This window comes from Capsicum annuum, chromosome 2 (assembly GCF_002878395.1).
Source record: "Capsicum annuum cultivar UCD-10X-F1 chromosome 2, UCD10Xv1.1, whole genome shotgun sequence".
Classification (NCBI taxonomy): Eukaryota; Viridiplantae; Streptophyta; class Magnoliopsida; order Solanales; family Solanaceae; genus Capsicum; species Capsicum annuum.
Genome location: NC_061112.1, coordinates 117,497,822 through 117,560,603, shown reverse-complemented (window position 1 = coordinate 117,560,603; position 62,782 = coordinate 117,497,822). Strand labels below are relative to the sequence as shown.

The window sequence follows — 62,782 nt, the reverse complement described above, 5'->3', positions numbered from 1 at the left end:
TGTGTCGTAGGTTCTTCAAGAGCATATTGCCTTCTTATTATGATTATTTGCTCCTGATCCTTTTCAAGGATTATTTCATTTGGAACCGATTAGTTTACCACGCTTCATGCATGCGTAGATTTTGTCCTTTAAGAATCCAAAATAGGAGCACTTGTAGATTAAATATGATACTAAATTTGAGTCAACAGATGCTTCCGATATTTGACTTGAATTATCTTTTGAATGAGGATCTGATGATAATTCCTAACATACTTTATAGCTACTTCTAATCTCCCCCTTATGTTAGGAAAACTAACATTTATCCCCTATTTTCATTGAGGAATCCATCTTTATACATCATGGTATATTATTAATTGTATACCGCACATCAAAACTATTAGATAGAATAGTTGGTTTTTGACCTTGAACCAATTGAGAGGGAAGAATTAATCATAATTTATTGGTCTAATGCATGCAAGTCTTATTGTATGCAACATATCATATTTCAGACCAACACATGAAGTTTTGTTCTCATTAGCAATGGTTTAGCTATTTATCGAAGGCATTCAATGTTAAACCATCATCATCAAGATTGTCTTGATTAAACAATCTGAAAGTTATGCTCTTAACTCAATTTTATTGAGCAAGCAACTTTATGAATGTCAAACTACATGTGATAGCATGTTGACAGTAAATCTACATGTGATTATCTTATATCGATGCATCTTAATAGATCACATGACTGGTGAATGGGCCCATATTCACCTTTTATACTTTTCAGATTTTGAGGGATCAAATCCCAACATTAGTTGGTCCAACCAATTTATTATGAGAACAAACAACATAAACAATTCTTGAAGAATCTTTTATTTCTTCAACATATGTCTAATATCAATATGCACATCTTCATGATGGAAAATCATTTATGTCAATAGATTAAATGAGTTGTATTAGTAACTCCAAGTTACCATAACATGTACAAAAATTCTTTAGTAAACATCAGGTTTACTATTGCATGAATTTCGTGTCAATAAACAATAAACTCTTAGTTTATTATGGCATGTGATTTCATCATGCTTGGGTAAATTTTCACATTCGTGTTTCTTATCACAGTAACTTGAAGATATTCAATATTTTAATTATGCTACCTCTTTTAAAGATGGATTGTGATATCTTCACAACAAAGAATACGTTCGAGTGTACATACAGTCACATTCACTCCAGGGTATAGATTTGTATTTATAATAATCGAAATTCTCATTTCCAGGAATGAAATATAATCATGTCTTAAGCATTCTTCTTCCCAGGAAGAATGAAATATACTCATGCCTTAAGCGTATCAAATTATGATAGCTACTTCAAAAGCAAATTGAGGCATACATATTATTTATTGCTACCATATTTAATTCAAGGAATGGAGCATATTTAATGGGACATGTATCATCATTTTTCACCAAATACTCATTATTTTGCCTTAGCCATTATAATATCATTAATATAGTGCATTGAGAGTCAAACTCAATGTCTTATCCATATAAATGCATCTTAGGCATAAATCGATGAGACTTGAACCCAACATATTATCATGATCCCTTTTGATAATATTGTTCTTGAAGAATAAATTTAAAACATAATGGTTCCAAACCAATTATTTTTCCCCAAATCCAATAATAATTATATTATTAGTAGCAAAAGATAAATAACATAAGAAATTAATAACCTTGAAATCCTTCATATTTATAATCTCACCTTTTTTTTTGTCAGAGTCTTGTACTGATAACGTATTATAAAATAGAGTAATTGTTATTTCTCTTGAGGGATTCTTGAGGGGTCATCAGATTCAGAATACAATGAACAAAACTCCTTTATTTATAGGGAAAAATACTCCTACTTTTTGACTAAAAGTATACTTCAAATACTGATAGATATCAACTAGATCTTAATAGACATTCACTATAATGTAAATACATTTATAACACTTTTGAATGATTAAAAATGAAATAACAATGCCTTTCACTTTTGAATGATTAAAAATGAAATAACAATGCCTTTCATTAGAAGTCCCAAATCTATTCATATAGTCACCAAAATAATTTAAATTTGTAGATAATAAAATATCTATAAATTACATATTTTTCTTATATTAATTGATAAAAATATATATATATTAAAATGCAGATTAAAGTTTATATTGTCCAACTCTCGAAATAACAAAGAAAATAATGATAAATATTTTAAAATGGAGAAAGTAATAACTTAAAAATTAGTATTAATATATTACGGCGTCTAAATAATTACTAGGCGAGTTTGATTGTTAAACCCACAAATCGTATCTAAATCTGGTAATCTGTCTGTTTAAACTTAGAAATAAAATCCAACTATCAACCATATATGGGATTCTGGACCCTTGGTGGATCATCACTAATGATATAATTTAGGGTAATTAATTTATCCAAAGTTTTAAAAGAACAAAAAATAACATCCCATTTTCGCGTATATTTAGGGGAAGCTTCATTTTTCTGATTTGTTCTTCAACGCACTTCTCCTTCTTCCCTCTTTTCAACAATTAATTAATGAATCAACTGCTGCACAAAAACCTTCGCTAATAGGGTTTTTTTTTCTCCTTGTCCGATTGATTTCTTCCACTTTCTTCACGTTTTTGCCCTTGCATTTATAGGGCATTTTGCTGCTTCAGCTTCCTGCACATAATTGTTCAGCCAAATTTCTCCAAATGCTGGGCAATTGAGCTTTAGCTGGGTGAGTTTCGGCTTCTCAGTATCGCATTTATGATTTGTTGTGTTTACTTATTGTTAAGTTTATGAAGTTTGGTGTTAGATTGTTAATGTTGTTGTGGTTATTAGAGAGATGAAGTGGTGGGGGCTTTAGGGGTTATTTTTTGTGGTTATTTAGTTAGTTAGGTGTGTGTATATATATGATGATGAAGAGGTTGAAAAATGAGGCTTCGAGTGTGAGAAGGTTTAAATTGTCGTATGTTTTGCTGGGTTTAGCTGCATTGTACTTGGTTTTAATTTGTGTGAAGTTTCCTGAGTTTCTCGAGAGCGCTACTGTTTCGAGTGGTGATGATGTTGATGTAGCTCTAGATGTAGAGGATGATGGTAGAGAATCTAGTTCTGGATTTCATAATAATGTGGGGGAATATGCTCGAGTGACACGGGAAGAAGAGGAGAATGAAGGTTCTCCAAATAGAAAGCCGCCTAAGCTTCATTATGGGAGAATCACGGCAGCTATTTTGAAACGAAAGAGTATGGAGCGGAATGTTTCTGTTTTGGATAGAATGGCAGATGAAGCTTGGAGTCTAGGCGCGAAAGCTTGGGAAGAATTGGATAAGTATGAGGAGAAGGGGATTGAGATGAATTCGATACATGAGGGGAAGCCTGAATCGTGTCCTTCATGGGTTTCTAGTACTGGAGCACAAATTGCTAAAAAAGGTCAAATGATGTTCCTACCATGTGGTCTTGCAGCAGGTTCTTCTGTAACAGTTATTGGTACTCCTCATTATGCTCATCATGAGTATGTTCCACAGCTTGCCAAAACAAAGGCTGGTGATGCATTAGTTTTGGTTTCCCAATTTATGATTGAATTACAAGGTTTGAAATCTGTGGTTGGTGAGGATCCACCAAAGATTTTGCATCTCAATCCTAGAATAAGAGGAGATTGGAGCCATCGACCAGTGATCGAGCACAATACTTGCTATAGAATGCAATGGGGAACAGCTCACAGGTGTGATGGTTTGCCTTCCAAGTATGATGACGACATGCTTGGTAAGACGTTTTCTTGTCTGAGTTTTGTCTCTTTGTTTTGTCAGATATTCCTTTGTGGTATTTTTGAAAATGATAAGAATTCTAAGATATACAGGTGAATGTGCTTTGACAATCAATGTGCTTGAAGTTGGCTTGAAAGATTAGACACAACTATCTGGGAAAGTGGAAATAAGTGAAATAGTCGCTTTGTTTTTTTTACTTTGTTAAGAGAATTATATGTGCTTGAAGTTGTCTTAAAAACACAGCTTATCTGGAAAAGTCGAAATCAGTGAAATTGTCACTTTGTTTTTTTCTTCGTTGAATCTGAGAAAAAGTAAAAATGGTTTGAGCCTCAACTGTGTTGGAGCTAATAAAACAGAAACAATAAGAAGACACTGCTCCTATTGGCATTAAAGAGATTTTTTATAAGTTAAATAACAATACATCTCCATCTCTTGGCTTAATGTATGAGGTATGCATTTAAAAGAGGTTTAAGGTTTATTACTGTCATATACCTTTTATTATTTTTTTTCACTCTGTCCTAAATTTCGTAGGGATGATTCTATCACAAATCAATATAAGGAACAGTGATCCTGGATAGATTCAATTAATGGCTAAGATTTAACACAAGAAATCTAACTTGAAACACCGATTCACCAAGCAATCCAATCAAAGGTAACTGAACCTCCACAAAAGAGTAGAATCCTATTAGAATTATCCGACCAAGAAAATAAAGTATTGCTAAATAATAGAGAATTATCTACTTCAATGGCAGTGATTTGTGTTTCTCAAGAACATAATGTTATATCCACCTACCTCACAAGCACAATCGCTCTTCAAAATTTTCTCAGTCTCTTTTTTTCTTCTTTTGATGAAGTAAGTTGTATTATAAGTGGCATCAAGAAGATGCATGTGACTTATAGCTTATCACCAGTCTCTATTTCTGAGAAACCTATGTGCTTCTTATAGCTTAGGTCCCTAAAATATGCAAGCCCATTTAGAATATACTAGAATTAGCCTTGTCCTAAGAAGGATTAAGAATTTGAAGGACTAGGGCGTGTGGGATTGCACAAACTAGTTCTGCAGTCACACGTGAGGCTAAATCTTGATCTAGTGGGCTTCAGATTTGAGACTCAGGTGCGTGTGGCTGGTAATATCATGTGTAGGCGCACAACCTCTTACAAATTTTCCATTTAGTATTGGTCAGAATGCGTCCCGTGGCAGCCATATTATGTGATCGCACTTCCTCCTGAAATGATGTCACCCTTCAATTCTACTAAAATAGAGCTTTGATCTTCACTTGGATTTCCCGTATCTTCTAATGTTCTTTAGGTACATTTTCTGTTGCAAACCCATAGTTGTGCTAAAAAGAAGCCATATCATGCTATCACTACCCCTCTCTTAAAAGAAGATTTGTCCTCGAATCTTGTCCCACAAACCCCCAAAAACTCGAGAAATCGATAGTACAAACATGATGCATGTCACCAATTTGGCTAGGTCGACACAAGATAGTGTCCATGCGCCCATTCAATCTATTTGGTTCTTTTGCTCAAAAACACTCCTTTAGCATACATGAACGAAACGACATCATAGAAGAAAATATATGGACCAATGTAGCAACAAAACACAAACTTCATTAACTAACAAACAAATATGGTGCTTTGGATATTAACACCCTACTGCTAATTGTTGGTGGCTTTAAGTGTATTGTATATTGGGAAGGAGATACGGAACCAGTGAGAAATTTTTAAAGGTTTCTTGGCTGGTTTCATGGTGTTTTCATTTGGCATCCGTGGTGGAATAATGGTGGAGAGGCAGTTGAAAGGGTAGTTTAAGGAGGACAAGAGTGTTCGCTCGGTGGTTCTCTTGTGGATTTGTCTGTGTATTGTTCCAAAAATGGCGAATGGACAATTGAAGAAGTGTCGTGAAGAGCGTGAAACGTAGAGGTACATAATTTTAAAAAATAAAAAAGATTTAAAACAGAGAATGTAAAGGTTCATAACTCAAATATAGGTGAAATGCAAACATTTTGTCATGTCAGTGTCGGGCGTCCACGAGACACAACTATGTCAAGTTGGTCATTTAGTAAGTTTAAGTGTCAAGTTGACAGTTGGAGCCAAGTTTGAGTGTGTATTTTGCCGTTAAAATAACATTTCCATTCAAATCTTCCACTCAAAATAAGTATCAAATTTCACTTCCTTGAGAGTTTTCTTGGGTTAAATGGGTCATTGTCATTGTTTTTTTAGAAAGGCAACATATTTGTATATATTGATATATATGAACTACACAAAATCTGTATAGTCATTCTTAATTACTGAGGAAATTAGCAAAACACAAATTCCTATGCCTTCTGACAAGGAATCTAAAACATCAAAAATTGATTCATGATTTTTAATCAAAAGAAGGCAATGTGCTTTCATTGACTCATGATCTTCTAAGCATACTCCTTTACACAAAAAATTTAAAAAGGACTAAACACTTCATTTTTATCTTCTGGAATTGACAAACTTTTTCATCAATGATTTTCGATTTCTCCATTCCCAAATTTGTCGCCATACGCAAGTTGGGATTGGGACAACCCTCCATCTCTCTTTCTTGACTGAGTTATTATCTTCTCTGTCCAGCATATTAGAACATTCCTTATGTTCCTGGGCATACTCCACATTATACCCCTTAGGTTGATGAACATCCTCCGTAGTTGTATAGTCAATTTACAGTGCAAAATAGATGACTGATAGAGGTGGCATATGATCAACAAGACTATTAAGTAGTAATATAGAGGTGGTGATTGGATAAGTGTAGTAATTAGCTAAAATGCTTGATCCTCCTTCTAAAACATTGGATTGTCCCACACTTGAAGTTCTTGTCAATAAATGGATGGTGTTGATCGGGATCAACTCCATTTTCCTCCAGGAATTCATCTTCATAACCTTGCAACAAAGAAGAATAAACACGAAAACAAGAAAGAGTGAGTGAGTTAGTGTATAAACAAGGATTTCACTCACACGCGCTGTTTTTCATACTTGACTCTCCTTTTCTTTTGGTTGCTGTCACTCTCATTTGGAAGCCTTGTGATAGTCCTTTCTTTAATTTATCTCTTCCTCTCCTTTTTCCATTCTAGGATTATCACTTGGCTCTTTTCAAATTTGTTTTTAATTTATATTTTAACTGGATGGTTTTCATTTTATTATATGTATGTTTCTTGTAGAATGATGATAAACCTCTTTTACTTCCTTTCCCTACTTATGCCAAACAAGTTTTAGTTGTGGAATTCTTGATTAATTGCTTTATAGCTATCAAAACAATAAAATATTGAATACTCTCATGGCAGTTGATGGATATTTGAGATGTGAGAAGTGGATGAGGAATGACATTGTTGATACTCGAGAGTCGAAAATATTCTCATGGTTTGATCGATTCATTGGACGGGCAAAGAAGCCAGAAGTGACATGGCCTTTTCCATTTGTGGAGGGTAGGATGTTTATTCTAACTATTCGTGCTGGTATTGATGGCTACCATATCAATGTAGGCGGCCGGCATGTGACTTCATTTCCATATCGAACTGTAAGCTACTTCCACTGTTCCAAACAACTTTGAAGGTTTTCTCGTAGACATGTACATGTTCTGCTTTTCCCACAACTGAGCAAGTCATTATTGAAGGAGAGCATGTTAAGATGTTCTTCTTGAAATTGACTTGCGAGTAAGCACATTTCAGACTGCTGCGCACCTGCGCCAGTCATGATCACATTCAACCATTGCAATACATTTTTCTCAAAGAAAAAAAAGGAAAATAGGAAATCAAGCTACTATTCATATCTTTTGCCCAGACAAATTTACCATACAAAAAATGAATGGACTACACAAATATTACTGTAGTTTTTGATCCCTTTTCTGAACCGCTTCACCAGCTGCACGAATTTGTAATCATTGCAATTAATATAATCACCAGATTTTCTGGAATTAATGTTTCAGTTTCCTCACTTATGTTATTACCATACTAGTAAGCTATAATCAGATGATCCCTATTCTTTCAGGGCTTCACACTGGAAGATGCTACAGGGTTGGCAATCAGAGGTGATGTGGATATACATTCTGTTTATGCTACTTCTCTTCCAACCTCTCATCCAAGTTTTTCTCCCCAAAGAGTGTTGGACTTCTCAGAGAAGTGGAAATCTCTTCCTTTACCCCAGAATCACATTCAACTTTTCATTGGGGTGCTTTCTGCCACCAATCACTTTGCTGAGCGTATGGCAATCAGGAAAACATGGATGCGGGCTTCGGCAATCAAGTCCTCAGACATAGCAGTCCGCTTCTTTGTTGCATTGGTAAGTCGTGCCCCTTGCCCGAATACTTCTTGGGGAGCAAAGATATATGTGGCTCAATTGCATTTTAAGTTGCTGCACCCAAATAAATTTGCACCTCAAATGCAGTCATATTCCTCGTAATTACAACATTTCAAACGCCATTGAGCTTTAATTGCGACATGAGTTGATTAAGGAGATTTTCAAATGATCAGTTATGGAATAAGCTGTTTATTTGAACTGCTTTATTAATGTGTTTGATTATTTTTTTATCAATAAGTTTGATATTATCATAGCCTAGATATATAAATGCATACACTACATACATTGTGTATGTATATACATCGCAGTGGCTGTTAAATCTGCAGGTTCCATAGTGAAAAGAGTAAAAATAGAACAACAATACACTACTCTTCTGAGACATATGAAGCAGGATGACGAAGGACAATTCATTAATTATCAACGAAAAGGATGATAATGGATAATAGGTGAAAACCATAGTGGCACTGATATCACTGTTGCCTAGGGCGTGGGAAATGCCCAACTTGAAACCTTATGTTGTCAGCCTAGGTATAGTTCAATGTAAGTTGAGTAATATAGAGGTGGTGGCTATGGGTATACCATCTGCATGTTAAATCAACAGGTGGGCCAGTACTTCTAATCTCTTTTGCGACTGTTAATTTCTTTATGATCTACAAATTTGACTACGAAAAACACTTGTTAATCCTTTTCGCATTTGTTTTGCAAGCCCATTTGTGGATTGTCAAAATCATTTTTCGGTTGGGCCAATAAGCTCTCCTCCCAAGTTCCAGTTGAAGTTCAAGTTGAGATAAGGGTGTGCCGTAATCCTAAAAGAATTTGCTGTTTCTTTATGGAAACTTTTTGAATACATTTTTTTATTTCATTTTCCTCCTTAGAAAACTTCTTTTGGAATATAGGGAGTTTCTCATAGTCATCATCTAAGTTGCTCGGACTCTTCAAAAATGCTGCTGCACTAGTGTCAGATCCTCCAAAAAAGAACTAATTTTGAAGGATCCGACATGCACCGATGACATTTTTGAAGAGTTCGAGCAACATAGGTCATCATCGCCGACAAAAAATACTCTTGATGTTCCATACAGCTAGAGGCCCCCAAATTTTGAAACTAACAAAAATTAAATCTTTTACAGAAAGAAACCAAGAGGACTGTCAATGTATTATGTAGCTAGTGCCAGTTACTCCATTTTTAAAAATACAGTTGAGGAACTCTAAAATATGGCGCCGACTCAATAAAGAGCTTGACTGCATAATGGGGCTGTTCTGTCTGCAGTGTGAGAAATGTATTCAATTTTGTTTTGATTAGAAGTAATACAAACAAAAAAAAAAAAGGACAGCTCGGTGCACTAAAGCTACCGCTATGCGCGGTGTCCGGGGAAGGGCCCCACCACAAGGGTGTATCGTATGTAGTCTTACCTTGCATTTCTGCCAGAGGCTGTTTCCAACGCTTGAACCCATGACCTCCTGGTCACATGGCAACAACTTTACGAGTTACTCCAAGGCTCCCCTTCATTAGAAGTAATACAAAATTTAATAATTTTCGAGTTGCATTTAGGTGGCTTATTACTGGTATGTTTCAGTCTGCCTGGATCAATTTCACCCTTTTCAGGTAGATCAAAGGACTAGTTGTCTCAAGTCGCATTAGCTCATTTTGTCATAAACTCTGGTACAGTTATTGTATTCATTTTTAGCCGGATAATAGATGTCAATAAGATCACCCCCTTGTATACCTACTTGGAAGTTCCTTCATGGCTATCCCTGGAGCCCACTGCATGCTTGTTACATTACACAGTTTCTTTCTTTTTTGGGATGTAACTTGCCCTACATGGTGTTCACTGGGAAGACGTAGTATTGCCATTTCTATCCTTGGACTTCTGAGGCACTTTCATTTGAATGTTTCATAGATAAATGATGGTCAAGCAAGAGTAGTGTTTCTTTCAGGTAAAGGAGAAACTCCGTGAACAGGAAAATGGTTGTGCTATTGTCTTCAGTACTACTTTATGCTGTTTTGCAAACATCTCTCTTTAATTTTCCTTTCACGAACTTATTTATTTGTAGAACTTACACTATCATCTCTATGAATAGCCAGTTTGGAGTTCAACCTCAACGAATGTACTTATGTATTAACAATTAACTTTGTAGAATCCACGAAAGGAGTTGAATGCTATATTGAAGAAGGAAGCAGATTACTTTGGGGACATTGTGATTGTCCCCTTTATTGACAGATATGAGCTAGTGGTTCTCAAAACTATTGCCATCTGCGAGTATGGGGTGAGTTCTGCACTTTGCCCCCATCTTCCTCTTCTTTTCTGGACCGCTTAGCCACATTCTAATTTCTATCGACATGGCCCACAATATCTGTTGCAGGTTCAGAATGTGACAGCTGCATATATCATGAAATGTGACGATGATAATTTCGTTAGAATAGATTCAGTCTTGAGAGAAATTCAACGCGTTCCTCCTGGACGATCTCTTTACATGGGCAATCTTAATCTCTTGCATAGACCACTCCGAACAGGAAAATGGGCCGTATCATATGAGGTGCAGAGATTTATATGAAGTGGAGTATAAATTCAAAACTTATGCCTACTTTTTGTTGATTTCTTATAGACACTAATTTAATTTGGAAATATTGACTTGTGCAACAGGAGTGGCCAGAAGATGTATACCCCCCTTACGCTAATGGACCAGGATATATAATTACAAGTGATATTGCCAAACATATCATTTCTCAATATCAGAACCAAAGCTTACGGGTTTGTAACAGCTGATTTCATTCGTTTCTTTTTAATCATAAACATGGTAAAAGTTTAGATTCTGAAATACGCATTCTCCCCATCAAATTGACAGATTTTCAAAATGGAGGATGTGAGCATGGGTATGTGGGTTGAGAGTTACAACAGTTCCACTCCTGTACAGTACTCTCACAACTGGAAATTCTGTCAATATGGATGTATGGAAGACTATTTCACAGCTCATTATCAGTCTCCACGACAGATGTACTGTCTGTGGAACAATTTGCTCAAGGGTAAGGCACATTGCTGCAATTTTTAGATTGATGTGACCATTTTTTGCTGCTTGATGCGTGGCCAATTTGAGTTGAATCATTTTCCTAACTGGAGATCTTACGCCAAGAAATGAAGTTTTGTTGTTGTGTCTGTTCTGTTCATGGCTGTCTTAACACTGAACATTGGTCATTGCCATGGATTTTGTACATCTGAATTTGCTTACTGTGTACTAGTCATTGTATAGGATTCCTGCCGCCGTCTTGTACCATGAAGAAACATACAGACATTTTGATATTCAGCGGAGCCTCCCCACTACCAAAGTTTTGTGCTGGGGCTTTCACACTTAAATGTTTGTACTTAACGCTTTATATGAAGCTTTTCCGTTGGCAATGCCAAAATACTTTCCTTGCTCCTGGAAATTTAAATTTAGTACTATTTCATTAACCTAGTATTAGTATTTGAATTTAAAATTATGTCCTAAAAAATGATTGGATATGGTCTGAATCTACTAAGGTGAATGATTAAATTTACTTTGATACTAACTCCTTATAGCAGATGTTTTCTCTCATTAGGTTGATCTTAAAAAAGGACGTGAAAAAGTTGAATCTTTAAAAGCTGGTCCACCTCTAAGCATCGCAATTGCCTTTTCTTTTGCCTGCCAAGCCATCATGTAGTTAATATCAACATCGTATACGACCTTCATCTCTTCAATTATGTCCACCGGTGTGTGTATTCTCTTGTAATTAATTAACTTTGGTGCAGTAAACTCACTGACAAAAGCAGTTGTCGCAACCAAATTATTCAGAACTCTATCACTCAAGCTGCAACTATGTTCCAAATCAAATGTCTTTATCACAAAGATTTTTGAATGATTCATTGAATACGCCTTCAGGACCCATTTACCATCTTTGACGTGACAATGTAACACATAGCTGCAAATACATTTTAAACCATGTTGTCCATTTAATCACATATAAAATCTTTAATTTAAATAAGAAAATCATAACTAAATTGTTACAATTTTATTATACATTCGCATGCATGTATGATGGAATATTACACATAATAAATGTAACTCTTTTTTATGCAAACAGTAAAGCCAAAAATTACAGTCAATAATAAAACTCATTTAACAAATGTTATTACAACACAACAACATCCTTCACAACATCTGCAAATAAAAATTAATAATTTATTCCATACCTTTGTTTATCAGATCGTTTAGTAAAGATGTTAAAGCCATTCGATATCGCATATTTCGCCATAACCGATACCAAAGTTTGCTTATCCTTATAAAGTTGGTTCACTTTTATTTTAGTGTTCTTGCAATCAGTAATGAAATTATTAACTTCAAATTCTGGAACGTATAATGAATACTGATTCTGCGTTTCAACAACAGTTAACGCAACCGAATCAGATTCACTATCTTCAATACACATTACAGCCCCAGTTTCGCTATCAAACTCGATATCCTTAGTCGATTTATTGGAAGTTGTTATACATAGCGAAAAACTTATAAGCCCAGAACATTGTTTCTTCAACTCTTTATAAACCTTGACTCCATTATTATTTTTTATGATAATTGGTGAAGAATTACCATCAACAATATATTTTACTTCAATTTTTTTTCGAACATCATCAATAACCAATTCCGTCGCGATTGTCGCAACCAATTTCACAAAGTTAATACTTTCAAAAACAACAATAGCATCACTTTTGTATGTTTTAAAACTTATTTTGGTCTCCCATACACCTGAATGACGCAACAATATTGGGATGTTCATATTTTTTCTCACAAAAACGTACGAGCAAAAAATTTTTTGCACAGAAAAGTAAATCAGAAAAGAAGATAATTAAATGTAATGTTTCAGATTTTTTGTTTTTGAAATTCAAATTTCAGTTACTATTTTAACTCATACCATAATTAACATTAGGTAATTAAATAACGTAATTTAAGAAATAGGGATACATTTACTGATTCCTTATCCCTTAATTTTAGGTAAATCAGATTTATCATACATTCAACGAATGTATAACAATCAACCGAATGTATGACAATATTTTGGATACAAGAGAGAGAAAACCTCAATGAAAAATTATGTAAATAGTTTCATCTTTGCTGTATATGTATTGTTTACAGATATTTTTACCCCCGGGCTCCCCTCCACATTTGAAAGGGCCTATGGTTAAGGAGAAGAGAGATTATTTTGAACCGGTGCAGAATAAACCGAAATATTGGTGACTAGGCCGGTCTGATAGCCGGTCCAAATTTGTTTGACGGTTTAAGGACAATCAGACCGAATAGAGAGTCACATTATCCAAAGCCCCTCCTAAACCCAAGCAAAGGACAAAGGATAAGACTTATATTTATTTATTTATAGGAGCATTTTCAAGTCAGCTCACCAGCAATGGCTTCTATATTGTCTACTTCCTTATATCAAGGTCCACTTTTACTCTTCCACCTTTCTACTTCTTCATTTTTTGGGTTTTATTCCTTCCTGTTTTGTAATTCATTGTTTTTTATTTTTGTATTTGCAGATAGAGGACTGAGAATTTTGGCTTCTACAGATGGATTTGTGTCTAGCATTTGCTGCCCATATCGGAAGGTTTTTTTTAGATTATTATTTTATTTTATTTTTACATTTATGTTTAGGTGTTCCAACTCATTTTCATTATGTTTGTTAATCACTAGTGAGAATACAATCTTATAGCGTGTTTGACCAAACTTCTATAATCACCTTAATTTTTTAAAATGTTTTTTCAAACTAGTACTACACTACTTTTAGTGTGAAACAGTTTGTGTTTAAGATAAATTTGAGCAACAATAAGTGTTTCTAAGTGTATTTTTTTCCAAAAAACTAATTTTTTTAACTTGTGAAAAATAGCTCTAGGAGTTCAAATTGCTGCCTTTGGGTTTATATGTGAGTTATGCATCTTTGAGAGAATGAATGGTCAGGGTTGAGAAGTGGTTTGGAATCAGAATGTTGAAATAGATTCTTTAAAGATGAGCTGTTAGGATAAAGGCGGGTTTGATATGAAACACCCCCTTGAGATTTGGTGAAAACTTTGTGCTAAGGTCTACAAGAGATTAAAATGATTTGCGTATTCACTTCCATTCAAGATATACAGGGATATGCTAGGGGGCTTGATGAATCGGTTCTGATGTGCAATGGTATTATATGCCTGACTATATAGTTAAACTATTCTTGAGTGTTAGAGCTAGCGATCAGGGCAAGCTGTTGGAAGCTATGTTGCACGGACTCTTCAAGAATGTCAGTGGGTGCGTGTCGGATTCTCCAATGTAGTGTATATTTGGAGAATGGACACGGGGACGGCACCAAAAATGAAGGTTCCACGCAACTTAGGTTGGAAGGAAATATTTACTTCAATAGCTGAGAGTTTGATTAGATTTTAGGACTTGATTGTAATCTCATGGTAGCAATTATTTCTGTTTTTGATATGTGCAGTACTATCTTATTAAATTCCCTTTATACAATTAATTGAAGTAGAATTAATCTGGCTGCTTAGCGAACAGCTGATTTCTCTTTCTTACCCCTCCACATGCACACCAACTTTACCTGTCTATGTTTACTTATTCATCACTGAACTATGTATATATGTGCATCTGAATTGCAAACTAGGAGATATTGCTCTCTATGGCGGTGAAATTCATATAGTAATTGCGACAGCAGCAGTTTTAAATTTCTGGTGGAATTTATTCACGAATTTTCTGTTCCTGTCTTATATTATGTTTAAGCATATCTTGTTTAACATTAAAGTATGGTAATATGTTCAACTTGCATGCTTTAAGGAAGGTGCTCTATATTGAGCAAAGTTTCTCATCATTTGAAAAGTCTTCATTAATAGGAGTATGCATTGTGCTGGGAACCACCCAGACATTGTTTACAGGTACTGTTCCTATTTCAATATGGCAGCTCAAATTTGTCTCCAGCAGTCCATTTCAAAAGGCTCCTTTAGCTCCTTGTATAAAGTGTGAGAACAAAGAAAAGAATCAGGGCTCCTTTGAGCAGGTGTCTGTTGAGCGTTACCCTTATCACAGTTATATGGACTCCACTTCTGGGCAGCTGGAACCAGCATCTGGAGCTCGTGCTAGTATTCCTGGACAGGAGTACTGGCCAGAAGGCACAGCTAGTCGAGTTAGGGCCGCCAGGGCTCCTGAACCTGATGGTATTTCAACTGGAACTCCATCTTATGGAAAAAATCCTGGAAGTAGAAGAAAGAAGTACAAGACATCTGCTTCCGCTTCCCAGCCTTCAGATTTCCGTGTATTTTCCGATGATCCTCTGGAGACTCCTGATAATGTAACAGAAGAGCCAAAGGATCTTTCCTCAGAGTATGTCATTTATCAGCCTGAACAAGAAGAAGAGGAGCTGACAGGCTATGAGCTGGATAAAAGACATGGACGGCCTCACCCATTTATTGATCCAACGGCAAAGAAGGAAATAGAGAAGCCACTTACTAGTGAAGAGCTATGGTGGAATTGGAGAAAGCCTGAAAAAGAGCAATGGTCTAGGTGGCAGAGGAGGCGTCCTGATGTTGAAACGGTCAGTACCAAAAATAAATACTTCTAACAAGCATATATTGTTTAAGTATGTAGCCAGTGTAATTAAATTGGGCCGAATCAAGATTGGATGTCCATGCTGCTCATGCTAGCTGCTTGACGATCACACATTGTAAAATATATAAATACAAATCTAAAGAGGATAAAATGATATCTTCAGTAGAGACGCCGTGAATATAAAAATACATTGCTAACCACTTTAAACCTCTCGTGGTTCTTGGGCAAGTTCAATTTGATATCATCACTAAAATTCTGACTTAGAGATTATTTTTCTTTTTCCTTGAACAGGTGTTTCTTAAAGCTATGGCAGAGACAGGACAAGTAAAGCTCTATGGTGAGCATCCTACATTGACGGAGACTGCGCTCTATAGAGCAAGGAGACATATATATAAGGAGGAAAGGTAGAATCAACAACTTCTTTCAATAATGTTGCATCACATGTTCTATTCTACAAGTTATAGTGTCTCCCTTTTTCCTTGTACTGAAATGTTGAAGCATGGACCTCACTCGTTTGCTATAGCCGTCATCGTTCATGAATGAATATCATAAACTATAGGCTACAAGGAACCTTGCGAGGAAAGGATAGACAAATTGAGAAAAAATACAGGATAAGCAGACTGCATTGCCAGAGAAAATACAGGATAAGAAGACTGCATTGCCAGAGAAAATACAGGATAAGCAGACTGCATTGCCTTAGTTTCTTATTATGTGTGTGTACACTGTTGTATTAATTCATTCTTAGGAAGCTTGTTATTGTCATGACAAAGAGTCGAACAGCAATTCATTGTGCCTTCTCTTCTTGTCATATTGATTATTGGTTATGTATATTTTAGATAGAATTAACATAAATAAATTGTCAAATGTTGGTTAGATTTTGATCAACTCCATGTCCTTTCTCTTAATTTTTCCCTTCATCTAGTGCTTTCAAAAGCTATTGGTTCTGCAAGCTTTCCGAAGCTGGTTTTGATGGAAAGTCAAGTCTTGACTTCTTGTTCTGTTTGTTTCTTACCTTTATATATACGTGGTGTGGGGTCCACCTTGCACGCATCTCAACAACTGCTGGCCTACCTATCCAGCCTAAGGTTAGAACGGATGGGATCACACCAAGTGTGTGGTTAGGATTTGAACGTGGAGTCTCCAGGTTGTTCCATGCCTTAATCATTAGTTCATCCCCTTGGAGACCTGTTTGATATTATATTTCTGAAACTTGTTCCTTGTGTTTTTCCCTAATTGACAGATTTTGGAGTTGCCAAATGACTTGGCAATCTTGTTTTTCAGTTCAAGATTAACCAGAATATAGTTTATTCTTGGAACTAAGAACTAATAAGTGGGCAATGCAGGCTACAGGCTGAAAAAGAAAAAAGAGAAAAGATTGGTCCTATAGCATACTACTCAGAGTGGGTCAAAGCTTGGAAGAGAGATACTTCTCGAGAGGCTATTCAAAAGCACTTTGAAGAGACTGGTGAAGATGAGAACACTCAACTCATCGAAATGTTCTGCCATCAAACTGATAGTGAATACCGCATAATGATGGGAACTGATATTCGTATTCCTCGTGATCCGTTGGCCATGAGAATGCGGGAGGATCAAATAAAACAAAGTATCCCCCTTTCCTCTGGCTGGACAATAATTTATAACTTTTCCGGCTTTTGCTTGTGACTTGTGAGTATCCATGTATGCAGCTAATTTAGAACTGAAGATGATTAGAAGTTGGGGGAGAGTCATTTATTTTTGGGTAGTTATAGGGATCTTTAGTTTGAGCTTTTCAGGAAATTACTGTTAAAAGTGCTTTCAAATTATTATTTTGCACAAAAATTTCTGAACTTAACCTGAAATGGTCTCTTGCCTGTCTGATCAGGACTATTGGAATTATAAATGTTTTCTTCTGATTTGTCTGGGTTTCCTTTTTCCATTTTTACCTGGAAATTAACAATTTGCTTTTTCCTATTCTTCTTGTGCAGTTTGGGGTGGAGATCCAGTTTACCCAACCATTAATTACATTCAGGATCCAGATGAAGTGATTGATTACAGGGGTCCAGACTTCCATGAACCAACACCAAATATGTTGGCCTATCTGAAAGAGGTTTGGTTAAGCAACTTTCTATTCAGTACCCTACGTGGTCTTCCTGTCTAGTTAACTCCATTGACCTTATTTCTGACCTCCTTTCTCACATATGCACTTCAAATTAGTTGCTGAGTGCTGTTACATGTCGCATTTGTTCTCAATAGCTACAGAAATAGTGATGGTTTCTTGTCTAAGCAAATGGAAATGGAGATACTCTGCTAAATTCTGTTCATGTGCTTTGCCTCCATACGAGATGTTTGCATTATTACTTTGTAAAGATACCGAGGCTCAATCTCTCAAATAGTTGGATAGATACAAACTAATGTTTCCAGTAAATTTGACGGTTATCCTAAACCAATCAGAATCAATGCGGATTTAGCACGGATACCATAGAAGCAAAGGATCTAGTATGCGATACTAACTTGTTGATATTAGGGATTCGTTGTTGTTGTGCCACTTACATGAGATCCGATGTTTATTCCAATGAGAGATTTATAAATCCTTTAGAGCTAAGAATGAGACACAGGCTGGTACTAGAGAATTCTTAAAATTGCATTAAAAGATAAGGCAATGGATTCCGTGGAATAGATGCAAATGAATTTTTAAATAACCAAGTTTTTTGGGTCAATTTGTGTGCGGATCGACTAATTCACCAGCAGCCTGCCACAACCACGAAGTTTAGGGCAGATGGGCTTGCACTGAATGTTGTAGTTAGGATCTCGAAGTTGTTATTTCTATACATCAACTGCTTAGCCATTCCCCTGGGGACATATGGAGGATTCATACAACTAATTCCAACAAATATGGCATCAAGGCTTACTTGATTAATTGAGATTTGAGGGGTATGCAATTTGTCAAATTTTTACGAGCAAACAACTAGGTGTATATAGCTAATGTGGTGTGTGAATAACATCTCTTCTAGATGTATTAACTTTAACATTTGGAGGTCAAGAAAATTTTAAATTTAGGCGAAAGGTCTAGTAGAATATGATGGATGAAGATGAAGGTAAGTCAAAGAAAGTTGAGATAGAAATGTTAGTTAAGTCAAGCCAAATCATGTTGATAGTTCCACTTTATGAAGATTTGACTTTACTGGGCTCTATGAATGGGATGAATCTAATCAAAAGAATTCTAGATTAGGTTTGCTGATGAGAGATGATTACTATCTATATGGTACATAAGTTGTAGCATTTTTTTTTCTGAGAAAAGTTATAGCATATCTATTTAGCTGTCGTGCTAACTCAAATAACAGAAAGCTAGAAGTATAGTTGTTGTCGGCTGTGTGTAAAGTTGATATACCTGTTTTAGTGGTTTATGTTTTATTAGCCTGTCATTTACTGATTTATATTCCGGGTTTTGTTGGAACATTTTGTTATCAGCATGGCAAAATAATATCAAGAGAAGAGCTAGAGAAAATTCTGTCCAAAGAGAAGATGGAAGAAATTGAGGTAATAACTGTTCCGTAAGGCTTTACGATACTTTGTTTAATTCTCTGAGCTGTCTGTAAAAGGTATTATTCTTTGCAGTTGCATTTGTTGTTTTATTGCATTACTGCAAACAAATTGCTGTACATGTAAAAAGCTTCAATTGAGTAGTTTATCAATTGCTTTTTTCTGGACTTTACTTTTAAAGAGAGAAATAAATGATTGATGTAAATGATGTTGAAACAGTGATGGAATTCATAGATTCTCCTTAAGAATAGGAAGGTATACACTCTCTGGATTGACTTTTAATACTTTTGATTGCACCTGCGTGGTGCGAAATCTTATAATACACTTGCTTCTCTCAAAAGAACTTACTTTTTAGCTGTGATATCAAAGGCGCGCTTAAGCCCTGGAGCGAGGCTCAAAACATGTTGAGCGCTTCGCCTCGCTGTATGTGCGCTTCAATGTTGTCATCACGTTTTTAAGACATACTTTTCCTTGCCAGTGAGTCTCTTCTGAAGAGTCGACACTAAACAATTGATACTTCACTTTATCATAATTGTTTTCCAATTTCTTTGTCCATATATTTGTCATTCATGATTATAATTATTAGTCTTGGACCAAACATAAAGATTTATATTTTTTTCTCCCTTTGCGCCTTTTTTCATTGAAGCCCACGCTTTTATTTGCGCTTTAAGCCCCAACAAACCTTAGGGCTTTTTTGCATTTTTCGCTTTTGATAACACTGCTATTTAGGGTTTATAAGCACAAGTACTCTAGATCCCACGCATAAATATATTGCAGTTAGCATGCAAATTAATATTGAAAAAAAAATTGACTTTCATGAAAAAAAAATTGACTTTCACATACTGTTGTCTACTTCAATCTTCATTCTTTGCATATGTGTCAAAGTAATCTTACAATCATCAACAGTCAGGTATGCTTTATATTAGTAGTGCGGTCTCCTTTAATTTGAATCTATACAGTAAAAGTACTTTCTTCTCTGCAACAGGTGGCAGAAATTGATGAAGCTATGGCACGAGCTGTTGACATTGGTGAAAATGATGTGAGTTCATTCTTATCCTTTGTTTTAGTTTTGATCTTTTATGAACTTTGTCTTTCTTCATCCTGAACTTCTAAATTTTCTAATTTGCTACATTAGCATTGTTTGCTAATCATTAGTTTATGTTAACTAACTTCTCTTGGTGGTTCAGGATGAAGAAGAAGGAAGCGAGGCTGAAGGTGAAGAGGAGGATGAGAAAATTACACGCAATTGGAGTGTTTTGAAAAGCAATCCCGAGCTTCGCAAATCGAAGGTTTTTGCTTTCTACTGATCATCGATTTATTTGGTTTCCTCTCTGATCTTATGGTACAGTTTGTTGACACCATTGAAGGGGTTATTCATTTTGCTATACTGCTATATATTTGGTTAACAATCTGGTTTTACTTGTCTAGACTCACCAAAAACTGTTGTATTTTTTTCGTACTATATGTCCTCTGCTACAAGGAAATTTCCCTCTGTGCTTAGAGATAATGGAATACAAATTTTATACAATAGAATGAACCACTGCTTCAGACCCATGTCCCTCTAGAGCAAAAGAAAATAATGCTTGCTGTATTGAATGGTAAAAAAATTGAGAGGACTTATGGAGCAATTGTATGGGTTGGTAATGCCAAAATAGAACCTGCTCACATTTGCCTCCAGGATGCTAATAAAACTCTTTCTGTATCAAAAGTTGTATATTTTCTAAGTTAGGCCATGTTTCACTTATTAGCATAGACACAAATTTCCAACTTCTCGTCTCAGAGTCTCTCCAATTCATCTCCTTTTCACTGTTAACGTACTCTAATATGTCTTCCATACTCGATTCAAGTTACTGAATCATTTTCAAACATATTTGTTATCCAACATTAATGCATGTGCACTCTTCTGAAGGTCAATACCATATGATAGTTAGAGAAATAAACCAACACCGGGGCAGAACATTATGTCTGCACAATTCAAAAAGACTATACTAGGCAATAGAAGGTTGTGGGATTCTGAACAGATAAGAGATGACAAATACAAGACAGCTTCTTATGCTATAAATGCACTGTACTTATTATAAAAGAGAGATTATAGAAATCTCTATGTTTGCAGATTATCCAAATTACATGCAGGGCATATCTCTGTGAGAAGGATGTTACAAGTTCGCTATCCTATATCTTTTCACTCTTAGCGTTCATCAAGAATTCATTTTCTAGGCTGCTAATGAAATCGTTTTACTTTGATGAACCATTTGCATCAAGCAAACTTAGACACATTTTCTCGTTGACAAAATTCTCCATATACTCATTCTGTGAGGAACACTTGAAATAGGTAGAACTGACCTATTTCTCATCAGTATCAATGTGCACAAATATAATGGTTATGAAGATTCTGTTTTCCAGCCTTACATTATGGATGTTAAAATGTGCATATATATATACAAAACAAATAAAACATGCATGCAAATACTCTCAAAAGTTATGTTGATTTTCATATTGAGATTGAGAGATGTTAAGTAAGGAAAGGAGCTGCTCCTTAAAAAGATTAAGAGCTGATAAGAATGTACATTATGTTGTGATTTGTATTTTGATATAGGAAAGTTGAAGAAGACAGCTGCATTCTCAGGAATTCCTTCTCCCACTATTTTCTTAAATTATATATATATAGGACCCTAGATAGGAAGGTCTGGAGGATGCGAATTACGGCAGAGGATTAGGGCCAGTTCGGGTCGCTAGTGTAGGGAATTAATTGGTGGGGGTGTATTCCTGTTATGTTTCCGTAGTCAATGTTCCGTGTCCCGTGTTTCATGTTTATTACGAATATGTGTGCTTTCCTCTGCTTTATATTCCTGCATTCCTGCTTTACTCTGTTTTATATTCCTTATGGGTGCCGTATCTATGTTACGTCATCTGCTTCTTTGCTGTACTATGTGTTTGTGTGATATCTCGTGACTTGAGCCGGGGGTCTTTCGGAAACAGCCTTTCTACTTCAGCAGAGGTAGAGGTATGGACTGCGTACATCTTACCCCCCCCAGACCCCACTAAGTGGGAATACACTGGGTTTGTTGTTGTTGTTGTATATATATATACTGTGGTAAGGTACTATTCACAGTAAGAAAGGATAGATAATGTTTGTACTTTCCCACTAGAGTCTAGAGTACAAGTTCTGATATGCAAACTCGCTGCTGGTGTCTAGACTAATAAAAACTTCAGAAGATGGGTTTGTTCCACACTCAGGATTTTATTCAGGTTCCCCTTCTAAAATTGCTTGGCTATTGATGGTGCCTTTATTCATTTGAGTGATTATCGTGAATGTAGAATAACATTTTAGAAATTTAAAACAAGCAGGTTCTTTTAAGCTCACATCTTAGTTTCGGAGCACGGGCATTTCCTCACTAATATAATAAGAAAGAAGTGTCTTAACTATAGATTAACTTGCTTGGTCAACTTGTCTTGTCGTGAGTCAGTAGCCATTTGTATCTTTAGAATCAATCCAATGGCAGTTCATGAAGAAATTTAAAAAAAAAAAAATCAGCCTAGTTGTTTTCTTAATGTATTTTGTATTTGGAACTTCACAACCGCATGCACTTCATGACCTTGCAGGGTAAACCTAAAAAGAAAGACATGTCTCTGGAGGAAGCTGTAGATGATTCTGAAAATTTGACAGACTTCCTTATGGACTTTGATGAGGATGAGTGAGGCTGATGGATTGCCCAGGCTATTAGGTGAGCTCATTTGTCTGAAAAGTGGAAACAGAGATATTTTTGACATAAACTTCTTTAGGTGAAATGCATCTGTGCTCTGTCCACATACTGTACATACATTCAAATAACCTTCGTTTCGACTTGATGAGCCATCGTGCAAAAAAAAATAATTGTAAAATCCTTTAGCTTTGTAATGTGACTTTGCAACAAGAACACCCCTTGAACTCCGTAGATAGAGTTTGGGACCGAGGCGTAGTTGTTATCTGTCTGCTAACTGTTCCAAAAAAAAAAAGACTAGAGAGATAGAGGTCTGCCCCTTCAATCTCTAGAATACTCAACATTCATATTCCAAATGCTTATTGAACCAGATTCCTGGATTTTGCTTTCTTACTAGCATCTTTGAGTTAGATTTACAAGTTCTTAATGATCATTTCATAGACGATGTCAGAGTTACATTCCTAAGTAGGCTATCCTGCTCTAAATTCTATATTTTTTAGCCAACATGTTGATGTATCAAATTCTAGTCTACTGAGCAAACTTTCATCATATATACATGAGTACGCAAGAAAAACTCAGCATTTAATTTCAGGGGCAAATTTATTCAAGAACTTGAATATTCTAGCAGTAAACAAGCATTCCAACTTTTATGATGTGATCAATAAGGTAATTCTCTGTGATCCAGTTGCCTTTAGCAGAAAAGCTGGCTTAGGAATTGACCGGATTTGCTTTACTTGCTCAATAGTGCTAGGAGACCAGCTTGCTCGAGGTTGAGGGACTTGTGACAGGTCACAGGTTCTAGCCCTGCAAACTAATCTGGTATTTAAATGGAGAATCATAGAGGACAGGCTCATTTTCAACGAGTTTTGAAGACTATGGTTGGTCCTAAGGGTTGGCCCCAGACGAATTTCTAAGTCATTATAAAATCATGCTAGGGGACCAGCTAGAAGATAGTACCATGCTGAATAGCTATCTTGCATCTAGTTTTCTGTGTAATATTGTCCGTCTCATTTGTTTGGTTTTGCCCTGGTAAAAGGAATAACCAGGGTTCCTATCTTTTGGTTCTTTGTTGTTCTTGGACCCTATCTCCATCAAAGACATTATACATTTGTACTCATCATTTTATTGTTCCTCTATTCTTGATTTCTTTCTCGACTCTGGCTTTGTTTTCCTTTCTGTTGGGCTATTCGAGAAGAGCTATAACACTGGAGCTAGTCGGACATTATTGGATTAGGGTGCACATATCCTGTCTCAGTGTGCAACTTTAATCAACTTTTTTCTTTAGCCCTTATTTGCCAATCAGGAGCATGTAGTTTTGATTTCGAGTTCAGTTGCAAAAATAGGAGCATGTAGTTTTGATTTAGAGTTCAGTTACAGATTTTTGTTATTACTTTTTTGCAAGATGTTCCAAAATAAATCTTCTCAATAACACAGAATTCATTTCTACCTTGCAGGATAAGCAAATTATATTCATCCCCATCAACAAAGATCTATTGATGCCAGCAGCTGCATCTTTCCCCTATGAAGTCGATGAACATATATTGAATTATTGACAAGATCTGGCAATAAGACCTAACTGCAAAACAGTTGCTCCTTGATGTTGCTGTAAACATCATCCAGTGAAGAATTTCAAGCCAGAAGAGTAGGTTTTTTTGTGGAAAGTTTTTGGTAGGTTTTTGTGAATGTATCTTGGATTATCCTCTGTAAAGAAAATGATAAAGGGAAAATTCTAGTGCTGTAGGTTGTATCCAGAACACAATATGAACAACTTTTGAAGTATGGTTGGTATATTGGCCTGAAATTAGAAGCATATATATCTTCTATTTAAAATTAACTCAGATGTGGAGGGAGTGTGTTCTTTGGCATTTACCATTCAGGAGTGTAATGGAGCTTTAAAAGTTGTGTTCAGTTATATTTCCTGGGGAGAAAAAAGTGTAATTTCCAAAATTATTCGACGAAAAGTACAACTGGCATACCATGTTGCTTGTTTTGTAAAGTGAGGAAATCAATTTTGTAAGAGTGACGAGAAAGTTACCCACCTAGCTCCACCTTATAGTTCTACATTGGAGTAGAGTTTGCGAAGATATTTGAAGTTTAGATTCTAACTTTATTATAGATGTTGGAATAACCGTAGTGTAACATTTTGTAACCTGAAGGCTGGATATGTGGTAATAATATATATAAAATATTGTATCTTGTAATAAGAAGAAAAAAGTGTACTTCTCTATTGTTTCCTTGCAGGACTTTTATCATGTCAACAGTCAACTACTCAACCGCCACACACACCCAAAAAAAAAAAAAAGGTTCACTTGCAAACAGATGCCAAATCTTTTTTCTTCTAGTAAATATCTTGTCTGTCCAAAAGGACAACAGACACCAAAATACCTCAAAGCAACATTGAAGATAGAGAAGTTGACTTGGATCAATCTGATCTCAAAGGTGAAAGAAGTCTTAAAGAGACATGGCTGAAGCTGCAATCATATACTTTCTGAGAAGGCTAGGCTATCAGTTAATACAAGAAGGGAATGTTCTATCAGGGGTACAAGATGAAATTGAGTGGATCAAGAAAGAGTTTCAAGCCATGGTAGCTTTTCTAAGAGATGCTGACAAGAGACAACTAAGAGATGAAACTGTGGCTGGTTGGGTTAATGAGGTAAGAATCTTGGCTTTGTAGCTTTTCAAGTCTTAAAGCGTTGTTTGATTGTCATTCTTGGGCTTTTGTATCACAATCTTGTAACTTAAAGGATGTCTTGAAAAACATCCTTTTCGGAGTCATAGCTAGTAGAGGTGAGCCAGCTCTGGATGTCATGAGTGCCATGGATGAGGGATGGTTACTGGAGAGGACCAATGACTACTTGCAAGACAAGAAGTACTTGCTAGTTCTTGATGATATATGGGATGAGAACCTATGGGAAGAGCTGAAACATGCATTTCCACGAAGAAAAGGGCGAATCATAATTACAACAAGAATCCACGGTATAGCATCCCTTCCTGAGGATAATTTCCAAATCTATGATCTCCAACCCCTCCCTTATGAATTAGCTTGGAGAATGTTTTGCAAGAAGGCGTTTTGATCATCTCAGGGGACTTGCCCTGATGACTTGAAGGAATTTGCTGAGGTCGTAGTGAGAAAATGTGGAGGTTTGCCTCTGGCAATTGTAGCCATCGGAGGCTTATTGTCATGTAATGGCAGAAATAGTCGTGTGGGGCAATCAGTCCTTGATACCTTAGACTGGGAATTCAACCATCACAGAGACATTGAGCGTCTAAACAAAACCTTGTTGTTCAGCTATAATCACCTTCCCTTTTACCTCAAGTATTGTTTCCTTTACCCCGGTTTGTTCCCTGAGGCCTATGAGATTGGGAGGAAAAGGCTGATCCGAATGTGGGTGGCAGAGGGGTTTGTCGAGGGAACTTCTCAGAGAACAGAGGAAGAGGTCTCGAACCATTACTTTGTGCAGCTTTATGATTCAAGCAGTCACTATACATGCTCGAGATGTGGTGAAAGTGTGCAAGTCGCATGATCTAATGCGCGATGTGGCCAATCAAATGCTAAAAGAAGAGAGATTCGGATCGATCTTGGAAGAAGTCAACAAGACCATTCAAGAAAGACAAAGAAGACTTGTAATCTATGAAGATGTAGATAGTATCCCTTCAGACATCAGTAAGTTGAATGTTAGGTCCCATCTCATGTTTAGAGTAAACGAATTGTCATTTTCTGCCCTACAAAAACTGCTAAGGCAGCTCAAATTGGTAAGAGTTCTAGATTTACAACATGCTCCTCTAGAAAAACTACCAAATGAGATTGGCAATTTGATGCATCTCCGGTATTTAGATTTACAAGGGATTTTGATAAACGATCTTCCAAAATCAGTGAAGAATTTGAGGAATCTCCGGACATTGGATGTGAGAAACACAGGAGTTAAACACTTGCCTGCTGGAATCAATGAGCTGCAACACCTAAGACATCTTCTCCTGTCAAGTTTTCGCGACAGGGAAAATGGGTTTGTGAAGATGGATGGTGGCGGAAAACACTTTGTGAAGCTGCAAACACTATCTGGAATTGAATCAGATGAAGACCTAGTGAAACAACTAAGGAATTTAACAAGCTTGAGGAAACTCTACATAGGGAAAATGACACAAGCCAACAGCGGAGATTTTTGCCAATCGTTAGAAAGAATGACTAAGTTGAGGTCCTTGACAGTGTTAAGTGAGAGTCCATTAGATCAAAGCATAAAAATGGAGTCTCTCACAAAATCCACTAAGAACTTGGAGAAACTCAAACTCCAAGTTCATATGAAAAAACTGCCAGAATGGTTCGGGTTCTCTTAATTGCCTCCACTCATTGTACCTTTTCAAGAACTTCTTGACAGAAGATCCATTTCCTATTCTTGGAAAGCTTCCCAAGCTTGGCTATTCTAACATTGGCATCTTCAGCTTATAAAAACAGCATCGTTAACTTCCCTCCCGGAGGATTTCCTAAGCTGAAACTACTGAGGATTATTGGCATGGAAAATTGGACTACATGGATGCCTATTGAGAAAGGCTCAATGCCAGAAATTCAGTTTCTTCTGATAGCTGATTGTCCAAGGCTAACAAGCTTACCAGATGGCTTCAATCACCTTACCAGCCTTGATGATCTCACCTTCATGGACATGTCACTCGTTTTTGCTCATAAATTGCAGAAGAGGGATAAGTGGAAAATAAGTCATGTCAAGGAAGGCCAAATTGTGAAGGAAAAACTCAACACTCCTCACGTTAACTAGAGCATTCAGATGGATACTGACATATTTGTTTCGTTTTATAACATCCTATTCGTTTTACTGACGTGTCTTGTTGTACTCGTCATATGCAAACCACCCACTTGATATAAGAGCTCTTTTGTATGAGGAAAGAAAAAGAAAAGACACGTGATACGCTTCGTATCATTATTTTCGAAGGAAATTTCTTTAACTTTGTACCAAATTAAGTTTACCTTTCACATAAAATGGATTTAGGCACTAAGAGCAGCAAGCTAAAATCACTATACCTTCGGGCTAAATAAAATTGTCATGAATCTCTAGGTGATCTTTTAACTTGAGAAAGGTCACCAGAAGACCAACAATTTATACGTTGCACTAATGCATTCCAACAATAATTTCCCTCAAGACGTAAACTTTGAGATGGATTATATCTAACCGAACCAATATTTACTACTTAATACTTGATTGAACTCCTTCAGTCCAACTTCATGTAATTACTAAACTTCTCTTTAACTTAAATAAATAACTTTAAAACAGAAAATTCAAAAAAAAGAAAAAAAAAAAAAAGAGACATTTGAGCAGTGCCCAAATATTTTCACAGACTAGACATTTGAGCAACGCTAAGTTGTTAACTTTTTGCAAAAGAAGATATTTTTGAAATTTATGAAACTGGAGTTTAAAATAGGTTTGGAGAATCCAACTCCAGGTTGACTTTGAAACTTCATAACCAAAAAACTCACTTTGAAATAAAATGAAATCATTTCAGGACAAAATGAATAATTATAATGGCCAATAAAATACTATAGCATAAAAAAGCAAATGATTGATCTTAACTCTTGTCAACCTCTTTTCCCAACAAAAAAAGGTAGTAAAACAGTACCAAGTACACATTAAAATGCAACACACAAAATGAGATTGGTATCTCTAAACAGAGAAAAACATGGTCCAACCTGTTAAATTTATCTTAAAATTCAACCTAGACTTTTTAAGCAGCTACAGCTGATTGAGCAGCCAGCCTCTTGCGAGCCTCTTCAATGATAGATAACTTGATACCTTTGCCCTTAGGTAGAGACACCCATGGCTTAGTACCTTTACCAAGAGTGAACACATTACCCAAACGGGTAGCAAACTCGTGTCCCAGGGCATCCTGAATGTGAACTGTCTCAAAGCTACCCTTATGCTTCTCCCTGTTCTTGATAACTCCAACACGTCCTCTGTTTCTACCACCAGTCACCATGACCACATTTCCAACATCAAATTTGATGAAGTCAACAATCTTGTTGGATTCTAAGTCCAGCTTGATGGTGTCATTGGCCTTGATGAGGGGATCAGGGTAGCGGATTGTTCTTCCATCATAGGTGTTGAGATATGGGATTCCCTTCTGTCCAAACTGCACTGAACGAACCTTGCAAAGTTTGAACTGCAAGGAGCAGAAAAACAATGTGACTACTCTAACAACACAGCATTCCAAGGGGAAATAGAAGCAGGAAACGGATGTGCTAAATCTTTACAATTATCTATGCAGATTTGGCCAACACAAAAATCAAAAGCGGGAAACACTAACCTTGGCTTCTTCATCCCTCAGTGAATGGAGACGGAAGCGACCCTTAGTGTCATAAAGAAGTCGGAAGTTCTCATTTGTCTTTGGAATGGAGACAACATCTGCACATATAGAAAATACCAGCATTACTAATTGGAGATGAATTCAATAAACATAGCTACAAGGAAATGAAAGAGCAATGAGGCAAAAGGATTTTTAATGATAAACTTCTAGACCAAGTAGTTAAAGCATTTGTATATAGATAATTCAGCACTATTACTGTCATAAGGAACCGTACAGAAATAAGGAGAATATAAATCAAAAGGGTTTGGAATGAAAACCTATCAAATGGAGGTGTTCTTACCCATGAAACCAGCAGGGTAAGTTTTATCTGTCCTAACTTTCCCATCAACCATAACTTGCCTTTGCATCAAGATAGAGATGACCTCACGGTATGTCAAAGCATATTTCAACCTGTTCCTGAGGATAATAATCAATGGCAAACATTCCCTTGATTTGTGTGGACCAGAAGATGGCTTGGGAGCCTGTAGTAGAGAACACAGAGAACAGTGAGGTCAAGAAGCAGGAAACTAACAAGTATTATTCAAAAAAAGGACTTGAGAAAAAGACATGTCACTTACAAAAGCACCTCCAAGCTTGTCAAGCATCCAATGCTTCGGGGCATTGAGCCTCTTCAAATGTTTCTTCAACCCTCTTGCCTATAAATAAATAAGAAGAGACCAAATTTACCTTAGTATGATGATTCCATAGTACTAAATGCAAAAGTTTTTACCCACTTATATTTATGAATGGAAGTTGAAAGAACAAAATAAATTTAGCAAAATAAGGGGAGCTATTCCGCAGCTTTATATTAAAATCTATCCATGTTAAACAACGCTATCAGCACGTTCTTACATATAGGAAAAGAACATTTTTTCAACACATAGAACAAAGAACTTGCACTATACTACTCAAATTCCATTGTCCAAAGCTTAAGCTTGTTTGGATGGTTGTTAAATATTGTACTGTGTAATCTAAATACATTGTTGTGTTTTGATTATTTCTCAAATTTTATTGTATCCAATCATTAAAGATATTGTTAGGTAAAGTCAAAATATCACATTTTTTGATTTATCTTAAACCAATTTTTCCATCACTAAACTTTATCCTTTAAAATGCCTTTTTATAGTAACTCTAGCCGTAAAACGATACAATCTGTCCAAAAGTTGCATTCATTAAACAAATACAGTATGATACAAAACACAGAGTGAAACTAGCTCTACCCGTAAAAATATACAATCTTTCAAAAAGTTAAAACTCATTAAAACAATACAGTAAGATACAATACAACACAAACAGAAATCACATCCAAAGCCGTAACAGCAAAACACAATATTTTTCTTTAAAAAAAAACAATTGATCCATTAATACCTAATCGCAATATTAGCATACACAAGACACAGTTGAGATCAACACAATACATTTAAGCACATAAATCATAAGGAACGACAATGACTCTATACGTTGATGCATAGTCACACAGCAAAAAAATAGCAAATGTAAAACTGATACAGTGCTTTTTAGACCCAGAACAAAAACGATGAAGACTAAAACACAAGTGATTTATCAACATTGAAGAGGTGGATTAACAGGGAGAAAGAAAGAGCGAACCATTTTGGCGGTTTTCGGATTTGGTGGATTAGCTGCCGGGAGAGATTGGCCGCCGGAGAGAGGTGTGTGTGTCTTAAACCCTAATGAGATGAATGATGCGATCTCTTATATACTTTACCACATGACCCTCATGAGACCTATTTTGTTTGGGCCTCAGTAATTGGGCTGTATAACCCAACTTGAATACGGGCCTCTCTTTGGATGATGTTTTTTAAACGAAAAATTACACACATATATAACTTATGTTTCCAATATTACAAAAAATCTCAACTTTCTAAATATATTACAAAAATTCCAACATATACACAAAATATTGTGTATATGTCGGTTATGTTATGTATATTAATAGGGAGAGAGAGTAAAGTAATTTAAAAAATGAGAGAGAATGTAATTACTTTCAAAATGGTTGGTATTTATGTTATTTATACTTTTTAAATAACGTTTGATGCTTATTTTTTAAAAAATTTTAATTTTTAAACTCATTCAATTGTAGTTTTCAGTACATTTTTGTTCATGATGTGAATGATATGTTTCAATAGTTTTGTTTGATAATCTAGCAAGGAGAAACTCGATGAAAATCAACATAACCATGAATATGTTTCCTATTGAATAGAATATTATATTATTTGAGCTATTGAATTTGTTGAAAATGTCTGGAAAAATATCAGTATTTTGAGTTGTGACCCATGTAATATCCTTCTCCCTGCTTGCTTGTAGAACGTACAAACCTTGAGGGTTGTTTGGTTCAAAAACTAAATTATCCCAGGTTAATGCCAAGATTTTAGTGCAACATTTATGTTGTTATTAACTAATATCATAACCAATTTATTGTTTATACAGGTAATTTTTTACACACAAGTAACTGCACACAATCACGAAACAGACGTATGTTTAGTAAACAAAGAAAAGACAATGCAATGTATTAATAGTGTGTGTCCTTCTGCACTGTAATGAAAGTAAAAATAATAAATCAAAAAATGGTCTACATGAAAAAAATAAAAAGAAAGAAATCCATTCCTACATAGCATTTTTTTGTTGGGCGTAACCTGAAATGAACCAAGTACCCAAGAAAATATTTACTGACATAAATAACACCAACTCGTAAATATTCCTTGTTGTAATTAGTATAGATAATTAATTCTATAATAAGTACAGTAGCCCACCCCTACTTATCTTATCACTTGAGAATTGATATAAGAAGAATAAATTCGATATTATACTCTACAGAAAAGAGTGAATTTAACCGTGACTTCCTCAAAAATTATCGCATGAAAACAAAGTTAATTGAAATGAAAAATCAATCCAAAACCATCATCACATCAACATATAAAACATAAAAATAATCTAAAAGCATATCAAGTTAATCCAAAATTACTACTAACAACCAAAATACTTTAATCCTCAACTTTAAAACATCTTGTTATCTTGTTTTGCACGATGAAGAATCTGAACAATTGAAACTGCTTCCTTGTAAATCTTTGGTCCACCAAATTTGCTGGTGACATTTTCAGTAACTTCACTATCACTTACAACACCATGATTTTATTTTCCTCTAGCATAATCCCATAGAAGAGCAGCATATCTTAACCGGTGATTTATAGCATGAAAATTAATGTTTGAAACATTAAATACACCGTGACTAACATATTTCGCAAGCGTACAAGTGTAAAGCCCACAATCACTGAAAAGTAATAAATATTATGTGTTAGAAATCAAGTTGTATAATTATATAAAAAAAATATGGTATAAATTAAGAAACATACTTAGAATCAACTCGTTGTTGGGGAGCATTTCCTCACAAATACATACTCCAAAGAATCAGAAAAAGACTTATCAACATATGCGAGCTCCCGCTGTCAGTCAGTATCATTTCTTTTTCCAAAAAAGTCAGTGACAATTCAAAACAGAGGCAACATAGTAGCAAGGGATTGTAAATGATCAACAACATTCTTGGTATGCACAGTCCCACCAAGTAATGAATCATACACAAATAAACATCTCTGTCTAATGAAAAAAATCACTAAAATTCAATGAAATGATTGGCTAACATTGATTGGTATAATAACATTGTCAGCAATATTCCAAGGAACATTAGCTGGAAGTTTAAAACCTCTAATGTATTGACCAATCTTGTGATCTGGAGATATAAAATTCAAGTTCTTGTTCACATTCTTTCACTATTTCTCAATTAATCGTACCCACTGGATGAAAAACACACACGTAGTTGTATATGAAAAAGACTGTTTAAGTCTATATTTAGCCTTTTTTCGCAGATAATACATAATCACATCTACATGTTGATTAGAAAAAAAATATTAGCATCAACAAACTACAAAATTAATAATACAATTATATATAAATGTATTATAATTTAATAAGATCAAACTAACAATAATAACCAAAAAGAATGCAGAAAAAAATACCGTGCCATTTCATGCACGTTCAGTAACAGTCATTGTGTGAAAAAAATTCATTTCATCAACTCTTATGTCACCATAAACGAATGCAGGCTCAATAGTATTTTTGGTAGCAAAATGCACCAAATTTCTTAATAAAAGAAATTAATATAAAGTAAATTTCTCAAACATAAAATTTTATACTACTAAATAGTTTAAATAAAGTTGAATGACAATGTGACTATTTTAACAACTTAAAATACATATATTACTAACACCTTCTACCTAAAGGTAAAAAAAAAAAAAAAAAAATATTGATAACACACAATTAATATGCTCAAAAACAGTCTTTTCTACATATCATCATATACATGAACATCTAACACATATAACAGAAATATAAGAACATATCATCATTCCTCACTTATATTTTCAATTCCTTTTATTCAACTAATTAAATAAATAAAAATAATATTTAACTAAGAACCACACTGTTTAGTAATGTAAAAATAAAAAAAATTTCTCATTATACATATAAAATATAAGATGAAAAGAGCAATATCTGATGCGGAATAAAAAATAATATAAATGTACAATAAAAAATTATAAAACTCACAAATATCAAAACAAGTTTTGATAAGTATACCACAAATATCAATGACTCTATATAATTTAAGAAAACAAATCTTTTTATCAAATTTCAAGAATACAGAAAAAAAGTTTAAAAATAATTTATACATTAAACATACCTGTTGCAACGAAATAAGATTTTTGAAAAACACCATGCATTAAATGCTTTTATCAAAACATTCGGAACCTCAAGCCCAATATAATTCTCAAAAGGATGCTTTGACTTGAAGAATGTAGGATACTTTACAGAGCTACTTTCAAAATCATCAATAATCGCAACTGAAGGTGTATCATCACATACAAGAGTTATACACTTTGATTTCATTTTAGGTGTTTCTATTTTCCTAAATGTTTGTTCATGTGCTACTAATTAGACTCGGTAAAAAAGGGAAAGTCATTCAAAGAAGATTGCTTGTTTAAAGCACTTTTTTCTTCAACATTGTAATCAACTCCACACGCTACAGAATATAAGAAAACATAAAGTAAAAATTATCCTGTATATACTTATCAGATAGTTTATTGCAACTTATAACACTATTTTTTCTTAATTATTGAATTGTGTTTTTAATTGCAAGTTATAACAGATTTAAGTATTATTATTTTTTTAAATTAATCTTATATTTATTCTAATATTCATATTTATCTTTTAAAATATAAATATCCTAGATTACCGCATTAAAAGTGTAGGTTTTAAATTTTTTAGAATTTTTTTTTATTTACTTTACGTTTTTAGATATAATATAATTCTATATGTATCCTAATAGATTTCATATTTATCTATTAGAAAATAATAGCATAGGCTAATGTGTAGTCTTAAAAGTCTATGTAGAGATTTCATTTTTGTTAAAAAATTTTAAATCTTATTTATCTTATCTATATTTACACGATTTTCAAGTATAATAGTTGTCTCACTGCATTTATTACACAATCTTCTCTCTTTATCAAATTTACACGTCTATTCTCTTCATTGTTGTATTTGAGATATGAGATTGTGCTTCTTTAAAAAAATTTGTATATCAACTTAATTTTCTTCTAATCACCTTCGTGTTGTTTACTATTTTAGTAGAATCAGTGTATTTCACATTTTTCGAGTCTTCTTCATGGTTATTTTATGAAGTTTGTATGGTTTAGTGAATTTTCATGTCTTCTAAATCAAAATTTGATTTTACTCCTATTAGAAAGAGTCCTAGATTTGTAGAAGACAGAAATTAGATTTTACTATCAAGGCCATCTTTTAATTTGGGATGTTTTACTCCATCACCATCAGTTAAGATTAAGAGTTTGGATAATGTTGAAAGTGACATTTTTCGATTCAGAAAAGTGAGTCAGTTATGAAAAAACTTGATTTTTCTAAAAAAAAATCATTCCGTGAAAAACTCTATATTAAACATGCCAAGTGAAAAATTGATAAATAAGAATGTTACAAAGAAGAGGGTGTATAAGAGAAAAAATATGGAGTGTGAGCAAAATTCAGATTCAAATTTTAAAGATGAAATTTCATGCAATAAGTTAAAGAAATTCAAGATTGGCAAAGATGAATCATCTCGTGGAACAAGATCTGCATTGAAAGAAGCTACTGACAAGAAACTTGTAAAAAAGTTGATAAAAAAATACAAAAAAGTTGCAAAGGTACTTTTTTTAATCTATTTTTTATGTTGTAATTATGTTCTGTATGAAAATGGTTATATAAGACATGTATTGTTTTCAAGTTTTATTTTGTTATTAATTTTTTAAATAGATTTGATATTTTTTTTAGTTCAATTATACATTTTTTAATTTCTTCAAATACTTGATGTATAAAGTTTTTATTTGATTTTATTTTTTGTTACAGTAATATTTATATTCTGCACATGTTATAGTTATACTGTTTTAACAATTTAATATTTTATATGAGGCGAACCCAGGATTTAAACTTGACGAGTGCACCTCTATATTTAAATATAGTAATTAATAGAGTTAAAGTTTGACATACGATTCTTTGAAAACTTGTTAATTATAGTATTTTATAAACAAAATTTAATATTATTGAATATCATTAATTAGATTTAATATGAGAAAAATGTGTTATTCACCGTATTTAAATTCAACGCATTTTCATAGTTTGAACAATAATAGAAAGTTTTTGAAAAATATGAAACTCGAGAGATTTGTTTGCTAGATGGTTGCAACGGGTAACGTTCGATTTAAGTCTATCTCAAACTTTAAATTGCTAATTTTTAAATATAAAATAACTCAATGATCAAAAGATAAAAGAAAATAAATATTATACGGTATAAGCTAGAGAGAAACTCTATTTTTTGAAATTGGAGAGAAGCTGGTATTTTGAAATAAAATAAAAAAATAGGTCAATAATATCCACAATACATAAAAGAAAAAAGAAAAGGTGTAAAATAAATGACTACTAAGTACGAAGTCTTTTTTAATCAAAAGATAAATATATTCATTTGCACAATAATGCTGCAAACCGTGTAATTTGGAAAATGAAAAAAGGAGCAAATAAGAAAACGTTGTTGTTGGCGTTCGAACCTGAGCAATCACGCAAAAAGAACAACTTTCAAGTGTCATGCCCAACTATCTCACCAGCCATATCAGTTGTTTCTGTGGGCACGACAAATATTTAACATAACGTCCTGATATATATAGAGAGAGATACAAACTATATATACTGAGTTTTTCTCGAGGCTAGCGGGTGCACGTGCACCCCCTACACTCAATGTAGATCTACCTCTGATGCTAGGAACGAAAACAGTACAACCACTGATCTTCGTATATTAAGGTCAATATTTTTTATGATCTTCATCAAAAGTGAAAATATGAGCATTTCAATCAATTTGCAAATACTCCTTTTGGACATTTTATGAACATGCAATTTGTTAAAGTACAACCTCAGATTCTTTGTAATTTGTTGAATGTGGAAACTGTAAATGATAGAGATGACATGTTTATTTTTAGATTGAATAGTAAGGAGTTACACTTTGAAAAAAGGGAGTTTTCTGTTATTATTGAATTAAAATGTGGAAAGAAATACGACTTTTTTCTGATCTGACAATACTGAATAGATTGATGCAAATATATTATTCCGGACAAAAAAATATTAAGAGATCAGATTTCTATTTAGATTTTCCCGGTAAAAAAGTTACTAGTAAAAAAGTTACTGGTAAAAAAGTTATTTTCATGGATAAAGATTTGTACAAAATTGAAATGATATATTTCATAGTCAGGTTTTTAGAACTTGACTTACCAAGAAATTTTATAACGAAATATTATTTTGATTTGGTTGATTATGATGCATATCTAAATTTTGACTGGGGAAACGAGTGTTTCGATCTTTTGCTTAAAAGTTGTAGTCATGGTTTGAAGAGAAATCCAACATTGTTTACTTTTGATGTTTTCCATCTCATTCTTCAAATTTGGTTCTATGAATGTTGTATGAATATGGATAAATCTGTTGTGATTCGTGATGGTGTTCATCAAATTCCTCGAATCTTAAATGGGAAGACATCTTCAAAATTCATATACAATGACTATTTGACGAAGACCATGTTTAAGCAATATAGATATATAAATTAGCCTTTTATTTTAGTTGTTACTTTAATTTTTTAACTCATATTTTTTTTATTACAGTTTGAGTTCAGATACATCACATTTACTGATGAAGAAATGGTAGAATTCAATTTGAATGTTATTCATCAAGAGAGCTTTTATCAAGAATATGTTGATGGTGTAAAGGATTCTGTGATGAATAATGCATATACTGAATTAAAAATGAAAATTGGAAAGGTACATATTTGAATATCATATACTGATTTTGAGTTTTTCATTTATAGATATATATTTTTGATGGGATGTTAGTTAATATAGCAATTTTTTTATTTTTCGCCTTTACTGCTGCTGCAGGCTGATTCTTTACTCTTTCAGAAAAAAGGTATTTTATTATTTTTTTTTTTATAAAAATTTTAATATTTTGTATGTTATTTGCACATTAACATGTACTTGTATATGTATTTAGTTAGTTTTTATGTACCCTTGTACTTTATTTTTGTACATGAATTTTATAAAAAAAAAATTGTATTTGAAAATTACTTTGGTCTTTTTTTTTTTTTTTTTGTTATAACTGAAACTTATACAGTTTGAATAGCTTTTCTATATCTATTAGCTTTATTTTATTTTTCAATTGATTATGTTTTATGATAACATCATAAGTTATTATTTTATGTTAATATACAGATACTTACTGATATGACTTCTTTTCAAAAAAGATATGATCTTTAGCTACACATTCTTATTTGGTTATTTATCGTATATTTTCTTTAAATTTATGTTTGTCATTACAAATTAGCTAAAGAACTTTGTGTTTGATTTGATTGTATCAAATTTTCATATCGTAGTGATTTAATGGTGCTAATTCTTTTGTATTTTCAATTGTATGAGCAAAAGACTCATTCAAGTATACGTGATGACAATTTGCTAAAAAATTTACTATATCTTATTTTTTAACGAAAAAGGCTCAAATATGCCACTAAACTATCAGAAATGACTCATTTATGCTATCAGTTAAAAGTTGAGCTCATTCATGCCATCGCATTACAACATCAGCTCATCCATGCCATTACTTTTTAATGGTGGTTTTCAAAAACAACTTTGCCACGTGGCCTTTTATTAGAGGTCCATGTCATTAATTAAAATAAGCAAAAATGCTCAAATATGCCACTGAGCTATCAGAAATGCCTCATTTATGCCATTAGTTAAAAGTTCGGCTCATTCATGCCATCGTCGTTATAAAATGAACTCACTCATGCCATTACTTTTTAATGATGGGTTTTTTAAAATAGCTTTGCCGCATGGTCTTTTATTAGAAGTCCACGTCATTAATTAAAAAAAATCAATATTAATTTTAAAATATCTGAAATTAGTTAGTATGAGGATTATTTATTCCAGCATTTATACCATAATGATGGGAGAAGTTATCCCATATACATGGCGGGATAATTGGAATAACAGACTTCTTTTAAGCCGTTATTTGAAAATGATTTTTCAACAATGTATGCTCCACTAATTCGTGATGGGAGAAGTTATTCCATATGAATGGCGGGATAATTGGGATAACAAACTTCTTTTAAGTCGTTACTTGGAAATAATTTTTTCAATAATGCATACTCCCCTAATTCGTGATGGGAGAATGGAGAAGTTCTATTGGTACACCTCTTTCTTTTTCTTGCTTGCCCTAATCGTTCATTGATTTATTTTTTTTGCAACTTCGGAGTATATATTGGAGTCAATGGAATTAAAACTAATCAGTTACTGTAGGATAGAATTTTTGAGGTTTCTGTCACTGGAATTAAAACTAATCAGTTACTGTAGGATAGAATTTTTGAGGTTTCTGTTAAGCGTAGCATTTATAATGATTTAGAATCAACTAAAAACAGCCAAAGGATATATATTAATCACTATTTTCTCTTATTAGAAAAATAGTTATTGTTGTAGGAAAAAAATATTTTAATAGGTGTGGGTCGGGTTATGTTAAATGAATTGGTTGTTTTTAATGGGTCTAAGATGTTTTAAAATTAATATTGATTTATTTTAATTAATGTCGCGGACCTCTAATAAAAGGTCACATGACAAAACTCTTTTTGAAAACCCACCATTAAAAAGTAATGATATGGGTGAGCTAATTTTATAACGATGATGACATGAATGAGCTAAATTTTTAATTGATGGCATAAATGAGTCATTTCTGATAGTTTAAGGCCATATTTGAGTCTTTTTCTTTATTTTAATTAATGACGTGGACCTTTAATAAAAGGCCGCGTGGCAAAGCTGTTTTTAAAAACCACCGTTAAAAATTAATGGCATGGATGAGCCGATTTTATAATGGCGATAGCATAAATGAGCTAAACTTTTAACTGATGACATAAATGAGTCATTTCTAATAGTTAGATGCCATATTTGAGCCTTTTCCCCCTTTTTAATATGATAATATCTAGATATTGTATCGTTATACCTGTAGGTTGATGACGGATACAAGTTGTGGTATTTAGGTAGTGATATACATAGGAATGGTGTAGGTATCTTAGTGGACGAAGAGCTTCGGAAGCAGGTAGTAGAGGTTAAAAGGGTTAGTGATAGGGTTATGACTATCAAGTTGATCATTGGGAGGGTCACTTGGAACTTATGTAGTGCATATGCGCCACAGGTGGGCCTGGACGAGGAAGAGATGAAGAGTTTTTGGGAGGTTTTGGATGAGGTGGTTAGAGGTGTGCCTAGTTCGGAGAAGCTTTTCATAGGTAGTGATTTCAATGGGCATATCGGGTCTTTACCGTTAGGGTACGATGATATGCATGGAGGCTTTGGGTTCGTGGTTAGGAATGCTGATGGAGCTGCTCTTTTGGATTTTGTGAGAGCCTTTGGGTTGGTGGTAGTGAATTCCAGCTTTTCGAAGAAGGAAAAGCATTTGGTCACTTTCCGCAGTAGGATAGCCAAGACTCAGATCGACTTTTTACTGCTTAGGAAGGGGGATAGAGCTTTGTGTAAGGATTGTAAGGTAATCCCGAGTGAGAACCTTGCGACCCAACATAGACTACTGGTGATGGACTTGGTTATCCAAAAAGGCAGGATAAGGCGGGGTGGGAAGGGTCGGCCTACTATTAGGTGGGGCAGCCTAACTCCGGTTAATGCTTTGGAGATTGGGGCGAAGTTAAAGGGGATGGGAGTGTGGGAGTGAGAGGGGACGTGGATAGTATGTGGGATAGGGCTGCTGGTTGCATCAGGGCATCTGCTAGAGAGGTGTTGAGTGTTTTGAGGGGCGGTTCTGGCCGGTATCGGGGGGATTAGTGGTGGAATGAGGAGGTTAAGAGGAAGGTGGCTTACGTTAAGTTAGTTGAGAGTAAGGATGAAGAAGAGAAGCGGGTGAGTAGAAAGGAGTACAAGTTAGCAAAAAAGGAGACTAAGTTAGCAGTCACGGCTGCTAAGACAACAACTTTTGAAAGTTTGTATAAGGGGTTAGAGGAGAAATACAGGGAGAAAAGGATATTTAGACTTGCCAAGGTTAGGGAGCGGAAGGGTCGTGATCTCGACCAGGTGAAATGCATTAAGGGGGAGGATGGCAGAGTTTTGGTGGAGGATGACCTCATTAAGAAAAGATAGCAGTCCTATTTTCATAGGCTCTTGAATAATAAGGGGGATAGAGGTGTTGTGTTAGGGGAGTTGGAGCATTCCAGGGAGGGTCGCGACTTTGGTTTTTATTAGCGTTTTAAGGTAGATGAGGTCAGTGAGGCCATTCGCAAGATGCGGAGGGGCAGGGCAATGGGGCCTGACGAGATACCGGTAGATTTTTGGAAGTTCTCTGGCGGGTCAGGATTGAAGTGGCTGACCAACTTATTTAACAATATTTTCAAGTTAGAAAAGATGCCTGAGGCATGGAGATGAAGCACGATGATCCCTATTTATAAGAACAAGGGTGACATTCAGAGTTACAACAACTATCGGGGTATTAAGTTATTGAGTCACACGATGAAGATTTAGGAGAGGGTGGTGGAGCGGAGGTTGAGGAAGATTGTGTCTATCTCAGAGAATCAGTTTGGTTTTATGCCTGGTCGCTCCACGACTAAGGCAATTCACCTTGTGCGGAGACTGATAGAGCAGTATAGAGAGAGGAAGTGGGATCTTTACTTGGTGTTTATTGACTTGGAAAAGACGTATGACAAGGTTCCTAAGGAGGTTCTTTGGAGATACATGGAGGCGAGAGGGGTCCCGGTGGCATAAATCAGAGCAATTAAGGACATGTATGAGGGGGCGAAGACTCGGGTAAGAACAGTGGAAGAAGATTTTGAGCATTTTTCGATCTTGACAGGGTTGCACCAGGGATCAATTCTTAGTCCATTTTTATTCGCTTTGGTGATGGATGTGTTGACGCGAAAAATACAATGTGAGGTGCCTTGGTGTATGCTTTTTGCAGATGATATAGTTTTGATTGATGAGTCGCGAAAAGGGGTTAATGATAAACTGGAGGTTTGGAGGCAAGCCCTGGAGTCTAAAGGTTTCAGATTGAGTAGGACTAAGATGGAGTACTTGGCGTACAAGTTTAGTGACTCGAGGTAAGAGCAGGAGGTGTTAGTGAAGTTGGATTCCCAAGCGATTTGCAAGAGGGAGAGTTTTAAGTATCTCGGGTCTACAATTCAGGGTAATGGAAAGATAGATGGGGATGTCTTTCACTATATTGGGGCTGGTTGGTTGAAATGGAGGCTCGCTTTAGGAATTCTATGCGATAAGAAGGTTCCCTTCAAGCTGAAAGGAAAATTCTTTAGAGTTGCAGTCCGGCCTGCTATGTTGTATGGAGCGGAGTGTTGGTTGGTTAAGAATTCTCATATCCAGAAGCTGAAGGTGGTGGAAATAAGGATGTTGCGTTAGATGTGTGGATTCACTAGGGTTGACAAGCTTAGGAATGATATTATTTGGGAGAAGGTGGGAGTGGTGTCAGTGGAGGAAAAGATACGAAAAGTGAGGTTGAGATGGTTTGGTCATGTGATGAGGAGAGGCACGGATGCCCCAGTTCGTAGGTGTGAGCGATTGGCCTTGGATGGCTTCAAGCGGGGTAGGGGTAGGCCGAAGAAATACTGGAGAGAAGTGATTAAACGTGACATGGAGCAGTTACAGTTGACTGAGTAATGACCCTGGATAGGAAGATATGTAGGAATAACATTAGGATAGAGGGTTAAGGGTGTGGTTGAGGCGTTGTCAGTATTTAGGTGGACTTTGGGGTCTAGTGTTTGGCAACGTACAATTTTCTGTGGATGTCGTACCATTGTTATTTTAGTGTGTTCTAGGATTTTCATGCTTTTGTATGCTGTCTTCTAACTTGAGCTGGGGATCTATCGGAAATAGTCTCTCTACCTCTTTAGAGGTAGTGGTATGGACTGCGTACACTCTACCCTTCCCAGACCCCACTATGTGGGAATATACTGGGTATGTTGTTGTTGTATACCTATAGGTTGATGACCAATTTAAGGATATGAAGAAATTTGTAGCTGAGTCTGTCAACGTGACGCTGAATGAGATTCGTTCTTCGAAAAATAAATCAAATGATTTATTTGAAAAATAGGTTTTTTTCATTTATTAAATTAATTAAATCTGCATTATATAATTATATGTTAGTAAGGTTTCATCTTTGATTAGTAAGGTTTCATCTTTGATCATATGTATTCATTCATTTCATTTTCATTTTGTATTAAATTTAATCATTATAATGTGCGTGAACATTTTGAATAGAAATTATCTCCTACCAATGAAAAGATTTGTTAAGCAAACTCAGTGAAATGCAAGTACAAGTTAAGAATAGTGATCGAGTACTCGTTGATATTTGTTCTCAATTGAATGGTAAATATATTTAGTTTTTTATTAATTTTTTCTAAATTAATTTTTTAATGTTTTAAAGTAATATTATTAGTTCTGTAATATGATTGTTAACGAGTATTTGTGTTTGGGGGGAAAAAATGTATATGTACAATCTAAGATTGTTAATTGCAACTTATAACAACATTTATTAGATTGCAAGATTAAAAAAATATTTTTATATAAAAATTAAAATTATTCTTAATAATAAAAAATAGTTACACACAGATTTTGTCCACCCCTATTTTTTCTTTAAGTCAGTTACTGCAGATTATATTGTAAAAAAAATAAAAAAAAATTATATAACAATAATAAAAAATAGTTACACACAAATTTCATCCATCCCTATTTTATCTCTAAATCAGTTATTGCAGATTCAATTATAAAATAAATAAATTAAAAAGCGTATTTTTATATAACAATTGGAGTTCTTAATAATAGAAAACAGTTACCACTAGATATCTTACACCCCTATTTTATCTCTAAAATATTTTTTTTTTTCTATTTCTTCAAAAATAAGTCACGGAGTTTTATTTCCATCTTCTTCATACTCAAACCAGAGACATATAGAACCTCCGTTTTCTTTCTTAAACATTCCAAAAAAACAGACTGATATTAAAAAAAAATATTTTTTTCTTTCAAACCAAAATATTTCAATTGAAATACATATTTCTGTATTTTAATTGAAATAATTTGAATTCAATAATAAAAAAAAAGCAAAAAAGATATATTGATGCATTATGGATGATGCTTGTTTACATTCAATTATGATACAATACGGAGGAAGATGGGACGCAAGAGGTAATATATTTTATGAAAACGAAAAACAGATTTTTGTGAATTTCTAATATACAGAAGCACTAGTTTCGACCTCGGTGCTTCATGTCAATTTTTTTTTAATGTAAAGGTATTTTAGACATTTTAGCTATCAAGTTGATGATACGTGTATTGCTTAATGTTCTTTATGTATTACGTGTATTTCTCCAATTTATGAATGGACACGTAGCATCTCAAAAGTTTGTCCTTATCTCATCTCTTCACTCATCATTTCATTTCCATCACAATTTCCACAAACTTCTCTCTCCTGCTAGGCTAAAAGTTTCATCTAATTTCTCTTAATGTTTTCTTTCTGCTTCTAAATTCCACCCATCTTTGAGTAGATGAAGACTGTTGTAGCTGTTGGGTTGGCTAGAGACAAGTAATTTGGTGGATTTTGTTAGTGATTGAATTAACGGGAGCTGTAACAAACTCCCAAATCCTAAAGCAAATCCACTCTATTGTTGGTCTGTAACTTCACCTCAGGCCGAAGTTGTAATAACTTTTGAAACAAATACATACGTGTGTAATTGCAGAAATTTGACTACCTATTGGGAAGTACGAAGCTTTACAAATCTAACTCCCAAGCAAAAGATACAAGCCCAAAACATAGCCTTCAAACCAGGTTTGTTTACTGTTTTTTATCCAAACAAAATAATTTTCTTCACGTTTATTATTGATTTGTAGATTTTGACGTATGGGGTTTTGATTTTCTGTTCATTCTTGAATTTTGCGCTGGATGATGGTTCTTTTTGTCTCACTAAAACTGTATGTCCAATTTCCACGTTCTTATGACTCCAGAATCCAAGTTGACTGAAATTTTTTCATATTTTTTTTGTTTTAAGATGCTCCACTATTCTGTAATTTTTGTTTTGTGAATTTGTTTTGTGTATTAATTGAAACTATTAGTAAGAAAATTGATAAGAAGAAAAAGATGACAGTGGCAGCCATGGCCATGACGCTCATGATGTTGTTATCGGCCAACATGGACACCGTTGGGATTGCTACTCAGGGTGTCAATTGTTATGACAGTTGTAACACTGGCTGTGTTGGTCTCCCATGTATGTCTGTTGCTTTTTGTTCATCAAAATTTAGTAGATTGGATTAATATATAATAGCGAAGTAAGGAATTTACATAATATGATTCGAAAGTAGTAATCTTTGACCTACATTTCACTTTGCTAAACCTACCTCTGTCACTGGAATTATTTAATGAAATTTTGAGATCAAACAAAAGCAAAAGCAAAATATATTATTTATTACAACGGTAAAAGTTTGTTGAATTTTCAGCGAAGAAGTACCAAGCTTACGATAAGAAGTGCCACAAAAGGTGTGGAGACGACGGTAATTCTCTTTTTCCTTTTTCTTTTCCATGTTCTTTTCAGAAAAAATGTGGTGAACTTTGCACCAAGAGTTCTATTTTGATTTCATAGTGGAACACTAAACCTGGATAGTGAGTTGTATTTTCAAACATGAGTACTAAATATTGATCCGAAATCACTCAACTAGATCTTGCAGAAGATGTATAACTCTCCTCAATTCATGTGACTTTAACTCAGCGGACACCTTTATCGTACGCACCCTTACATTACATTTTTGCCAGTCTTTTTTCCAGGCTTGAACTTAATATGATGCATATTGTGTATACTCATAGCTGTCAGTCCATTTAAGTGGTCGAAATGCTTCTTTCATGATTGTCACTTTAAAATTTACAATGTTCTCAAGAACCAAGAAAATGGTCATAAAGAGAATCCATTATCCACAAGTTCAAGGCTAAAAATGCAAGAGGATTCTATCTGATTAGTTTAAGGCGAAGTCAGCTACAAATAAGGCTAACCTAGAGAGGAAGATAGTAAGGCGGGAGGGGGCTTTGTCTTAGATATGAATTTTGGTTTCTTACATTCTCTATCTCTTACTTTTTAATATAAACTTAACTCATTTTCTTGATATTTAACAGATTTCAGTGATGACTTGAGCTCTCTTCTCCCACAGAACAACCCAATGCATAAAACATCTCGCATTAGAAGATTAAGATACTGACATTTTACAAACATTAGCTAGCTTCATCTAATTATTAACAAAAAACACGCAGACATAGCACACTTATCCAAAGCTTTACTTACATGTTCAAACGAATCTTCTTTTGCTTATAAGCTTGAATATGTATTAAAAAAGAATTAATAAATATATTTAGATTTTTTTAATTGTCCTTGCAATGGTTGCTTGCCTCCGGTAATATGTTTGACACTTTTTATTGTATTTCTTTTATCATTTTAGTTCTCTGTGCTCGTTAAGAGTTAGCCATGAAAATAGATTATGCTTGATGTGTGAGCTAATGCTAACACATTTGAGGCTTTTAACTAAGAATAATTGCAAAGTCTTAAGCAATTTTTGTCGTTTTTGATTGTTTTATATTTGATTTTGCAGTAGAAGCTATGATATAAGAGAACCAATAAGGATGGAAGCAAAAGAGTTGAAATCTGAAGTAATTCAAAGAGAACTGTGGCTGACGATATTTCTGTTAAGTCGTCAGCCCTGTGATTAGTTATCAGCTTCATCTTCAGCCTCAGACAGAGAATGCACCTGAGTTGAGAGTTGTGATGATATTTTGTGATAAGCCGTCAAGGAACTGATAGGTCGTCAAAATTGCCGTCAGCCTAAGGCAGAACATGAGAGCTAAGGTAGAGACTTGACGATATTCGTGATAAGTCATCAAGAAGTTGATAGGACGTCACAGTTTGTCTTCAGCCTAAAGCAGCGAGTATCAAAAGCAAAGAGGAGCTGACGACATTTGTGATAAGTCGTCAGCCTCCTGATAGGTTGTCACGAATGTCGTCACCTAATTCGAGGGATTATTAAACTCTGTGATTTTGTTTCCTTATTTAGGCTGAACTATTTAAAGCCTTGGTTTAGGATTTTCTTGAGAGTTCCAAACATCTTTTGAAGACAAGTATTTTTGATATTTTCTCTCTCTAGTTTCTTGACTTGAACAAACAATTACTTTGAAGATATTATTATCATTATATTGGGATTACTATTGTGATCTAATATGAGAATCTCTAGTTTTTATTCATCTTATGGTAAGTTTATCTTTCAAATCATGAATATAACTAGTTGTTTCGATTATTACATCATAAGCGGCTAGATTCCTTTAACCTGAATTATGGGATCTAGGGTTAAGTCTTGATAAGGTGTTGAGTGTTCAAGATTCAAAAGGTGGTAGGACTCCTTGATAATTCTGAGGTTTTAATTATCCTTTATTGGTTGCAAATGATAGATAACACCTGATTTGATTTGCTTGAGAAAGAAATCAAATACAGTGGGGAGTGAATTATTGACAGGGACTTGGACGCACTAAAAACTTCCATTTAATAATTAATGTTGTAACAAGGTTGATTAACCTGAGGTAAAATCTAGTCATGAATATAAATTCTCTAAGTTCGAGAGTATTAGGTAATTAAATGCTTAAGTAGGTTGAGAGACATTTAGGCATAACTTCGATAAAGATAACTTGTTGTCCTACCTACTGTGAGAATCTTGAACCACCATTAGCATCTGTCAAGTACCAAAACTCCTAGTAAACATAATTCTGATTTTTTCGTAAACTCTTGATTATGGACACTGTAACTAAAGTGACCAACAATTACTTGCTAAACCCCATTTCAGGAAACATCCAGCTATCAGCTGATTAAATTGCAAATGACTTAAGTTCACACCATATTACCTATGGGATTCAACCCCAACCTAGTTGGGTTTTATATTTACAACGATCGCTTACATTCTCATTAGAGATGTGTAGTTTAAGAGTTATCAAAAATGGCGCCGTTGCCCGAGAATACGGTTGTAAATTGAAGTTGGGTGCACTAATTGACTGTTAGTTAAGTTTCCTAGTTTTACGTTTATTTGTTGTTTTTTTATTACAGGATCTTTGTAGTATATGCCAAGCACCAGAAGTTTCGGAGAACCATTATTACCACTTAATCCAGAACTGCAACGAATTGGAAGAATGGCAGAACAACAAGAGGCAAACAGATTGGTAGCCTTAGCTAGAGCTCAGTTGAATGTGCAAAATGTCGATCAACAAGCACGACATCAAAATCCTGAGGATGAAGATTTGGGAGACGAGGAGTTGCTAAATCCTAGGTAACCCAAGGCGTGCAGAGCAAGTAGCTGCACCAGTACAACGTAATGTTAACAGGAACCGTCCGTTCCGAGAAAGGCAAGAGTACCAGCCGGTCCAGTATGACATCAATGATGATGATGATGGAATGGACGGAGCAGGTGCAATGGGTACAATCATTCCTCCACCGTTGGCACCTGGGGCTAAATTCAACATTACGAGTACTATGATTCAACTTCTCAATCTGAAGGGGTTGTTTCGTGTCCTTCCTGAGGATGACCCAATCTAGTGAATTTTATCACCATCTGTAAATCTTTTGATAACCCAGGAGTGGGCCAGAATACTATCTGGTTGAGATTGTTTTCGTTGTCTCTGTTTGGGGAGGAAAATTTGTGGCTAAATAAGCTAACACCCGATTCTATAACCAACTGGAGGCAGTTGAAAGAAGTTTTCCTAGAAAGGTTCTTTTCGCCTTCCAGGAGGGTACCGTTGAGGTATGAGATCAGCAACTTTAGGTAGCTCCCAACTGAAGCCTTGTATGAAACCTGGGAAAAATTCAAGAAGAAGCTGACACAGTGTCCGAACCATAATATGACAGACATACACTTGATGGAGACTTTGTACAAGGCTCTTAACTCTGTGACAAAGTCAATTATAGATAATGCTACTGGTGGTTCATTTGTTGATCTTACATTCCCAAAGGCTTCAGAGATGCTAGAAAGAATGACCAAACAGAGTTGGGCATACATACCAGAGACTCTGTGGTAGCTAGCCCCACTGTGTCTGGGGTATTACTACAGAACAACGCAGAAGAGATGAGGAGCGTGACCAAGACATGGCTCACCTTAAAATGCAGATGGACTTGCTAACCAATCACTTGCTATCAGGTAAGACTGAGAAGGTGAAAGCTGTGGGATCTCAGGATAGAGTTAATGCTGATGTAGAAGAAGAGGTAAACTATGTTAATAATCAGGGGGTTTTCGAGGCAATGTCCAAGGGAATCAAGGTTGGAATTATTATGATAAGCCTGGTTATAAAAATCGAAAGCAGGGAAATTGAAGGAACAATAATGATAGGAGCAGGCTCTATGTCTCTCTTGGAAATTGTGAGGCTATTACAACAAGTTCTAAAAAGATGTCCATAGAAGACATGATGGCTAAGTTTTTTAAGGGAGTAGAAGTTACCAACTCTGGTGTGACTACCATGAAGACTGATCTATCATCTATTAGTCAGTTGGTAAACTCGCACTCTACCGCAATCAAACAGTTGGAGCAGCAGATGAGCCAACTCTCTGCAACATTTAACCAGAGGAAGAACGAAACGTTACCAAGTGATACGGTCCAAAATTCGTAGAATAATGGCTCATGTATGGCGATTACTACTAGTAGTGGTGAGATATTACCTGTCCCTTCTGTGGGAAAACATGTAGTTGATGATGAACCGGAAGAAGGAGGTCCAGTGGAGTCTGAGAAGTTAGATAATTCTGATGATGCTCCGGAAAAAAAGAAAGAAAAGGAAATGGAGGTAGTGTTGAAAACTATCCCAAAACCACCACCTCCCTTTCCTCAGTGGTTGAAGAAAAAAAACTGATGATGCAAAATTCAAAAAATTCATGGCAATGCTCAAGAAATTGACAATAAATGTGCCATTGGTGGAGGCACTCGAACAAATGCCAAGATATGCTAAATTTATAACGGACCTTGTAACTAAGAAAAGAGCAGTGAGCTACGAATTGGAGGATAATCTCCATCATTGTAGCGATATTTCTACAAGAACCTTGGTGTTGAAGAAGCCAGACCCAGGCACATTCACTATTCCCTGTACAATTGGGACTATGAAATTCGCCAAGGCATTATGTATTTGGGAGCAAGCATTAATTTGATGCCGCTGGCTGTATATAAAACGTTGGGTCTGGGAAATCCCACACCCACCAACATGATACTCATGATAGCGGATAGGTCAGTAAAATGACCTGTTGGCATTTTGTATGATGTGTTGGTGACGGTAGCTAGCTTTATATTCCCTGCAGATTTCATCATTCTGGATTGCGAGGTAGAGTTTGAGGTGCCCATAATCTTGGGTCGACCTTTTCTTGCAACCGAAAGTGTGTTGATTGATTTGAGAGCGAATGAGCTCTTCTTCAGGATGAATGATGAAGTGGTACGGTTTGATGTATGAATCAATAAAGCAGCAGGAAGAAATGAGTGTGTTCTCAGTAGTTGATGTGTATTATGAGGATTAACAGGAGGTGTCAAATCGAGATATTAAAGCCATCCTAGCCAAAATGGTGAATGCTAGTTAGAAAAATTAATCTCAAAAGCTTTATGATGCCTTGTGGGCATATCGGACTGCTTTCAAGACACCCATTGGCATATCATTATTTCAGTTGGTCTATGAAAAAGCTTGCCACTTACCAATAGAGCTGGAGCACAACGCCTTATGGGCACTTAAAAGGCTGAATTTGAGTTGAAAGGAGGCAGTAGAGCTGAGACTGGGACAACTGAATGAGATGGATGAATTTCGTCTCAGGGCATATGAACGAGCAGACCTATATAAAGAAAATATGAAAAAATACCATGATTGGAGGATAGAGAAACGAGACTTCCTAAAGGGTGACTTGGTGCTTCTGTTCAATTCCAGACTTAAACTGTTCCTAGGTAAGCTTAAATCTAAGTGGTCAGGCCCTTTTAGAGTTAGTCAAGTCTACTCATCTGGAGTAGTGGAACTTGAAAATAAAGACGACAGTACCTTCCAAGTAAATAGGCAATGAGTCAAACTTTATATTGGTCCAAAAGAATCAATGAAAAGTATTACTACTATCTGTCTCGATGAAGTCTGAAGTAATCGAGATACCTGAGTCATGCCGCAACGTTAAATAAGGCGCTGCATGGGAGGCAACCCATGACCCTCTGGATTGATCTATTCCAAGTATACTCTAATCCTAAGTTTAGATTTTTTTTTATTTTAAGTTGAGGGTGTAGGGTAAATTGTTGTTGTAAAATTTTGTTGCCGACTTCGAAAAATACTTGTACTTGAGGCCGTTGAATTGTTTTGTGATTTTTGTACACCTCTTCAAGTGGTCTACTTCTTTAACTGTGTGATTTGCATTTAAGTGTGACCACTGTGCATCTTTGCATGGCATTAGTTATAGTAACATAATAATCATTGCTAAACAGCTGCATGAACTGAATGAGTAGTAGATTGCGATATATTTGTGTGCCAAGTGTGTGTGAGATGTTACTTAGTTCCATCTGTATACTGAAGCTAGAACTTGCCCGATTAGTCTTACTTGGGTTGAAGGATAGAGGTTATGAGCTCATTTTAGCCTAAATAACCTTCCCTATGTCCATAATACCCCTTGATCCCTATTTTGAGCCTGATTAACCTATTTCTTTTTATGACACCTGTCATCTTCCCATTTAGATCACAATGATCCTCCTTGGATACTGTGCACTTTGGCTTAGGCAAATAGCCTAAGTTGAGGGTGGCTATCATAGGGGTGCGTGATACAGAATGAGTATAAAGAGAGGTAACATAAAAGAAAAGAATAAAAAAAAGCTGGGTGCGGAGGAAAAGAGCAAGAAAAAAAATTGTGAAAAAGAATAAGTGATTGTGGAAAAGACCATACCCAACCTAAATAAGTGTGATCAATAAAAGAGAAGAGTGGAAAAGGCTAATGAGTGAAACCCCAAAAAACTAGTGTAGTATCAAGGAGGCTTAGTCACTTTAAATACCATCGAGTATCATACCAGCCCCTAACCTACATCACAAGCTTAAGAGAGGACCTATAGTGATCCTAGCTGACCTATCTGAAGATCTGGGTATTAAAAATAAGGGCAAGCCTATGGTACTTGGCATACATTGGTTGGAACTTTATTCTGAGAGTGAGTGTTTTGATTGTCCCCATGGTTACGTATAGGATTACTAATATGAGATGAGGGGGATTTCTTTGCTGTGAGGGCACACCAGATATGTTGCTAGTTGGTAACTTGATTGGAGAGTGTAATACTGGTGCATGGTTAATATAGCTGAATTAATGTCGTATATTGATTTCTGTGTGTTGCATTAGTGTTCTTCATTGTTCTTGAATTGACTGACCTTGGAGAGGGTGAAAGTGTTTTGAGATGATATGGATGATTGACTGTCAAATGTACTTTGTATTCTCTTAGTTGTGTTGAGTTGCTTGAGGACAAACAATTGTTTTAAGTTGAGGGTGTTGATGTGTGAGCTAATGCTAACATATTTGAGGCTTTTAACTAAGAATAATTGCAAAGTCTTAAGCAACTTTTGTCGTTTTTTATTGTTTTATGTTTGATTTTACGATAGAAGCTATGATGCAAGAGAACCAACAAGGATGGAAGCAAAGGAGTTAAAATCTAAAGTAATTGAAAGAGAAGTATGGCTGACGATATTTCTGATAAGTCGTCAGCCCTGTGATAAGTTATCAGCTTCATCGTCAGCCTCAGACAGAAAATGCACCTGAGTTTAGAGTTGTGACGACATTTTGTGATAAGCCGTCAAGGAGCTGATAGGTCGTCAAAATTGCCGTCAGCCTAAGGTAGAACATGAGAGAGAAGGTAGAAACTTGACGACATTCATGATAAGTCATCAAAAAGTTGATAGGAAGTCACAGTTTGTCGTCAGCCTAAAGCAGCGAGTATTAAAAACAAAGAGGAGCTGACGACATTTGTGATAAGTCGTTAGCCTCCTGATAGGTTGTCACAAATGTCGTCACCTAATTCGAGGGATTATTAAACTCTATAATTTTGTTTCCTTATTTAGGCTGAACTATTTAAAGTCTTGTTTTAGGGTTTTCTTGAGAGTTCCAAACATTTTTTGTGGAGACATGTATTATTGATATTTTCTCTCTCTAGTTTCTTGACTTGAACAAACAATTACTTTGAAGAGATTATCATCATTATTTTGGGATTACTATTGTGATCTAATCTGAGAATCTCTAGTTTCTATTCATCTTGTGGTAAGTGTATCTTTCAAATCATGAATATAACTAGTTGTTTCGATTATTACATCATGAGTGGCTAGATTCCTTTAACTTGAATTATGGGATCTAGGGTTAAGTCTTGATAAGGTACTGAGTGTTCAAGATTTAAAAGGCGGTAGGACTCCTTGATAATTTTGAGGTTTTAATTATCATCTATTGGTTGTAAACGATAGATAACACCTGCTTTAATTTGCTTGAGAAAGAAATCAAATATAGTGGGAAGTGAATTATTAACAGGGACTTGGACGCACTAAAAACTTCCATTTAATAATTAATGTTGTAACAAGGTTGATTAACCTGAGGTAAAATCTGGTCATGAATATAAATTTCCTAAGTCCGAGAGGATTAGGTAATTAAATGCTTAAGTAGGTTGAGAGACATTTAGGCATAACTTCGATAAAGATAGCTTGTTGTCCTACCTACTGTGAGAATCTTGAACCACCATTAGCATCTGTCAAGTACCAAAACTCCTAGTGTACATAATTCTGGTTTTTTCATAAACTTTTGATTACGAACACTGTAACTAAAGTGACCAACAATTACTTGCTAAACTAAAAACCCCATTTCAGGAAACATCTAGCTATCAGTTGATTAAATTGCAAACGACTTAAGTTCACACCATATTTCCTGTGGGATTCGACCCCAACCTAGTTCGGTTTTATATTTACAACGATCGCTTACATTCTCATTAGAGAGGTGTAGTTTAAGCATTATCAATGGTACCTTATTCAACTGAAGTTAAGGTTGTGTTTTTTTTTCATTTCTAATGATAGAATATTGGTCAGTTCTTTTTTTAGTAAATGCATTTATTAAATTCTGATTTTTTTTCATAATTTCAACAATGTTCACTAAATTTTTATTGATTGTGTAGGTTTTAAATATCTAAAGTGTGATGAAGTGAATTTTTTTTAAGCTACATTTTTTTCTTTGTGAAGTTTCTGACTGTATTTGTTGTTTCTTTCTTATGTAGGTGATTTTTTATGGGTAAATTTGTTTGGCTGGATTTGAACATCAATGAGGAAAATTATTGGGGACCAAAATTGACATTGGACTTGAAATGTTATAAAGACTTTTTGGACAAAGATTGATATAAATTAAATTATGGTAAGTACCAACAGTAATGCTTAGCTAAAGTTAGATTGAGTTTGAAAAAAAATAATTTAGAATGGAATGATGGTAACAAGGATACTTGATTATGGTTTAAGATTGATTAAAAAGATAAGGGAAAATCCACTTTTAAAAAAATGAATGACTTTTGTCATGATTAGAGATCATTATCTCCAATTTAAATCAAATAAGTGATCATTATGTTTAAGATTTACTAAAAATTGACATTGGACTTGAAATGTTATAAAGACCTTTTGTACAAAGATTGATATAAATTAAATTATGGTAAGTACCAACAGTAATGCTTAGTTAAAGTTAGATTGAGTTTGAAAAAAAATAATTTAGAATGGAATGATGGTAACAAGAATGCTTGATTTATGGGTTAAGATTGATTTTAAAAATTAAAAAGACAAGGAGGAATCTACTTTAAAAAAAAAAGGAATGACTTTTGTCATGATTATAGATCATTATCTTTGATTTAAATCAAATCAGTGATCATTATGTTTAAGACTTACTAATACAATAACATACCTATGGGAAGGTAGGTAAAATTTAGATAGTAAGGTTTGGAGAGGGTAAAATGACGTAAAAAGATTTGGAGAGAGTAAAGTAATAGTGAAATTTGGAGAAGGTAAAATGATGTAATTAGATTTGGAGAGGAAAGTATAGTGAGATTTGAAAAGGGTAAAATGGCATAATGAGATTTGAAGAAAATTAGAGGAAAGTATAGTGAGGTCTGAAAAGGGTAAAATGACATAATGAGATTTGGAGAGGATAAAATGTATGTAGTGAGGTGTGATAAGAATAAAGCATAAGTAAATTTTATTACTATTTTAAAGAAATTAAAGAAAAGAAGTATAAAGATTATTTGTGAAAAAATTTTAATTGTAGAAAAATTATGTTTGAAAAACTAATTTAAATATAATAAAGTAAATTTAGGTACAAAAAGTTGATAATCACTTGGCTAAACAGTACTATGACTAACAACAATATAATGTTTAGTACAAGTCCAGGAATAGAGTTTTTTGGCCTAATGTTTTCTTTTTCTTTTTTCTAGAAAAAAGGGTAGTAAAGTTTCCTCTTTTGTTTTGAAATAATTGCAATTCTTTGTATTGTAATTTTCTGCTGGTGTAAGTTTCATGAGTATAACAAGTTTCATTTTCACAAAGTAATTATAAATGTTCTTCAAATTTATATACAGTCAGACCTTTATATAACAGTTATGTCTATATCAACATTCCACTATAACAATGAGTCATTACTATGACACCGATCATTTAGTTGCTCCATTTGCATCTACGTGTATACTTTTGCACATAGCTCTCTCTTTCTTGCTACTTTGATTTGAAGATGTCTTTATCGAATTTTTACGATCGTTACTGCCGAAAATAGTGAGATCTCTTTAAATATCTCTTTCTTTCTTTATTTATTAGTTTCTTTTGAGATTTCAAAGTTGCCAATATTTGTTTGGCTTCTACCCATTCTGAATGGAGAAAAAAGCGGTAACCTTTTATCTAACTTTTTAAGGGGTTTATCTTATCCTTTGATTATTTTAAATGGTGATACTTGTTCCAATATAATTATTTGACCAACACTTTTGTTTATTTGATGCGTATGCGATACTTTCAGGCCCGAAAGAATTGGTACACTCATTTGACACCCTCCTATGGCTCCTTCAGAAGAAGTTCACCACTTTTGCAAGAATTAAGTACTTTTACCATTCCTCTTCTAAAGACCAAAGCAGTCAAAGATGCATATGTTGGAGAAAAGGAGAGTTTTAATGACCTGAAAGGTGAAATCAACAAAAAAATTGTACAGGCTCACGCGACATGAAAGATCCCAAGAGGCAACTCAAAGAAAGCAAGGTTGAAAGGAAGCACAAAGAAGAGGGTCTTACAATACAATGGAGGCCACACCTCAGCTAACTAGGAGCACAATGCTTCGCACTTTATCATTATGTAAATAAAACACATGTAATTATTGTGTAAAACTTTGTTACTTATCAAATTTTTGTTTTACTTAATTTTTAATTACTCAAAATATCTTTTGCGTTGGGCCCGTGCTGACACTGGCTTTGCACCTCTAGTGTTTTTTAGAAAACATTGCCAATGTGCTGTTCCTTTATGTGGTTACAAGAATTTTTTTTCTTTAATCAACATTGAAGCTTTGCTTCTAATAATTTTTTTTTTATCCTTTTTAATATAGTTCTAAATTGTAATGTAACATTTTAGTATTTCTTGTGATTGACTTTATGATTTATAATTTTGTATACTTTATTTAATTATTCAATTAAATCTTACTGAAATTAAAATACTCAACAATCATATATACATTATGATAGGAAGACCCAGAGATTTTTGTGTTGATGGAATTATGTATACTTGACGTGGGTTGTATGAAAAGATAGAAATAGAAGTGTGGGCGCTGGAATTTTATTAAATTTAAATCAGTATGAAATTCGGATTATATTAAATTCAAAATATATTAGTTCCAAATAAATATTGAGAATTAATATAATTAGATTAATTATTTAAGTCCAAACATGTATGAATTTAAATAAGGTGCAATATTTATTGGGTTAGTCCATTAATTTGGGTTACAAATAATGAGCCCACTTTACTAAGCCCAAGATATTGTCATATTCTAGCGGCCCAAATAAGCGTCACATGTCAAATGACGTGGCATGCCAAATCAAGGTAATGAGCCAATAGGACCATGCCACATGTCAAAATGATACAGCATGTCCAATGAAATCAAAGCCCATAAAAGGTGTCATGTCACTCAAATCTGATTGGTCAAAGGAAGTCCATTTTCATCATGACTCTTCTATTTCCACAACTATAAATAGGGGTCTCATAATTCAGAAAAGAACTCAGACATCTAACAAGTAGCAGGAGAAAACTCGTGGATCAAATGCCGCAATTTCTCTAAAAAGCTCAAGCCTTCAAATTAAGTTCATCAAGTCCTCAATTCAAGTTCAAAATCGCAAGATTCAAGAACAAGCTACCAAGCCCTTGGATTCAAGCAAAAGTCAAGATCAAACCCATCAAGCTCAAGTTCAAGTTCAATAGCAAGCTCGAAGTCCTTGAATTTATAGTTGAAAAGGCGAATCAGAGGAATCATAGAGATAGTATCACTCACTTATTGAAATCAATAAATCGATTGCTGTAGTATTTTTTTTGTCTCGCTTATTATTTTTGGTCTCGAGAATTTTATTGTCCAACAAATTCTGGCATGCCCAGTGGGACAACCTCTACCTCTTATCTCAACTTTTCCAACTACAAATTTCAACAACACTGAAATGACTTTCTAGACGGTCAAATCTCAATCAACTACTTCTAAGGATGTTGATTCAAAGTTCTCTGCTGAAGTAGAAATCTTCCTTGGTGTTACTTTCGGAAGCTTAGGAGCTGTCACAAGGAGCAAGGTAGGTTTGCTAGGACAACAAACACATCCAGAATCGTCCACACCAACTTTAGTTTTTAAATCTTCAACCCCAAAAAGAACGAAGTCCAATGCAAGTGCTTCGAAAGAAAGAAGCAGTGTGACGGAATCACTTAAGAAGACTCTAGATTTACTTGAGCATTCCGGTTCTAAATATTTCGGCACAAAGAGTGATGGTCTTTCAAAAAAATGCGTCATCTCCACTTACACCGCATAAGCTGAGCCTTCAAAGATGCGATAATCCGTGTTACTCTCCAATGTCTCTAATAATCATGCAAGCTATGGTGACTAATGCCTCGTATATAGAGGAGCAGCTTGCGAATCTGACAAAGGCAATTGACGGCCTGACCAAATATGTTTAGAATCAAGAGGCTCGAATTGATAAGATAGTGGATAGGGTGGATGGTATGATAGACGGAGAGTCTAGCCATACGCCTAAAAAATCTTCAGAGGTTTATGAGACATAATATCCAGTGAAACAAACACCACCGACTAAAGAGGTGAAGTTTCTTCTGAGGGAATGATCCCGATTGAGAAATTGAAAGAATTCATTAAAGGGACCCTCAAAGACAAGTATGATGTTATCACCAAGTCTTCCCTTGCGTATGCCAAACCCTACATTGCGAGGATAGATAGCCTCAAAATGCCTTCCGGCTATTAACCCCCTAAATTTCAATAATTTGCGGGCAAAAAAACCTAAATAGCACGTCGCACACTTTGTTGAGATATGCAATAATGCTGAAACTTATGGTGACTTTGTTAAACAATTTGTTTGTTCCCTAAAGTGCAACGCCTTTGATTGGTATACGGACCTCGAGCCTAACTCCATCAATAATTGGGAGCAATTGGAGCACGAGTTCCTAAATCACTTTTACAGCACAAGGCGTACAGTGAGCATGGTAGAGCTCACAAATACTCGGCAAAGAAAGGATGAACCAGTCATTGACTTCATCAATCGATGGAGAAATACTAGCTGAAACTGTAAGGATAGGCTCAGCAAAGCTTCTGCAATAGAGATGTGCGTCCAAGGAATGCACTGGGAGCTTTTCTACATCGTGCAAGGTATTAAGACTAAATTCTTTAAAGATTTAGTTACCCGTGATTACGACATGGAGTTGAGCATGGATTCTACTGAAAAAAAAAGCAACACCTAGCCATGACCCTCGAAGGGGAAAGGATAAGCAGGAACCCAAAAGATAGGGCAAGTTTGCCCCGAAGAATGATAACAATGAGTCCATGAATATTGATGTGTCTCCTGTGAAGGTCACCATGAAAGTGAACAATAAGTAAAGTGTGAAGACGACTGCTGGAGCACGTCCAAATTAGAAAAATTTGAATGAGATGCAAGAAAAGGAATATCCCTTCCTTGATGCTGATGTTGCTGAGATTTTTCCTGAGCTCCTTGCGCATAAGCTCATTAAACTCTTAGAGATGAAGCGGCCCAACGAAGCTGGAAGGACCGATGACCCTAATTATTGTAAATATCATAGGCTTATGAGTCGCCCTCTAGAAAAGTGGTTTGTCTTTAAAGATAAAGTCATGCAACTTGCAAATGAGAAGAAGATCTTCTTCGACGATGAAACTGCTAGTTCTCATCAAATCTCTATCACTTTTGGCTCGCTCGATCTAGTCTAAATATGTGTCAAATATCATAATGAGAAAGTATAAGATCCTGACAGGTCTTCAATTGACGAAGGCGATGACAAAGGTTGTACTCTGGTGACCAGGCGTAGACGCAGGAGGATGAGTCTGTGAAATGAGTCGTTCGAGAATCCAACCATAAGGATAATGGTAAAGAAGCCAAGGAAACAAAATCTAGTTGAACTTACAAAAAAGACGAGCATAATGGAACTTCACTACCAAAAACCACGGTGTTTAGTAACGTTGGAAGAGTTCTTACCAAGTTGGTTTCGTGCGAAGACTGCTCGAGTCAACCTTGAGGCATCTTATTTTAATACTGCCAAAGAGGGGGCAAAGGGTGAGGATCTACCCATGGAAGTTCCTTCATCTTCTGAAAAGCCTGCTGAAACTCTTGGCGAAGAGGCACTTGTATGTGATACAAAAATAACATTTACAAATGATGATTTTTAATTTGGTCAAAACTAAATGAATATGGCTAAATTTAAATTCCAATTGCGATTATATTTTAAATAACCCCAATATTTCTAAAAACTCTCATAACTTCTACCCAATTTTCACCAAAAAATAATTTCAAATTGTACTACATTGTACTATTTCCCCCAACTTTGTTCTTTCTCAATTTGAAATTCAATAATTGTACTACATTGTACAATTTGCCCCCACATTATCTTCCACCTCACCTTATCTTTAATTTTTCAATTCCAAAAACATCCCTAAATGACTTTTCTTCTATATTGATGGATGACAATAAATAAATCCTCATCCTTTCCTATAAATACTTTTCTCCCACATTGATGGAGAAAAGAAAATAAAACTTCATTCTCTCCTATAAATACTACCACTACTTTGGTAGAAAAGGGGGTTGAAAAGTAAGAAAAAAAAAGCTAGAAAGGTGAAAAAATCCTTTTGAGCAAAATAATTATTTTTATTTAGTAAAAATTTTTGTTTCATAGAGTTGGTCGGCTAATCAAAATTTTCGAGTTGCCGACGACGTTTTTCGGTGGTGGTTGATTCGGACGAAACTCGTAGTCTCGTTTTGTTACCTCCAAAAAGGAAAACACATCTTTCCTTTTTTTGTTTTATTATCATTTTCTTCTTCATCTTTTTCTTCTTCGTAGTTCGTTGTTATAATTTTATTTGCTGGGATTGTTTATTGTAGATGGACTTGAAGGCCATAGGACGTTGTGATATCAATATTTTAATTATTTTCATGTTCATGATATAAAAATGAGCTAGCAATAGTTGTACGTGCCTTTTTTGACTTTATTCTTTGATATTATATATAAAGTTTCAATCTTTGCTTAAGAGATGTACTTATGCTTTGTTTAAACTCATTGTTGGTGAATATATTTATTTTTAGCATGTAAAATTGTTTCCTTTATGTTGAAAAGAATAGATAATATTGATTGTTTCTCTTTTTTGACTTTATTCTTTGATTATTTTGGATAAAGTTTAGATCTTTGCTTGAAAAACATACTCATGTCTTGTTTAAACTCATTGTTGGTGGATATGTTTGTTTTTAGCATGTAAAGTTATTTTTTTTATGTTGAAAAGAATCGTTAATATTGATTGTTTTGCCTTTTGACCTTATTCTTTGATTATTTTGGATAAAGTTTAGATCTTTACTTGAAAAACAATACCTATATCTTGTTTGAACTCATTGTTGGTAGCTATGTTTGTTTTTAGCATGTAAAGTTATTTCCTTTATGTTTAAAAGAATAGCTAATATTGATTGTTTTGCCTGTTGACTTTATTCTTTTATTGTCATGTATAAAGTTTTGATCTTTGCTCAAAAGACGAACTCATGCCTTGTTTAAATTCATTGTTAGCGGATATGTTTGTTTTAGCATGTAAAATTATTTTTTTTTATGTTGGAAGAATAGTTATTATTATTCATTTCACCTTAATAAAAAAGTAATTAGTTAAGTCAAGAATTTGTCATTTGCTTGCTAATTATTTTAATGATTTCAAAATCCTCATATAAGAGATGAATGCTAGCTTTATTTTCCATCCAGGATATTTATTTCTCTTTTGTTCCATGTTGTCTTGTCAAAATAATAAGAAAGTTCGGACTTTTGTGTCTAAATAGAATTATTTGGATATTTTTGACTTATGCATAGTATGATTGTTGAACGATATTTCACTTTCAGAGATGCTAAACTTTTATTCTTATTTTCTTACTCTGGGTTGTTATATGTGCTCTTTGTGTGTGTAAAGACTTGATTCATATCCCTCTTTTATTCATAATATCAAAAGAGAATCAACGATGTCTCGTTACACCTTTTTTCATAAATTTTGGTTGTAATTTAGATGTATGAATTTTTGTTCGTGTCGCCTTAATTGAAATTTAAAGATTCTCTTTCTTGAAAAGTTAACCTTTATTTTCTTTTGTTATATGGATTAGTATCTATGTTTGTTCAATTTTAGAAGTCATGAGTGTTTTCCTTGTTGCCTCATCACTTTACTTTCACATGCTTATGTAGTTTGTTTCTCTCATTAATTCATTGAATATGACCTTCTTCCTTTTACCTTTATTCATTCTTATATGAACATAAATCACGAGGCATGTAAGTGAGTGTCTTTGTTTTGCATTTTATTTGTTGACTCTCATTCTTGTGCAAGTGTGCTTATCATTGTCATTCAAAAATTAGTTCTTGATATTTTCTTTTGCTTTGAAATATGTCATTTTTATGCCTTGAACGTATATTAATTTCTTTATCTTCTTTTTGCATTCAAAAAATGTCTCGAGTCCAAATGGACTCTTCTCCTCTTGCATTTCGTAATGGGTCAATGAGTCTCACCTCTTCGAGTCAAGTCTGAAGTTTAAACCCAAGGTCCACTACATGGTGTACGGGCACTAGAAGATAGACGAAGAAGGAAAATGGGTCAAAACTCATTGGTGAGGTCCCTAAGAGACTTGAAAAATTTCAATTTTTTTTATTTATTGTCATCTTTTTATTTATTCATTTAGTCATTTATTTATTTATTCATTTAGGCCTCGAAGCCAAAGTCGTATTCTAATACAGGTGAGGTGGATTTTGGGCCTCAAAGGTCTAAAAACTAGCTTAGGACAGGTTGGGGGCCAAAAACCCAATATTTAGATTAGGACTGATGCAAGTGGGCCAAAAGCCCAATTAGATTAGGACAGGATATATTGATTTTGGCCCAATGACCTAAGCCTTTTGCTTTCTCTCCCTCCCCTTTTATGTGCTTATTTATTTTTCATTTGCTTAGACTTAGTTAAAATCTCTACTAAGTCGCCCAAATCTATTTTACACGTCTTTTTCTAAAATCAATCACTTTTCAACAATCAATCTTAAAAAGTTAGTCAAAAGATATTTTCAAATAGTCCGGGTAACAACAAGTTAGTGGACGTTTTAGGTGCCTTAAATCTTCCTAAAA

The 62,782-nt window shown here is 34.7% G+C and overlaps 4 protein-coding genes, 1 long non-coding RNA gene and 1 pseudogene across 7 annotated transcripts; 5 read left to right on the top strand and 1 right to left on the bottom strand.

Moving 5' to 3' along the window:
• The first annotated feature begins 2,282 nt into the window (after nucleotides 1-2,282).
• On the top strand, nucleotides 2,283-11,483 carry LOC107859082 (hydroxyproline O-galactosyltransferase GALT2). Its single transcript, XM_016703975.2, has 7 exons — nucleotides 2,283-3,761; nucleotides 7,072-7,304; nucleotides 7,775-8,065; nucleotides 10,220-10,348; nucleotides 10,445-10,618; nucleotides 10,726-10,833; nucleotides 10,928-11,483. The coding sequence occupies exons 1-7, from the start codon at nucleotides 2,912-2,914 to the stop codon at nucleotides 11,129-11,131; spliced, it is 1,989 nt and encodes a 662-aa protein (XP_016559461.1). The 5' UTR covers nucleotides 2,283-2,911; the 3' UTR covers nucleotides 11,132-11,483.
• Nucleotides 11,484-13,104: 1,621 nt separating this feature from the next.
• LOC107859081 (protein PLASTID TRANSCRIPTIONALLY ACTIVE 12, chloroplastic) lies at nucleotides 13,105-24,718 on the top strand. 3 transcript variants are annotated; one of them, XR_007052251.1, is made up of 12 exons: nucleotides 13,155-13,527; nucleotides 13,624-13,691; nucleotides 14,982-15,650; nucleotides 15,956-16,068; nucleotides 17,008-17,267; nucleotides 17,629-17,750; nucleotides 19,112-19,180; nucleotides 20,169-20,222; nucleotides 20,371-20,472; nucleotides 22,787-22,908; nucleotides 23,477-23,550; nucleotides 24,339-24,718. XR_007052251.1 is itself a non-coding variant. In XM_016703974.2 (11 exons), the coding sequence occupies exons 1-10, from the start codon at nucleotides 13,494-13,496 to the stop codon at nucleotides 22,880-22,882; spliced, it is 1,587 nt and encodes a 528-aa protein (XP_016559460.1). In that variant the 5' UTR covers nucleotides 13,105-13,493; the 3' UTR covers nucleotides 22,883-22,908; nucleotides 24,339-24,718. The 3 variants fall into 3 exon arrangements, 1 of the variants encoding a protein (XP_016559460.1); XR_007052252.1 differs by lacking the exon at nucleotides 24,339-24,718 and adding an exon at nucleotides 23,630-24,001; XM_016703974.2 differs by lacking the exon at nucleotides 23,477-23,550 and having other exon boundaries at nucleotides 13,105-13,527.
• Nucleotides 24,719-25,345: 627 nt separating this feature from the next.
• LOC107858023 (putative disease resistance protein At1g50180) lies at nucleotides 25,346-25,958 on the top strand. Its single transcript, XM_047407778.1, has 2 exons — nucleotides 25,346-25,537; nucleotides 25,629-25,958. The coding sequence occupies exons 1-2, from the start codon at nucleotides 25,346-25,348 to the stop codon at nucleotides 25,956-25,958; spliced, it is 522 nt and encodes a 173-aa protein (XP_047263734.1).
• Nucleotides 25,959-28,144, top strand: LOC124885122 (annotated as a pseudogene).
• Nucleotides 28,145-28,412: 268 nt separating this feature from the next.
• Nucleotides 28,413-30,983, bottom strand: LOC107859079 (40S ribosomal protein S4). Its single transcript, XM_016703973.2, has 5 exons — nucleotides 30,838-30,983; nucleotides 29,808-29,885; nucleotides 29,531-29,711; nucleotides 29,191-29,288; nucleotides 28,413-29,046 (listed from the first exon to the last, which is right to left on the bottom strand). The coding sequence occupies exons 1-5, from the start codon at nucleotides 30,838-30,840 to the stop codon at nucleotides 28,612-28,614; spliced, it is 795 nt and encodes a 264-aa protein (XP_016559459.1). The 5' UTR covers nucleotides 30,841-30,983; the 3' UTR covers nucleotides 28,413-28,611.
• A 12,800-nt stretch (nucleotides 30,984-43,783) lies between these two features.
• LOC124895967 lies at nucleotides 43,784-46,906 on the top strand. Its single transcript, XR_007052250.1, has 4 exons — nucleotides 43,784-44,051; nucleotides 44,603-44,691; nucleotides 45,357-45,410; nucleotides 46,494-46,906. It is a non-coding gene; the product is annotated as an uncharacterized LOC124895967 (long non-coding RNA).
• Nucleotides 46,907-62,782: the final 15,876 nt, after the last annotated feature.

Excerpts from the sequence above, each read along its gene's own strand:
- LOC107859079 (XM_016703973.2), bottom strand. Across the intron at positions 29,712-29,807 it reads ACAAGCTTGGAGGTGCTTTT|GCTCCCAAGCCATCTTCTGG; the intron begins GTAAGTGACATG and ends TCTCTACTACAG. Across the intron at positions 29,289-29,530 it reads TTACCCTGCTGGTTTCATGG|ATGTTGTCTCCATTCCAAAG; the intron begins GTAAGAACACCT and ends CTATATGTGCAG.
- LOC107859082 (XM_016703975.2), top strand. The coding sequence starts at position 2,912 with ATGATGATGAAGAGGTTGAAAAATGAGGCTTCGAGTGTGAGAAGGTTT. Across the intron at positions 3,762-7,071 it reads GTATGATGACGACATGCTTG|TTGATGGATATTTGAGATGT; the intron begins GTAAGACGTTTT and ends CTCTCATGGCAG. Across the intron at positions 8,066-10,219 it reads TCCGCTTCTTTGTTGCATTG|AATCCACGAAAGGAGTTGAA; the intron begins GTAAGTCGTGCC and ends TTAACTTTGTAG.
- LOC107859081 (XM_016703974.2), top strand. The coding sequence starts at position 13,494 with ATGGCTTCTATATTGTCTACTTCCTTATATCAAG. Across the intron at positions 13,692-14,981 it reads TTTGCTGCCCATATCGGAAG|ACATTGTTTACAGGTACTGT; the intron begins GTTTTTTTTAGA and ends GGAACCACCCAG. Across the intron at positions 17,268-17,628 it reads GGAGGATCAAATAAAACAAA|TTTGGGGTGGAGATCCAGTT; the intron begins GTATCCCCCTTT and ends CTTCTTGTGCAG.
- LOC107858023 (XM_047407778.1), top strand. The coding sequence starts at position 25,346 with ATGGCTGAAGCTGCAATCATATACTTTCTGAGAAGGCTAGGCTATCAG. Across the intron at positions 25,538-25,628 it reads TGGCTGGTTGGGTTAATGAG|GATGTCTTGAAAAACATCCT; the intron begins GTAAGAATCTTG and ends TGTAACTTAAAG.